The following is a 72,089-nucleotide window of genomic DNA, read 5'->3' as shown; positions in this document are numbered from 1 at the left end:
ATGAGATTTGTAATGTTAGAAGGTTAAAGTGTCACCATCAGTGCTTTGCATATTCTGGCTCATTCATTCATTTAGAGAGGGCATTATTAACTATACAACCAAGTTAAAGAAGTATGGATTGGATGAATGGACTATAAGGTGGATAGAAAGCTGGTTAGATTGTCGGGCTCAGTTGGTAGTGATCAACGGCTCAATGTCTAGTTGGCAGCTGGTATCAAGCGGAGTGCCCCAGGGGTCGGTCCTGGGCCAGTTTTGTTCAACATCTTTATTAATGATCTCGATGATGGGATTAATTGCACCCTGAGCAAGTTCGCAGATGACACTAAGCTGGGGGGAGAGGTAGATATGCTGGAGGGTAGGGAGAGGGTCCAGAGTGACCTAGAGAAATTGGAGGATTGGGCCAAAAGAAATCTGATGAAGTTCAACAACGACAACTGCAGAGTCCTGCACTTAGGACGGAAGAATCCCATGCACTGCTACAGGCTGGGGACCGACTGGCTAAGCAGCATGTAGCGGGGTGGTAACCCCACTCCGGTCCAGAGGGGGCTGTGGCTGGAGAAAGCAGCTTTTAGGCTGAGCTGATTGGGGAAGTGGCTGCAGCTGGGGCCATGCCCCAAACAGACTCAGCTGGCCCTATAAAGGCCAGGGCAGCCAGAAGCTCAGCAGTCTCTCTCTGAGTGCAGAGAGAGAAGGGCCTGGCTGCAGGGGCTAGAGACAGTGTACCTGAGTGGAGCAGGGCTGGGGAGCTCCAGCCTGGATAGCCCCAGGCTGCGGCCTAGCGAAGGCCAAGGGGTACTGGGGGTTGCAGAGTGCAGCCCAGGGCTAGGCCAAGGCAGCAGGTCCAAACCCTCCTTGCCAGTGATGAGTGGCCTATACTGCAGTCTGCCCCAGGGAGCGGGGGCTAGTTGGTGACTGGCAGTGGCCTAGTACTGAGGCAAGGTGGGGATAGTGGGTGGGGGCTCCCCTGGGAGGGGAGACCTAGCGTGTGGTTACTGCCATGGGGCAGCACCCAGAGCAAGGGGCACTGGGGTCCTGGGAGGGACATGGGAGCCGAGAAGGAGAGGACAGGTGGATCACTGGCCTGCAGAGGGTGCTCCAGAGGCTGGAGAGCTAATTCCCTGGACGACCAGCAGGAGGCGCTGCAGGGGTGAGTTGGACCTTCTTACACAGCAGTTCTGCAGAAAAGGACCTGGGGATTACAGTGGATGAGAAACTGGATATGAGTCAGCAGTGTGCCCTCGTTGCCAAGAAGGCCAACGGCATAGTGGGCTGTATTAGTAGGAGCCATGCCAGCAGATCGAGGGAAGTGATTATTCCCCTCTATTCGAAACTGGTGAGGCCACACCTGGAGTATTGCGTCCAGTTTTGTTCCCCCCACTACAGAGGGGATGTGGACAAATTGGAGAGAGTCCAGCGGAGGGCAATGAAAATGATTAGGGGGCTGGGGCACATGACTTACGAGGAGAGGCTGAGGGAACTGGGGTTATTTAGTCTGCAGAAGAGAAGAGTGATTCTATGATGCTATGATCCATGGATGTATAAAGAGGGAAGTAGTGAGGTGATTTTTATTGCTGTATACAGCATTGGTGAGACCAAGACTGGAAGACTGCGAAGAGTTCTAATGTCTACATTTTTAAAAAAGGTGTAGGAAACTTGGTCAGGGTGCAGAAAAGAACCACAAAAATGATTCGAGGGCTGGAGAAAGTGCTTTACAGTGAGAGACTTAAAGAGCTTGATCTCTTTAGCTTATCAAAATGATGGAGAAATAACTTTACTGGGAGAAGATACTGGGTACTAAAGGGCTGTCTAATCTAGTGGAGAGAGGCAAAACAAGAACCAATGGCTAGAAGCTGAAGTCATACAACTTCCAGTTAGAAATTATGCACAAGATTGTAATAGGGAGGGTGATTAACCATTGAAACTAACTACCAAGGGAAGTGGTGGATTGGCCATCTCTTGATGTCTTCAGATCAAGACTGGAGGCTTTTTGGACCAGATGCTGTAGCTAAACACACGTTATTAGGTTCAATACAGGGATAAGTAGGTGAAATTTAGTGTCCTGTGACATACAAGAGGTCAGACTGGATGATCTAATGTTCCATTCTGGCCTTAACAATAAGGAGTCTGGTGGCACCTTAAAGACTAACAGATTTATTTGGGCATAAGCTTTCGTGGGTAAAAACCTCACTTCTTCGGATGCATAGAGTGAAAGTTACGGATGCAGGCATTATATACTGACACATGGCGAGCAGGGAGTTACTTCGCAAGTGGAGAACCAGTGTTGACAGGGCCAATTCAATCAGGGTGGATGTAGTCCACTCCCAATAATAGATGAGGTGTCAATTCCAGGAGAGGAAAAGCTGCTTCTGTAGTGAGCCAGCCACTCCCAGTCCCTATTCAAGCCCAGATTAATGGTGTTAAATTCTGGCTTTAAACTCTGTGAATCACTATCTTCTTGGGAAATGGTTTGTGCCAAATTTAAAATTCCTACTAGCTTGCCTTCTCTTTCTCATATAGCATGTCTTCCATTTTACTTTCCCCATTGCCCAGATCTGTCGGTTATAATTTGTAATTCACACCTTTACTCCCAATATTCTGAGAAGAAATTTATTCCCCTCGCAGAGATGCTTAGGAAGAGGAATTTGCTAGGTTTTCTTTTTACTCCTTTCTATATTTTTAATACTTTCAAACAGAGAGCCTCCTTGCTCTACCTGCTATTAAAACAGCACCGAGCAGAAGGGAGCTAATGTTTGAATCTGTTGTATTTTTGGTCAGTGAGTTCAGAATTAATGAGATGCTTATAAAAAGCACTCATGAGTACAATGAAGTGCAGGAATAGGGAACTGAGTTATTAATTTTTCCTAAAGAATGTGGGTTGAGGAGGGGAAATATAATGACCAATTTATGCTCCAATCATAGGACTGGAAGGGACCTCAAGAGGTCATCTAGTCCAGTCCCCTGCACTCATGGTAGAACTAAGGATTATCTAGACCATCCCTGAGAGGAGTTTGTCTAACCTGCTCTTAAAAATCTCCAATCTTCCACAACCTCCCTAGGGAATTTATTCCAGTGCTTAACTACCCTAACAGTTAGGTTGGACATTAGGAAAAACTTCCTAAACCTCCCTTGCTGCAATTGAAGCCCATTGCTTCTTGTCCTATCCTCAGAGGTTAAGAAGAACAATTTTTCTCCCTGCTCCTTGTAACAACCCTTTTTGTACTTGAAAACTGTTATCCTCTCAGTCTTCTTTTCTCCAGCCTAAACAAACCCATTTTTTTGTCTTCCCTCATGGGTCATGTTTTCTAGACCTTTAATCATTTTTATTGCTCTTCTCTAGACTTTCTCCAATGTGTCCACATCTTTCCTGAAATGTGGTGCCCAGAACTGGACACAATATTCCGGTTGAGGCCTAATCAGCATGGAGTAAAGCGGAAGAATTACTTATCGTGTCTTGCTTACAACACTCCTACTAATACAATGCCATATCTGTAGATATTGTAGAATTCCAGAAGAAACTATACCTTGGGTATCAAACTCTTGGTAAAATGCTAGGGTTGCCAAACCTCCAGGATGGCCTGGAATCTCCAAGAATTAAAGATTAATTTTTAATTAAATATTATGTCATATGATTACATCTCCAGGAATATGTCCAACCAAAATTGGCAACCCTAATCTTGGCTCAATAGATGGCTAAATATTAGAGTGACTGTAGTAAGTGAAGGCCCTAATAAAGGCCCAGTATGAGGCCTGAACTAAAGTAATGGTCAAGACTTTGCTATAACATAAAGCAAAGTTAAGCTGTGTGCCAGAGGCAGGCCCTGCTCACAGAAGCTGGCAAGGAAAGGGCTGATGCTGCAAGAAGAGACATACCTAAAAGGTACTGGACACCAGATATCAGAACATACACTATACTGGAACATTCCACAGATAACATGGAACAGGCTGACCCATCCCAATGACGGGGGCAAAAGGGTAAAATGATGGATAGTTGTTTTGATCGAACCAAGCTGTACAAGGCGAGAGGCGGCACCTTGCTACGTAGAGGGGTTGCACCTCAGTACATCAGGAGTGATGTGTAACTTGTTTGTACCTGTGTATAAGAATGTATCCCTGGGGTGGTGTCTTTGTCCGGCCACGGGGGCAGTGGAAAGTCCCACCACTGAGCCGGGTCCTTGCCAAGAGGCATCTATTAGTAGTATGCCCAGTAGACTAAGTAATCTACGGGGAACTGCAATTGTGTCCAAGGTCGCAATAAACCTAGTCGACGTGACTTTGCATCTTACTAGACTCTGTGGTTATTGGGGGTTCTCTTCGGGTCTGCTGGGTCAGCTATTTGCGCAAAGCTGGGGCAGCACACAGAGGGAACAGATGCACGCAGCTGAGTGATATCAACATAGGAGAAAACAGAGCACCACACCGGTAGCATCTGACAACAGTGACTATAACTAAAAAGCCTCACTGTTTTGCATACTTTGAGCCTGCACAAAACGTATTCTGGTCTCTTGAGATTTTTTTCCATGTGATGGAGTACAAGTTTGAACTCTTGGATACTCTTTGAATTCTGGGATAGCTTCATGTGCAGGGGGAAAGATTGGTCAGCACACAGACACTGGAGAAAGATGGATCCTCAACCCCTGTTAGAATGGTTAAGTCAAGTATGAAAGATGGCTGACTAGTACACATTTTTTCAGGCAGGCTAGACGTTCTGGTGATCTCTTCTGGCCTTAAACTCTAACTCTATAGACAAAAAAGGATTATATTTGTTAGCAGATTATTTCAGGAGTTCTAAATCTCCTACCCACTACCTCGTTTCTCAAAACCACCATCCTGCACTTGTCACTCAGGCCTGTAACCTGGGTGTCATCTTTGACTTGGACCTCTCTCTCTAGGTCAGAGATTTTCAAACTGTTGGGTGTTTCCCCTTAGGGGGGCAAAGGAACATTCAGGGGGGTGAGCAGTGACACCAGGCAGCTCAGGCTTCAGCACTGTGCAGCGGGGCTTGGTCTTTGGCTTCCGCCCTGCATGGTGGAGCTTGGGAAGGGAGCGCCACCTCCACCCCCTGACTCACCTAAATGAGCCACCCAGCATGTGGGTCAGTGTCAATGCCTCCATGTCCAGCACTGGCTCCGCCCCCCCCCCTCCCCCAGACCATTACATATGCCTTCCCCCACCGTAAAAACCCAAAGGGGGAGGGCCAGCTATTGGGGAGGTGCAATCAAAAATTGTAACTCAAAGCAGGGGCTCAGCTCAAAAAGTTTGAAAACCACTGCTCTTGGTCCTTACTTTTAGGCTATATTTAAGAATTACAGATTCTTTCTGCATAGCATCTCGAAGCTATGGCCTTTCCTATCCATCCACACAGCTAAAACTCTCATCCACCTCATGTCTCGATTACTGCAATAACTGAAATTACTTCTCTCTGGACTTTTAAAATGCAATCTTGTCCACTCATATCCATTCAGAATGCTGTGTAAAGATAACTTTCCTAGCCCATCACTTTGATCATGCGACACCCCTCTTTGCATCCCTCCATTGGCTCCCTCTTTATCTATCCTATCAAATGTAAGCTACTTGTCCTTCTTTTCAAGGCCCTTCATGACCTGTCTCTACCTTACCTATCATCTCTAGTTCAGTATCAAAAGGTCAACCCTCCCATCTCCATGATACCAGCTTCCATTATCTGCTTTTTAAATTATCTACTTCTCAGGCCCCCTGGCCCCCGCTCAGGACAGGTGGAGGGTCCGGGCCTCTCCACAGCAGCCTGGGCTCCCTGAGCGAATCTTACTACAGCCTAGGGTGACCATACATCCCATTTTGGCCAGGACAGTCCCCCTTTTTAAGCCCTGCCCCAGATGTCCCAACTTTTTTGGAAAACTGGTCATTTGTCCCATTTGCTCTCGTCATCTGATGATCAGTTGGCAAGACCAAACGGGACAAATGACCAGATTTGCCAAAAAGGGGCTCGGGAAGGGTGTGAGCAGCGGGGCTTGGGCCAGCTCCATGCAGGGAGAGGGGGAAATCTGGTCACGCTACCACAGCCCAACTCCAGCTTCCGGCCTGGCCAGGGGGAGGGGCAATGGGTGGGGCAACAGTTCCGGCACCATTGGCTCCTCCACTTCTATACAGGTTCCAGTGCTTCTGCGGGGGTTCCCAAATTAGCTGTGGACCCTGGGAACGGGCCCCGTGAGCCTGTGCGTTAATCCATCACTGGGTCCAGCAAACTCTTTGCATAGCTGAGCCAAAGCTCCAAACATGACTGCATTGGTCTCTACAATACAAGGTGCCTGGTTTGGATATCTGATGGACATACAGCTCAAACAAGAGTGTCTATCTCTTTCTCAATTCCAACCACATCCTTTAGGAATTTTAATTTCACTAGCACACATCCCAGGTCTGGGTACTGGTTATCTCCTAACCCCCAAAGGGCCAATCTAGTTAGGAGTTGCAGGTCTGATGTTGCTGGTAAAAGGGTTTGCAGATGATAGTGACCTGAGAACCACTATGTAGAACAGTGGTACGTTCTATTCCCTCAGTATTCACTTCAACCTCAGACTTTGGTCTCCACAGGCCTACAGGCAAGCCTGGCATAGGTAGAGGCAAAGACTCAGCCTTCACATTTTTGAGTTGAGGGAAGCTGTTTATGGGACCCAAGGTTCTCCCTCTGAAGTTTCCCACTGTCTTACTGATGTAGAGGGCCTTAAATATTTCCTCAGTCCTGAACCAACCCACAAGATTTGGACATCCACATAGGTAGTGCCCATCTTCTCCACACCAATAACAGAAATGCATGGGCTCCAAGAGGTGGGGGTTCTGCCAGCCCCTCTCATTTTCTTGATCCCTGCCTTTCTGGTACAGCTATCCACCTCATGTTTGCTCTGGGGGCTGAGATACTCGACCTCTTGTCATTAGTTGGGGAGACACTAAAGAGTGCTGTTTCACTGTCAGGACAGCTACTTTCTCTTGCAACTCAGCTATCTGTCTCAGCATATGGTCACTTTCAGGAGGGGTGTTACAGTGAGTGGCTTCCAAAGTACACACTCTAATTTCAATCCCTCGGGAAGGGTTATTTTCAGAGTCCCAAGTTTCCCACTCCCTGACCTCTCTCATCAGTGTTGTGAAAGATGGGGAATTTCCTCTTACTGTCCTCTAATTGCAACTGGAGCAGCATCAATCCAGCTTGTCGGCACCCTTTAACACTTGCTCCAGCCTGAGGCAATCCAAATCATCCCCGCAACTCCCTTCTTATAGTGGGCCATCTTCAGGAGTCGTTTCATCCATGCAGGGTACTAAGACAGCTTCTCTCTGAATTCCTGACAGGTGATCTGGAATTTTAATATAATGTCCTCTCCATTTTCAGTGCATCCAACCACACCCTCCAGTTTGAGAGGTATTCAGCTGCAGCTGCCTCTGCGTTACAGGCCCTGAGTGACCTGATAGATTCAGCAGGAGGTCGTCACAGACTTTCCACTAGTTTCTTTCTTTTTTCTCCTTTGGAGCATGCCCATTCCTGTTCCATCTGAACAGCATGATCTAACCAGGCCTCAAATTCTTCCTCATTCCCAGAGGTAGGTTTTATCCCTGTAAAGGTTCTTAGTCTCTGATAACTGCCAGTTCCAGCTTCCAGGCCTACCACTTATCCCATGACTTGCGTAATGGCCTTCAGGAATGAATCTTCTGTCAGAGGGTGAGAAGATAGGGCAGGACTATATAATGCCCTCAAATCTTCTTCCCTTTTTCCCATTCTCTCGAGCAAACATTGAATTTCTCCTTTGAAAATCATCTCATCCCATGGAGTAGGGGCATAATAGGCATTGTGCCTACAGCTTGTAGAGTCCTCTTCATCCCCTCATCATCCACAATTATTTTGCAGGGTACTATCTGCATGTCAAACATCATGGACCCAGAATATATACTATCTCTGTTCTTTCTCCTGATAGGTTCTGCCATGAAAGGTAACCTGGCCCAAGGCCTTTACTGTAGCCACAGCCTGTACAATGTGTGCCTTAGAGGTACTCTTGCTAAAGCCTCCTACCACCACAGTCTGTTGTGGGTCTACTTCATCCCCTTGACACCACTCTAGGACCTGTCCTTTATCCAAGCTGACTAACAGAGGGGATAATAGGAAGGCGGGGAGGATTTCCTCTTCACAGGCCCAGAGGTGTCTCCAAGAATGTAAAGGAATTTTATGGGTCGCCATATCTTTAAGGGCAGCTAATAATCAACAGGGTTCCCTACCATGTGTCCCTCTGCTTTGGCTGCAGTGGGTTTCAACAGCCTGGGTTCTTAGCCTTTAACTGGTTATGCCTACACCTGCTTAAGGGAGTCAGGAACCCTACCTTACCTAGCTATATGGTTTTAATGAACCCACCTGGTACTTATCTGTATGACTAGCCTGATATTGCATACATATACTCTTCTGACACCTCCATAATGGATGAACCAACAATCAAGGTACACTTTACTTACAAGGGGAAATATAGAGGAAGCATGTAAAGCAAAGGGGAAGATGGATTTGGAGTGGGTACATCAGTAACACCATACAACCTGCAAGTAACAAAAAACCCCAGGTGGATTTCCCTGGATTCACGATTATTCCACACTAGTGGGCTCTGTAATGTGGAGGAACCTGTGTACCTTGATGAGGTGCTGCAGGCCTGAAGGTGCTTGAGAGCGGCAAGGTAATGAGGGTGCTGATTCGCCCAGTGGGCTAAACTCTCTGTGGCAGCAATAAATGTTACAGTAGAAAAAGTCCCAATGGCATAGGGGGCCTCCTCAGTGTTTCCAAGACCAGTTGCTCTCTCCCAGAGGAATTCCACAACACCCCAGGCAGGGGGGTGACAGGGGATCGCCCGCAAACCCCTCAGGCAGGGAGAGACAGTCAGGGGATCAACCGCGCTCCGCTCAGACAAGGAGAGACAGTCGGATGATTGCCCACGCTCCCCTCAGGCAGGGAGAGACAGGGGATCGCCCACACCCCTCAGGTGGGCAGAGATAGTTAGGGGATCGCTCACAGTCCCCTCAGGCAGGAAGAGACAGGGGATTGCCCATGTCCCCCTCAGGCGGGGGGCGACAGTCAGGGGATCACCCCCACTCCCCTCAGGCAGGGAGAGACAGTTAGGGGATCACCCCCACTCCCCTCAGGCAGGGAGACAGTCAGGGAATCGTCGGTGTCCTCCTCAAGCTGGGAGAGACAGTCAGGAGATCATCCATGCCCCCCTCAGGCAGGGGGAGACAGGAGATTGCTCACACTCCCTCAGGAAGAGCTCTCCTCCTCTCATCCCCCCCCCTCCAATTGGCTTAGTCAGCCTTCCATCCCTCAGCGTTTGTTCAATCACAGGCTCAACCCCCCTTGGTGAGGTGAGCAGACTGTAGCCTTCCCCCTCTCTCATCTACCTGGCAACAAGCTTGGCTTACTTTTTCATCCAACTCATTAATCTGGGTTACACTTAGATTGAGATAAATGGGATCCTGTGTGTTATCTCATATTCAGAGATAACAGAGGTTTTAAGCAGTTCATTAAGAGCTTGGCCTTTTGAGGACAGGTTAGAAATGAATTCGCTCCTAAATTTTGATCAAACCCAGGAACCACACACATTTCCATCTAGGTGGCTGTTCACTGGTGCCTGAATACAAGCACCCTTTCTGAAGTCCTGCTGCTACCGTTGCCCTAGAGCCTTAGAGAATGTGTGCACTAGCTACCTAGGTATGGATTTGTACTAATACTTAGCTCTACAGTCTGGAACACTGAAATGATCTGCAAAGATCCTTCATCTATGAAGTGGAAGCGTTACACTGTTAATTTAACAGCTGTAAAGAGTTCATAGAATTGGGAAGAGGGTGCATTTATTTCATTTTAATTGCACTGTCCTGATAGGGGCCAGTCTCCCAGGTGCTCTAATATTAGAATAACCACTGCATACAGCACACTTGTTTGCATTTTCTAGAAGAAAGCCTGGAGATGGCCATTCTGGCCCATATTTAAAATGGAAAATATACAGTGGAAGAGTGTGAAGAAATCAAGTAGTCAGATAAAGGATGGATGAGCGAAGATACACTATTCTTGTGGGCTCCCCCAAATTCTCACATCCCATGACATAAATATCAGTATTACTAGTAGCACCTCAAATGCATTCACCCTGCACTAGAAGGAATCAGTGTCACAGAGACAAGAATGTACTCCATGAGGGAAATGTATTGTAATGGTTTAATGCTAAACAAAAGTCAAATTGAATTTGCCATTCACACTCCTCCTAGACCCTCAGTGCAGAGAGAGAATCAGCAGTGGCACATTTATCTTTTCAGTGGCTGTCCCTTTCTCCTTCTGTTGGCTCCTTCTAGTATTGCTCTCTTCCTTTCCCTTCCTTCAGTGCATTGCCATTTCCCTCATGCTGTCCCTCTCCTACACTTCTGGGGCAAGAATGTCTACCATAGGGTCCTCTGCCTCGACCACTTCCTCCACCTGCAGGCCCAAGTTGCGGGCAATGCGACGGAGGTGTCCACTTTGTCACCATTGGGGATTTCACGCCAGTAATGTGTTGGATGGAAACTTCTATTTTCATTGTCTTTGGGGAACATGAAGTTTTTCACTTGCTGTGGCCCATGCAGTACAAGGAAGTCCCTCAAGCTACTGCTCAAGTGGGTCCACAGTCCTGGATCATCTAGACTTAAGGAACTAAACTCAGCAGCATCTGTTTCTTGCGCCTCCACCACACTCTTCTCTGATCTACACTTTTCTTCAGGAATGTGCATGGTTACATACATTTGAGATGGAGATATGGATGCTGCAGTAGCTGCCAAGTCACCTGCACTCTGACTAGCTGGAAGATCAGGCATCTTCTCACCACTCACATCCTCACTGGGGCCGGAAGGCTCACCGTGAACATTTGTGTCTATGTATCTCAGGAGAGCTCCTGCCTGCTTAGATAGAAAAGCTTCCTTTGCTTGCTTTCTTTTTCTGAATGCTGCCCCAGAGGGACGTTTTCTTCTTTCGCTCATGACTGCTGTTCTGTGCCAGCTATAGTGGCTCTCAACACTCAATTGAAGGGGACAAATAAGCAGGCTGGTACCTGGGCCTGAATGAGGGAAGATATCAGCGTCTTAAGGGCCTAACTGGCTCCTACTACTTCAGTTGACTTCCTGTTCTCCTCAAGTGGGTTCAGGGAAGCAGCAAGAAACAGGAAGCTCCCTGGGACGCTGGTGTTAATCAGTCCAGGCTCCTGGGGGTGCTAGAGAGGTACATAAGAGGCTCCATCTCCTCTCTCTCCCTGCAGCTCCTGCTGCTTTCTGTTATTCCCTCTCCCCTTTTCACCTGCCTGCCTGTTATGTCTCTTGTGCCCTCCTTCCTCCAGCACAGCACTCCACCATCTCTGTGCATCTAGAGCAGAATACATCTAGAATACATATGCACCAGCAGCAGACACAATTTTCTACACTCTGGGTCAGGGGTCGGCAACCTTTCAGAAGTGGTGTGCCGAGTCTTCATTTATTCACTCTGATTTAAGGTTTCGCGTGCCAGTAATACATTTTAACATTTTTAGACGGTCTCTTTCTATAAGTCTATAACATATAACTAAACTATTGTTGTATGTAAAGTAAATAAGGTTTTTAAAATATTTAAGAAGCTTCATTTAAAATTAAATTAAAATGCAGAGCCCCCGGACCGGTGGCCAGGACCCGGGCAGCGAGAGTGACACTGAAAATCAGCTCGCGTGCCGCCTTCGGCATGCGTGCCATAGGTTGCCTACCCCTGGGTCCTAGAGGCGTCCCGTCCCCCCCCAGTCTGGCAGCTGAGGCGGCCGCCTCAGTTCGCCTCAGGGTAAGGCCAGTCCTGTTGCTCTTGCCTACCTCATGCATTCAGATTCGTGTGAAGTCCATTGCCCTCAGTGTACCCAGAAAAGGGTTTTTGTGGGATTGGGGGGAGGAGGCGTATGCTGCAGAGACAGCACAATGATTCCATGTCCCCTAGACCCAGTGGAGCCTCTCATCCCTCTTCATTTGCAGAAGGGAGAATAGGCTCCCCTCCCCCCCCCCACAGTTTTATTCAGTATGAACTATTACTCAGGCCAGGAGCCACATAAAAGAGATGAGGGCAGATAGGGATGAAATAGCCAAATTATAGATGGGTTCATCATCATGAATGGGATTATTGTAGTGCCCAGGCGCCTTAGCCAAGGAACGGGGCCCTGTTTTGCTAAGTGCTGCATGAACACGTAACATAAAGCTGGTCTCTGCCATTAAATTCTGTCCACCTCAGTGCCCCCACTGCTTTGACGGGATCCGCTTCTCATGAAAGGCAACTGGGGTTAGAAATAAAAATGGGGAATTAGCAAGACTGAATCCTTCAGTCCTGGCTGAGCTGTTCACTCAGTGTAGGATTTTGAGAAAAACTACCTGACCTTCTTTTGTGACTCCATTCAAGCCAGCTGGCAAAACGGGTACCAAGCAGAACCAAAGCAAAAAAATGGGTGGTAAAGCAGAGGGTGTGTTTATAATGTAGAAAGTTCAGCCAGATCTAATTTTTCCCAAAGGAAACTGTAAAGTTGCCTTGAACCTCTGTGGAACTCTTTGCCAAAGGATGTTGTGAAGGCCAAGTAGAGACGTCCCTTGGGTATGGTGAATCGGGGTGACTGCCTCGGGCCCCGCGCTTTGGGGGGGTCCTGCAGGCGGGCGGAAGAGCAGGATGAGGAGACGAATGGGGAGGCGAATAGCAGACGGGGCGAGGAGCCCCCCTACCAGAACCGCCCCCTCCCCCCAGTGCCTCCTGCCCACCGGTGGGCCTCGCCCATCAGTGCCTCCCCCTCCCTCTCAGCACCTACCGCCTGCTGTGGATCAGATATTTCATGGGTCAAGAGGTGCTGGGGGGGAGGTGGGAGGAGCAAGGGTGCAGCGTGCTTAGGGGAGAGGGTGGAACTGGGCGGGGAAGAGGTGGGGCGGGAAGAGGTAGGGCAGTGGTGGGAAGAGGCGGGGTGAGGGTAGAAGGGGTGCACTGTGGGGGAGGCCTGGGCGGAGCTGGGTGGAGCACCCCCTGGCAGATAGGCACTGAGTTTCTAATGTCCCGGGCCCCGCAGCCTCCTGGGGATGGCCCTGAGGCCAAGACACTAACAGGGTTCAAAAAGAGCTAGATAAGTTCTTGGAAGATCGGGTCCATCAATAGCTATTAGGATGGGCAGGGATGGTGTCCCTAGCCTCTGTTTGCCAGAAGCTGGGAATGGGTGACGGGATGGATCACTTGTTTACCTGCTCTGTTCATTCCCTCTGGGGCACCTGACATTGGCCACTGTCAGAAGACAGGATACTGAGCTAGATGGACCTTTGGTCTGACCCAGTATGGCTGCTCTTATGTTCTTAGGGTTTGTTTACAACGTAGAAAGTTCAGCCAGATCTATTTTTTCTTTTCAAAGGAACTGTAAAGTTGCCTTGAACCTGTATGTCAGGGGTGGGGAACGTTTTTTCTATCAGGGGCCACTGACCCACAGAAAAAAATTCAGTCACAGGCCACACACAGCCCCGTGAGGGAGGGGGAGCGCAGAGGCTCGGGGCTTCCCCCACAGCGGGACGAGCCAGCACTCATACCTTCAGACCCACAGGGGGGTACGGAGGCTCAGGGCTTCCCCTGGGTTGGGGCCAGAAATCAGGGGTTCAGGGTGTGGGAGGGGGCTCCGGGCTGGGGCAGGGAGTTGGGGTGTAGGAGGGGGTGAGGGCTCCAGCTGGGGGTGTGGGCTCTGGGGTGGGGCTGGGGATGAGGGGTTTGGTGTGCAGGAGCGGGCTCCAGGCTGGGGTCGAGGGGTTTGGAATGTGGGAGCGGGCTCACGGCTGGGGCAGGAGGTTGAGGTGCTGGTGGCAGTGTGGGGTCTGGAAGGGAGTTAGGGTGCGGGATGGGGTTCCCACCTGGGGCAGAGAGCTTGGGGTGGCTCCCTGCCTGCCCCGGCTCCGCGCTGCTCCCAGAAGTGGCTGGCCTGTCCAGCCCCTAGGCGAAGGCATAACCAGGCAGCTCTGCGGAGCCGGCGCTGGAGGCGGGGGCATCACACGGAGCTTCCCAGGACCCAGAGACATGCTGACGGCTTCCGGGACTTGCTGGTTGCTTCTGGAACTTGTGCGGAGCCGACCGGACTTTTAACAGCCTGGCAACCCTAGCTTCCCCCCCGCAGAGTGAGACAGCGCTCATGGCTCCAGCCCTGCAGAGGGGTGCCAAGGCTCAGGGCTTCCAGCCCACGGCGCGGAGACTTACCGTGGACCATAGGTTCCCCACCCCTGCTGTACATAATGGACGCAATGCAGCTGCCATTCCAGTCTCTTGCCTGCTTTAAAATCTAGGTTAATACAATGTATAAAGAATGAGACGTTTTAAGCCAAGCAAAAGTGGTCTCAAGTTAGGATACATCAAGCTGGAAAAAATGTTCCCTTCAGCGCTCTGGGACATGAACATCAGGCTAAACAGTGAAACATGTAATAGCTACTCTAGTCCAGTACACAGTGTTTTCTTGCTTTACCTGTACTTAAACAGAAGGAAGAAGAAAGGACACAGTCTGATATCAGGCAACTTTTCATTTTATTTCTTATAAAATATATTTTATATTGCTGCTGTAAAAATTACATTTCACATTTTTATTTTATTACAATAAAAATAATACTTGGAAGACAGCTGAAAAAAGCTCCAATGAGAGAAATTCACTGATACGGCATATCCCCGTTAAGCTGAATAGCATGCCAAAGAGCAGCTATTGGTGACAAATGTCCCATCCTTTCCACACTTTCTCATATCCCATAACTCCACAAAGAACCAAGTTACACCCTACCCTAGCTTTGTGTATCTACCTGAAGACTTCCCATTACTTTAATCCAGTGGAGGTGTAGAGTGACAGAATGGGGCGGGGGAGTCACCAGGTGCTGAACTTCACACAACACAACTGCTTTGCTTCTTTTAGAGGTCCAATCTCCCATCCACAATGAAGGGTCACAATGTGTAGGCTGGACACACTCCAGTTAATGCCTAGCAGAAAGGTTCCTATGTACATACATATACATGCACAAAAAGACAATCAGACCAAACAGAGGCATATGGGAGGTGTTTCTTAGCTGAATTCACAGGTCAGGGCTACCTAATGTTTGGAGGTTGAGGGGGACTTGCTTAAGATTAGAAAAGCTCTAAAGCATGGAGTCTATGCATATATAAGAGTGACAGAAGGAAAAGTAGAGTCTGCCAAGTGTGGTTGGAAGCAAGTTAGAAAATTAGCCTGAGAAAAGTGAAGAAAAAACAAAAACTTTTAAAAATCTTGCTGTGTCATTTCTGCCAACAAATAAAAAAAGTGTAATCAAATAAAATTTAAAAAATACCTGCACCAGCTGTTCCAACAAAAAACCACCCACATATAAAACAACCACCATATGGTTAAGAACTATTTTGTCCAGTTAAATCTGTACCGCAAAAGCCCTCAAAATGAAGTGTAAGAATCCCCCATCCCCTTTCAAATCTTTTAAAAAACACTGATAAAAAGATCTTACATAGGAATATTTTGTATTATTATTATTAAGTGCTCTTCATTTTGGAATCAGGCATTGCAAGATGGTTATGTGTATAAACAAAGGTGCTGCAAGATAGGGAAAAAAAGCCAGTGGACAGTATTTAGTGTGTGTTAGTGGTGTAATACTTCTCTCCTGCCTACCTTCCTCACATCCCACACACGCCTGTGATACCATGGCAATAGCAGATAAATTCTGCATTCCTCTCTGTCCTAAGAGTTTGTGCCGCTTAGCGAGGTTATACTGTATACCACATGATTCTGTAGGTGACTGCTTATTCCAAAGTCATTTACACTTTTTTAAAAAATCACATTTAACAAAAGCAAAATGTTATTTTTTTTTTCAAAACCCAATCTTCTGTCAGCAAAACAATTATCCTTGAAATAAACATATATAACACATACAAATGTTTGGGTTGAGGACTCTGGATTGTTCAATGCTACAATGCCAGTTATTGAGGGGTGAACCTTAAAGAGGCTCATAGGATTGGTTTGATCAGCACCCGTGAGTCTGGATGCTTATTTTAATTTCCTGAGTGACCCAGATTGACCTTATGAACTGCAGGGTCCTAAGCAAGAGAAGGGCCCAACAGTCCCAGAGAAAGCGAGCGAAGGGTGGGCAGGGTGAGTTGTGTCCTGTTCCTCCAATCTCAGGGCTGGAGAGAGAGAGGAGACTACAATCAGTAAACTGCTAAGATGGCTTTATTTGAAGTCTGCAAATTGTTCTAAAAAGGTCATAAAATAGGCTCTCCAATAAGATTTCTGGACCTCTCCACTTCCTGAGAGACACGACAGTCCAGTGATTAAGGTGCTAGGCTGTAACTCAAAAGACTTGGGGGTTCAATTCCTTACTACGCCTCCCATGAGGTAGGGGCTTCTGAAAAATCCCAGTAGGTGCCTATGTCTGGATCTTTAGAAATCTGGTCCTTAGTCTCTCTGGATCAGATGTATGTAAGTGCCTAACTCCCAATGAAATCAATGGGAATTAGATGGTGTCATGGGGTGACTGGGCCCCTTTAAGGGGGAGCTGGTCTGCACTTGGGGTAACTGCCCTGGGCTGGGGCTGATCTGAGAAGTTCAGCAAAGAAGGTTTTAATGAACAGCTGGAGAGCTTGAGTGACCCTACTGGTTACACCTGGAGAGGGCGTGGCCAGATAGGGAGGAGAGGAACTTAGAGGAAATGCAGGGTGGAACTCCTCTTCAGGGGGGAAAGTCTGAAGAAGGACCTTGATATAGATCCCCCAAGTTGTCACACCCCATATCTGTACAATTTATAACTTCTGGTTGATCCTACAAAGTTACTATAAAGTGGTTACCATGAAAAATGCTATATCACAAATGTTCCTCCAGCTATGCGTATCCACTATGGGCTAAGCAGGGCTGAATCACATCCTCTTAGTAGGCCAGATACAACAGAAGGTCCTTAGAACTTAGTAAGTGATAACGCCTTGGAACAGTGGATGAGTTTAGGCCTAGGGGGAAAACAGTTTTACCCTACCTCTCTGAAGGAAGGAACGAGAAGTGGAGAACAGAAAGGTACCAAGCAGAACAAAGATACCTAGGTGTTAATGCTAGACTTTAAAAAACACTGAGGTTGGGTAGGTCAGGAGAAGAGTGAGAGACACACAGGAAGTTTGGGAAGAAGGAAGGAAAGACATGGATCAGTCAAGGTGAAAGTACTAATAGTTGAGCTGGGGAGAAGACTCCATGTTTCAGAACCCAACGGTCCACAGCAGAAGGACCTGGTTGGTCCCAGAGGCTCTGACGCCAGCCCAAAGAATGCCCTGGTGAAGAAACTGCGGCAGGGAAATGAGCATAGTTTTTTTTATTTTTGTATAGATCTGTGTATTTCTTGTATGATTCAGTAAAGAGCAGCAGCGTTCGAGAACTCTGCGCAAAGTGTCTATTATATGTCACAACTACTATGCATCCCCTGAGAGGGTTGAACGGTAACCCAGAAGGCTCACACTTTTGGTGCGGTTTTGGGAAGCGGGGTGTTTAAGCTACAAGGGGAGTCTGTGGTGTCTCAGCATTGGTTCCAGGCGCTGGGTAGTGGATGGCGAGGTCACAGCTTTCCGGAGGGAGCGTTAGAGGATCTGTGCTCCAAGAGTATGCATAGGGAATCTCAAGATTGGAACAGTGCCTGGGCTCTGTTCTGACTCTGGAGGCTTAAAACACATCTGGGGATCAAGAAGGTTGGATTTCTCCTCATAGCATCTGGTGAGGTGACCAGATTTGTGACAGGGGGAAAGCAGAATAAACTGCAGGTGCCACGATTAACTACAGGCGCGGGCCCCCTAGGGAGGGGGGGCAGGACTTGAGGCCCTGCAGGTCAGTGTCCTGACAATAGGTCAGAGGACTAAAGGGAACTGGAAGAGAGACTGAAATCTCAAACTCATAAAGCTGGAAGTGAGTTGCTGTTACTGTTTCACTTGCTGTCACTTGGTGAAGAGACTGGAACTGAAGACCCCAGATGGGGCAGAAGACTTTTTGGTTCACTGTGTGTGTTTTAATACTGATGAAGGACATTAAGGACACATGGCCCAAAAGGGGTGGGACTCTAGAGGGAGGTAGCCAGAGGGCCAAGTACCCCACTACACGAGAGAGATGACTCCATCACAAGAGGGTTCTCCAGGACAGATAGACGACAACGCCATAAGGGAGTGCTCTGGGATGGGGAGCCCCATAACAGGCATCTAGCACATTTAGAAATCTGGCTCTCTGTGTCTCAATTCTTTACCTATAAAATAGGAACACTAGCACCACCCTACCTCACAGAGGTGTTGTGAGAAAAAAATACATTAAAGTTTATGAGGTGCTCAGATACTACAGTAATGAGAGATGAAAACCTTAAACAGCAGAGCCAGGAATAAGAGATGAGGCATTTCTCTGGTACCAGAACTGGGAATGAAAAACAACTAATAAAATCAGAATCTGAACTTTTGGGGCCTCAAAAAAGACTTCTATTTGAATTGCAGGCGATGGTTCTAGTCAGTTTTACTTTAACCTTCCATAACTCGAGTGCAAAAAACACAGTAACACTTGCATGCAAGTAAGCAGCATCCAACATCAAGAGTTCAAACTGGGAGACAAGACGTTTCCTTTCATAATTTTATCAGTGGGCACAGGTGTCAGCCTTAAAGGAAAACTGCAGTATAACCCAAAAGATAGTTTAACCACTGCATTTAAGAGCTATGTATCCAATGCCGCAGCCCTTTCTCATGTGAGTAGTCCCACTGCAGTGCTGAGGTCACTGGGAGTACTCATACAAGCACTGCAAGAGTAGGCCCCTAGTGCCTGAAATACAATAAAGACGGATTATTATTAAACCGAAAGGTGCATTGGCAGGTTAGGATTCAGCAAATTCAAGTCAAGTAAAAACACCTGGGAATTAGACTGTTTTGAAGGTTTGTGGGGTTTTTACATTGTTTTTGATTAATACAAGAAGTTGGTTAAAACCAACCATTAAATCAACTGAAACATTTAAAAATAAATAGAAAATATTTTAGAACGGCCCCATTTTCAACGATGTCCTGTCAGGGTTCAAGTAGTACTCTGGCTGCTGGGAAGCACAATTCTTCACCATGAAAATGGCAGCCCCGACTGACTTTCAACCAACATCAACCCCTTTCTCTGAATGGTACTTCTGAGGCAGAGCAACCACTATGTCTGAAATCTCTTTTGAAATGTCATTCCTTTCCAGTATTTAGTCAAATATAATACCTCCCTGGGGCTTAATAACACCGGTTATGACAAATCACTGCAGTTTTCCTTTAAAGGTCACCTGTTCAGCAACTTGTCTGCTTTCATAATCCACATTTCTCACATTAGACTAAGCCAGTGGATCTCAAACTGCTAGCTCTTTATGGTGGTCATCTGAGTAAGTGTCACAGTGGAGGGACTGAAGTGTAAGAGAGGGCCTCTTATGGACTCCTTCCTTCATAAAGTGTCTGAACCGCAGTCACTGAAGGACTCCCATTGTCTTCAATGGACTTTGCATCAGACCCACATGGACCCAGGTAGAGAACCTGACCCTATTGAATCAGACCTAGCTGATTCCATTGGCTCAGACCCCACTGGAGAACCAGTGGACTAGGTTAAAAAAAAAAAAAAAAACACAAATAGGGAGGAGACACACTCACTTTGTTCCTGCTTCCCATAGGCCAATTTGGCACCCACCAATTTAACAGCATGCAGAAGACTGGGTTCTAAAACAATATACTGTATATATGTACAAAATTACAAAAAAAATACCAACAAGCACGCCCATATATAACCCCCTTTGACTGCACCACCTGCCCCTTTATCAACCAGGCTCACGTTGATCCGGGAGGAAATAACACCTTCCTGGTCACATGAATTGATTTTACAAAGAAAGTGTAGTCAATCATATGGTCCTTAAAAATACACCAGGCTTGTTTCTGCCTTGCCCATGGGTTGAGGTCTGCAGTTTATGGCCTATGATTATCAAAAACGCAGCAAAAAGTCCAATGACCCCCTTCCCACCCACTCCCATTAATACAAAACCCTCAACTCTGACTGCAGCCGAGTTATGCACAACATGGACCACATGGCTGGTGTGTAGCTGCCATTTTGTATTTACAAACAAAACAGACTTCACAGCGCCAGGATTCTCTGCACAACAGAGTGTAGCACTTGAATGGCTTTAGTGACAGGGGCATTCCTTGCCCCATTAAGAGAAACCATGGCTCCTTAGCGACTATGCCAGAGCACTTTTGTGACACCCACTGAGTTCAACATGATCAAAATGGCACACTCCGGGGGCAGTGTCCCAGTCAACCCTCACTGCTACCATCGCATACCGTACTGGGTTCAATGATGGAAACAACCACTGACTCCCCAAGACACAAAATGGGGACGTATAGAACAAAATTCTTTGCCTTTGTGCTCCAAGGCCACACAGTGAGATGGACGGAGACACTGACACTAGCATCCTGGTCGCCAGGGTCCTGTCCATGCAGGGCCAAACTTCCACAGGATAGCTCACTGTGCCGCGGGATGCACTCTGCTGCTCCTCACAGCAGCTGCAATGTGTGTGCTGGTATTGTGGCTGGACTGCACTTGCTGCCAAGTGGCTTTTCACAGCTCAGACAGTAGATTGGGCACTTCCTACATGTGGCTGATCAGTCATGAGAGCAAAGACCAAAAACAATAACAATTGGACCGGACTGCTGGTGGTGAATTAAATGGTGCTCTTCTCCAAAATCAGAGGGGCCTCTGGAACCTTTGATCTTTCCCTCCAGCTCTCCCAACCCCTCCCCCCGCAATTCCAGAAAGACTCCTCGGGCTTGATTCTTCTCTTATTTAAACCTGTGCAAGTCAGGAGTAACTCCCCTGAAGTTACACTGCTATAAGTGAGAATCAGGCAAACAGGGACAAATTCTACCCCATGAGGATGGTAAACTGTACACAAAGACAGATCATCAAAACAGAAACATTTGAATCATGTAAAGAGAATATGAATTTTTAAAAAATGAAAGCCAGAAAGCTGGGTTCAGACATCTTTCACAATTCAGAATTTCGTAACATACCTATCTATGATGCTCATTCAGCAAATGACATAAGCACGTGCTTATCTTTAAGCATGCAAGTAATCCCAACTCCTTCAGCATGTACTTTAGTCCCACTGATTTCAACAGAATGTAAAAATGTAGGTAAGCATTTTGCTGAACTGGGGCCTAAATTTTTGTGTGTCCATCCTTTTTAGTCCTCTTGGGTTAACAATATTGATCCTGCCAACTTTGCAGAAAGCTACATCAGGTTTCAAAATAAAAACCCATTCCCTGTAGTTTAAAGAGACACTGTTAGACCCAAAATTTCTGTTTTTCAAAGAAATAAGTTGTTTTCATGAATCTAAGATCAACAAAAAAATTAGTTTCGTTTAAAAAAATTTTTTTTCAATTAAAAGATAAAAATAGATGTAGATGTGTATTTTAAGATTTCAACATTGCTGATGCAGCTGTATCAGAACCCATAAAAACCAGGAAGTGAAACTGACCAGAGACATAGCAAGTCCAGCTTTACTGTCAGAGCTGAGAGCTGTAAAAAGTAAACACAGTATCATTGGTAAAAAGCAAAGGAAAGAACTTTAAATTCCTCCCATTCCAATAATTTAAGGTGTTACTAGTAAAGCATGAACATCATTTTCCTTTTTTAAACTATGATGGTTATTCTGACCGTGTCCCTTTAAACAACAGCAGACTTCGAGCTTTCTAGCCAGTCAAGTAACAGAGAGAGATGATCCTCACCTCCTTATCCCAGCTACTGACCTGAAAGTTCAGTAGACTTTACTGTTGAGATGGGAGATCAGTAAAAAGTTCTTTGGTCCCTGGACTACCAAATAACAAGTCTCCTGTGAACACCAAGCAACCAGCTCTCTTTCTTTCCCTCCCTATTTTTTACTATAAAATGGGAGTTTAGTTTTGTTTTTAAAAACATTTGTAAAAAACCCACAGAAAGTGTAAAAAATTAATAAATCCAGCTGACATACAATATACAGAACTTGGAATTTACATGCAGCTCTTGAGATCTCTGCTGAAGCCACAGGAGATAGATACCTCCAAGTTTGCTGTGCCCTGGTTGCAGCAATGACCAACTTTGGGTGCTCTCGGCTGAGAGAGAGAGAAATTCAATACTCCTGAAACGTTCATGTGCTCAGTCCAGGAATCGCTGGCAGGCCTTTTTCCACCGGCAGGCCGTGCACCACTGATCTCGGTGCTCAATTCCATACACTTTACGGCATTTCTTGGCTTCGCCACGGACTTTTCTGCAGCATAACAAAAATAACCCAGACGATGACATGGTTATTAAAGCGTTACAGAGCTCAGGGGAGAAAAGAGCATGTGCGACGCAATGCAAGGTTGAGCTAAACCTGAGGAGGAAGCCCCAGTGTGAACAAAGCATTAGACATTCACAGTAGACAGCAATCCTGCAATAGCAGAGGGATGGGCTGAACCCACTGTACCATCTCTTTCCTATGGGGCAGCTTCTAGAATTCTAAGGGCTTGTCTGCACTTGAAATGTTACAACACCTCAGCTGCACCTACACTGCTAGAGCACTTCAGTGTAGACACCACATATGCTGGCAGGAGGGAACCTCCCATAGGTGTAGGTAATCCACCTCCCTGAGAGGCAGTAGCTAATTCTTCGGTTGACCTAGCACTGCCTACACTGGGGATTAGATCAGCTTAACTGTGGCTACGTCTACACTTGCAGATGTAGAGCGCTGGGAGTTGAACCAGCCCTCTGAGACAGCAGCAGGGAAAGCGCTGCTGTGTGTTCACACGGTGCTCCTTGTGACTGTGGAGCATGTCCACATTAGCAGCTCTTGCAAGGCCACAGAGAGCAGTGCATTGTGGTAGCTATCCCAGTGTGCAAGTGGCTGCAGCGTGCTTTGGAAAGGGTTTGCAAAGCATGGGGGGCAGCATGTGTCAGCATGCTATCTTGTAAGTTCAGACAGTGGCAGGGGGAAGGGGGAAGCCTGACATCGGAAGCCCCTCTCACACAGACACACACAGATGCCTCTGCAGCAGGAGCATTCCACAGTAATGGTTTGCTTTTTGTCCCAGAGCAGACAAGCATGCCGGCTGTCAGAAACGGAGCTTTAAAAGAGAATATCCGCATTCCTGCAGCCGAGTTCAAAACAATGACCTGAGTGGCCACTTGACTTCAGGGGATTATGGGATGTTTCCGGAGGCCAATCACAGCGCAGTAATGCAACACGTCATCCACACTGACACCCTGGCGCTCCAGCCTGGGCGCAGCAAACTCTATGCTTCTCGTGGAGGTGGATTACCAGGAGTGCTCCAGCCGCGCGGTCCGGGCGCTCTACGTGCCTTGCCAGTGTGGACACCTCAGGAGTTAGGGCGCCCGGGGCTGATTTAATGCGCTCTAACTTGCAAGTGTAAACAAGGCCTGAGTCTCTCAAGGGTGTGGATTTTTCACACCCCTGAGTGACGTAGCTGGGTTGACCTAACTTTTTGCTGTAGACCAGGCCTACGTCGAAGTCCAAGGAAAGTGGAAATTCAAACCAAAGGGTTTCCTTCTTTTCAGCAATACTAGTCATCTCCATAGCACCATTATTAGAATTCTAATACAGAGGAAGGCTGGTCTTATTGTTAAGGTACCGGACTGAGATTCACGAGATTGAGGGTCAATTCCCAGCTCTGCCACAGACTCCATGTGTGATCCATGGCAAACCACTTGATCTGTGTTATGAATTCCCCATTTATAAAATGGGGATAACACCACTTCCTTTCTCCCACACTTTATTTCTCTTGTCTATTTAAATCATAAGCTCTTTGGGGCAGGGATTGTCTCTTACTATGTGTATTATAGACAATGCCTATGTATAATAGGGGTCTTCACTAATCTTAGTTGGGGCAATAATTCAAATACATAGTAATACCCGCTTTCATTCTGAAGAGTCACAAAGCAGCAGACAAACTTCATATACCTCTACCCCGATATAACACGAATTCGGATATAACGCGGTAAAGCAGCGCTCCGGGGGGGCGGGGCTGCGCACTCCAGCGGATCAAAGCAAGTTCGATATAACACGGTTTCACCTATAACGCGGTAAGATTTTTTGGCTCCCGAGGACAGCGTTATATCGGGGTAGAGGTGTACAGAGTTCAGTCATCCACCATTGAAATGCAGTCACCTCTGGGGTGGAGTGTGGCAGCTACTCTGTACCAGCAGTGCTACACAAGAGTTTTTAGGAGGAGAAATGAAGAACAGTGTCGCCAGTTATTAAGTATTTAGGCAAAGCTATTACATGCAGACAGCAAAGAGGAAGAAGTTGCCAAGTGTACAACAGCTTGCTGGATTGAAGGGACACACTGGAACAGATATGGGCCTGACATAAATTAGCAGGGTGGGAAGGTCTGATGGCTTCACCTGAAGGCTAGTCTCCAGAAATCGGAGAACCAAGGTATGATACAGTGGAGGTCCGTTATTATTTATATACTGCCACACATAGCTCCATGCCAGAGCTGGGGCTGGCAGAAAGTACGTCATCATTTCCCTTTTTTAAACAGGAACAAGATGGAAGGGGGCAGAGGACAGCAACTGACCCCTCAGGTTTGGGGCCCCAGAGCAACAGGAGCCTTCTGGGATGGGGATAGGAGATACTGAGGCTACTGCAGGAGATTCTCACACAGCTTTTGAAATATGGACGGGTCAGCTCTGGGCTTTGCTGAGGAAGGCCCCAGGGTAATCCTGGACTAGGCAGGAATGCACCTGGTCTCCTGAACGTGTGAAGGCTTCTTGAGGTTTTCTCAGGAACATGGGGCAATTCCCCTGCAGGGCACTAACCTACTCAGGGGACCACGAGTGTAGATCCCTGCCCAACGTAGAGTTATGCTGGTGTGACGGCACCAGGCCTATCACCTGGATGCACATTAGACATGTGTGGACTACTCCGTTAATGTCTCATACAAGGCTAAAAAGGTTGGGTTGAAGAGACCTATTCAGGCAGAAGCCCCAGCAAGGAGGCTATGCAGGCTGGAAGGGTGATGAGGCTTTAGCCAATACAAAATAGCCACAGGAGAAGATTATAAGCCTCTAAAACATCCCCATCAACATCTCACCATCCTAGATCACCCAGTCCCCAAGCATCGATGATTTCTACAGTGCCCAAAAGCATGCTGGGCACCTCAGAGGAACAGGTTGTGAGTTCAATCCTTGAGGGAGCCATTTAGGGATCTGGGGCAAAAATCTGTCTGGGGATTGGTCTGTTGGACTAGATGACCTCCTGAGGTCCCTTCCAACCCTGATATTCTATGATATATCAAAAGACATGGTGCTGATGCCAGTTTCCAAGGTAGCCGGGGACATGACACAGGAAGGACAAGGTCTGTAGTGAGGTCACGGGATGACCCAGTTTGGGTACGTGCACATCTGGAGGTTTCATTACCTATCATTCTTATCATTTTAATTCACGCTTCTTGTAAGCCAGGTGGTCAAGAGAGTTCAAAGGGAGGCTCCCGAGCCAGGAGAGGCTGGTGGCTTGGTTAACAGGGATTGGCAGGGGTTGCATGGAAGAGGCTTAGGAAATACAAGGCTGTCCTCCTGTGCAGAGTGGAGGAGACAGGAGAAAACTTGGTAGGAGACAAGGCCAGAGATCTGGGCCAGGACAGAAGTGAGTCAATAATAGTTGGCCCCTGGACAGCACTTTCTCTCTGGGGATATCAAAGAACTCTGAGGACATTATTTGTGTTACCGCAGCTACTCATGGAGCAGCACCCCACAGTGCAAGGCGCCGTACAAACACAGAACAAAGATGGCCGCTGCCACAAACAGCTTAGCCTCACTAAGTTGCTGGGGAAAATATTATTATTATCCTCATTCGGGAGATGGGGAAACTGAGGCACAGAGCGGTTAAGTGATTTGCCCAGGATCACAGAGAGTCTGTCGCACAGTTGGGAAGAGAACCCAGGTCGTCAGTCCCATGTTTCCCCCAAAAGGACAGTTACAACCATCTTTCATACCACCGAAAGACTTTCAAACAAGAAGTTTTTCCATCTAAAAACTCTCTTCACCTAAAGGCAACAAGGGATGTGGTTAAAAGGAGAGCCTCACTTGATATTTTTACATTTCAAATGCTTTAACTGCTTTTCCTTTTTTGTGTGTATCTTTAATAAAAGGTTAAAAGGATGTTTAAATGGTGTGTCTGCCGTGGTACTAAGTCTCTCTACCAAACTCCGAACCTTGTTTAACACTGTTTAATGTTGGTCAGTGACAGGGTCACGTTAACACCTTTGACTCTTTGGGCCCATACAGTCCACCTAAATTAATACAACACAATCACAACAGCATCCTTCCTCCCTCACTGTCCCATCTGCAATGGTGTAACCACACCTGACTGTCCTTGTGCAGGATGTGGTATCTGCTCATTACTTCCTATGCTAACACTCTCTCTTCTCCAACAGTACCAGGGCAGCATGGTCCCCACCCTGCTTCCCCTCCCTGCAAACTCTTACCTGGTGCCACTGGGAGCCCTGGGAGGAGATGCGACGATCAGGTGTGACTTCAGCATTGGTGTTGGCTGTTGGTGTTCACTGAAGCTCAGTGATCTGCTTCGAACCTGCACATGAGAATCAATTCCAGATGTATGAGTCATCACACACATCAGACAGAGTTCGCTCTCTGCTGAGGAGGTCTGTCCAGTCAGACGGATCCAGCCCAGCCTCTGTACTCAATAGCCTATGGAGACTGATTTTACTGCGTGCGTAAAGCAGCACAGAGAACAGATATGTTCTTGCATAGCTCAACCATGGGATGCCATGTCCTCTGAGCCGGTGGCAATGCACAGATCTCCCCTCAGACAGCACATAAGCTTCAGGGAGTGACAAAGGCTAAACCAGGTTCTCTTTAAAACTCCCACTCCCTATGCCCTCCCACCCCCACTCGATCACCCTTTCAAAGGTGCTGTGCAATTAACCGTGTAAAGAAAAAAGAGCCAAGCAAGCAGGACTCACTGGGGAGAGAGAAGGGATGGTGGAGGTGGCAGCAGCCCAGCTGATGCTGGTGAATATGTGTGGTGACACCGGAATCTGAATTGATGGCAAGGCCTGTAGAAGGAAAGGGGAGCAAAGGTTAGTGGTTTAATGTTAACCCTTCAGAGGCAGTGTTGGTAACTGTAAGGACAGGGGAGCCAGGACTCCTGGGTTCCATCTGACTATCACTGGCTCACTGGGTGAATTGGCCAAACACCTTAACCCCCGAGCCTCAATACCCCTCCTCCCTGACTTTTGCGCTCTTAACCACGCAGCCTGCATGTTCCCTTAATGGAGTTTTTAAAGGATGTTTCTTAGGTCAATTCCTTAACCTGGAACGATTTCACTAGGTCCCACCAGAACACCTTCTCCAGGACCCTTATAAGGTCTGCGGAAGAGGGCACCTGACCTGCCAGCCACAGGAGCTGTGGGATACCAGCCTTCAGAGCCCCTGCTCCAGCACAGACTCTGTGCTCCACTGGGCAGACACCTAGCACAGCTGCTGGGCTGCTACAGAGCCCAGAGGCAGAGTCCCCCACCCTTAGGAGGGCTGCACTTCAGTTCACTTTTCAGCATGCAGCCTCAGCACCCATATGCGCACAGCAACCCTCCTTACGATTATTTATTTGTATTATGGTAGTGCCTAGAGACCCCAGCCAAGATCAGGGCCTCATTGTGGTAGGTACATACATACGCATATACAGCAAAAAGCAACCCCAGCCCTGAAGACAGGCACTAAAGAGACAAGACAAAAGGGGAAGAGAGGCAATATTATCCTCATTGTACAGATGGGAACCAAGGCACGCAATTAGGGGTAAAATTTCCAAAAGTGATTTAGAAGCCTAAGTCCCATTTTTAGGACAGACTTCGGCTCTGAACGCTAATGGAATTTAAACTCCCAAGTCATTTAGGGCACTTTTGAAATTTTTACCCTTAAATGACTTGCCCAAGGTCACACGGACTCGGTGGCAGAGTCTAGAATGGAGCCCTGATCTCCCCAGTCCCAGTCTAGTGCCTTGCCTACAGAGCAACTGCTCTCTTTCTGTGCAAGGGGTACTGCTCACGCACAGTGGGCTGCTTTCTTTCCTTCCAAACAAGCTGCCCCAGGGCACTGAGAAACGTTTCCCCCTGAAGCGGATTTCTCCAAGGTAGTTACACAAATTTCAATTTCAACCCCCAGCTGATTGGGCTGTGGGGCTAGTCAGAAAAATGTTACAAGATTCCCTGCCCCCCCCCCCCCTTTACTTCAAACAACAGGATACATTTTTTTTGTTCAGACTTTCCACACAACCCAGTTTCCCTTCAGGCAGAGACCACGCCTGAAAGGTGAAAGTGACTGAAGACAGGGAGCTACAGTGGAAATGCTTATGCCGCTTTAGCTCCAGAACTTGTCCCCTCTGTAACACAGGGATATCCTGGGCTGTAAGGCCTGGTCTACACAGTTTTTCACCAGTATTACTTGGTTGGGTAGGGGGGGGATTTTTTTTTACCTATGTAGTTATACCAGTACAAGCCCTAGCGTGCAAATAGATATAAGGTGCCGTATATCAGTAGAGCATATTCCCCTCCCCATACAGGAATAAGCTACACCAGCCTAAACACGCCTATACTCGTATAACACCATAAGCAATAGGACAGTTGTATCGCTTTAACTAAACTGATATAAAGAGGTACCCTTGTGTGTGTGTAGAGAAGGCCGAACAGTTTTAGCAGGGAACTGCAAGTGATGCAGTTACATCGGCTCCCCATGCTGCCCACGTATTTAAAGGCATTTGAACTGGGACTCCTAATACCCAAGACGTGCAAGGATCTGGTATAGTTACATTCTTGTGTTTTATTTGCATACATAGGGATGTGCTGCATACCACCAAGCTGGCTAATTACAGGGTGGCTGGAAACTAGAGTGTTCATAGCAAGAGAATGACTGCGTTATATAGGCCGGCGAAAGAAATCCACTAATCATTTAAACAAAGAGTTATGGATCCACAGCTCCATGGTTATGAGGACTAGCCAGCAGGTAGGACGACACCAAGGCTGCAAATGTTTACAAGACATAATGAAGTTCCTCCCATATGCTGTCTTGCAGTATGAAAATCAGGGAAACACTGGATCAAAACTAAGTAAATTTGAAACCAACAAATCAAAATACTTTATGTCACCTATAGCCAATCTGTGGAACTCACTGCAGCAGGAGGTACAGTCAAATATTGTGGCTGGATTTTAAAACCGAACTGGATCATTTTAGGATCACTAACTTTTGTAGCTATCCAAGCCAAAACAACAAGGAGAATCACACCATTAGCTGATCAACTGCTGGGTCCAGGAAGGAGATTTTCTCCTTCCTTCCAACCACTACAGAATACACTATGTGTTATTTTCTCTGATGCATCAGGCACTGGTCACTGCCAGAGGCAGGACTCTGACCTTGATGGACCAATGGTCTGATGTGATAAGGAAGATTCTATAAGTAACCAGCTGGTTTCTGAGCCTTGTCACTAGATATGAAAACAAATGCCCCCTAAGAATGAGGATGCCAGATGCCACTCCATCATTGTTTCCATAAGTGGCCAACATACCTGATAGGCATGATCAGCCTGGATATGCCAGAAGGAACTGGGGGCAGACTGACTGAGGGCACTGTTTGGGAGGTGAGACTCCAAGGTTGCTTGGTCCAAAGCCAAGGCTTCTGGCTTGGCTAGGGCCTGCTGGATGACAATGGGCGAGGACCCAAAGGTGGGGCTGGTGGCAGACTCCGGAGCAGCTTCTTCTTTCACCTGAACTTCGGTGTAGTAGAAATCTTCCTCCCTCCTCCGCTGGTCAGAGTCTGCGCCATCTCTGTGGTGGTTTAAAAGGGGAAAGGGTATGAGTCAATAACCACGATAAGTAACTCCCCCTTCCAATCAGACCTGTATGAGGTGCCAGCATGAGGCGGGTGGCAGCACTCAACCAATGAGCTATAAAAATCACAGGTTCAAGACCTGCCCCGGTTTCAAGCTCATTCTCAGAGCTGACAGTGAGAGGCAGTAGGTGGGGTCACCCTTGCGGAGGGTTCTCTTCTTCAGTTATGCTGTTAAACCAAGGTCTCTTTGGCCCGGCTCGGATTAAAGATTCCACGCACTTTTCCAAGAGACCAGGTGTCCTGGCCAACACTTCCTCTGCCAACAAAGCAAGTTCTGACGCTCAAGACAACAGCGAGCTATTGCTCAGTGCAGGAATGCTGACGGGCTTGCCCACACCAGTCGTACTGAAACCCGGAGAGCTGGCTGGTCCCCACATGGAGATGCAAAGGGCTATGAAATAATCACATAGCAGCACCAGCACATGCTGACCCAGTAAAACATTGTAACGCAACATCAGCATGCAGTACTGGCAATATTCTGTGACCCCTGTTCATACCATCTACGTTTCCTGCCACCATATCCAGTGTTGTTAGCTGCTTTTGGGAAATGAATATTTTTCCTTTCCCCCTTTCCTGGCTGCATAAAGATTCAGTTACTTCGGTTCCTTTGCTCAGCATCGCCTGTGTTGTGTCACGTGCATCAGAAAGTACGGAAGACGTGTCAAGCAAACCTTTGGACTCTAAGGGTACATCTACACAGCATTTTACAGCCTGCTGGAGTGAGCATCCCAGACCTGGCTGACAGACTCGGGTTAACGGGACTTGCGTGAGAGCTGTATAAATAGCTGTGTGGACAACGCTTTGAAGCTGTGGCTGGGGCTGAAACAGCAACTTCAAAGCGGTGTTGACACAGCTATTTTGTTAACTTGGGCTGGGAGGCTAGCTCCTGAGGGCTCCAAAATGCTGTCCAGACATACCCTGAAGCTTTAGGGTATCAATGGTCTACAGTCACTGCACCAGTAATATTTAGCACGTATATGGGAAGGTGCTTTATATCTTCAAAGGGATTTAGAAGTATTAACTAGTTAAATAGACATCATCAGCTTCAAAATCTCACTGCTTACTAATTTTGTTTTATCTGTCATTGTTGCAAATAAAACCCGAGAGGAGTGTAGGAAAGAAATTAGAAAAGAGGTTTTTTCTCTATATTGCCAGCACGTTTATTTTGTGCACCTGACAGTATTTCGTGTTTTGTCACTTTCCCCACATCCTCTATATAGTTAGTTTCCCCCATTGTTTGTTTGGAGCTTTCACATGGAAACAAGGCGAGAGAAAAAACATTTCACAAAACAGGAGAATGTGAGGCTGTAAAACCACATTGGCATGGGGGACTGAGTGGCAGCCATAGGTTTTTAGAATGGACAACACCACGATATCCCTACAAGAAGGGGAAGAATTATCCCCATTTTGCACATGGGGAAACTGAGGCACAAGGGGACGGACAGACTGTGACTTGCCCATGGCCATGGCTTTGAACCCAGGAGTTCCTGGCTCCCAGCCCTATGCTCAGACACAGCTTCTCTTCTGTGATAACTTGTTCAGTACAGCAGGGAGACCATGGAACACAAAAATTAAACTAAAACCAACTTCCATTTGAGGCTGGATTTTTTTTTTTTTTTTTGAAACATTAGCAAAGCAGGAGGTTTGACGGGACGTTAGCTTCCCCTGCGCATCCTGCTCTTGTGTGATATAAGCCTCTTTCCTCACTGTACCACAGTTGCTGTACAAATGCAGAAGTGTCACACTTTGCGGCTTGTGCTTGTATCAGTCGGACGGGGCAGCAAGGGGCCCCCCTGGCTGGAGGTGCAGCCACTTATTCTTTACTCTGGGCCCTTGATGGACTGGGAGAGAGGCGCTTACAGCTCACTCATGTCCCACCTTTACATTCCTTCACTTTAGGGAATTTGCAATGCCTGGAGAACCAACCCTGAATTGCCACTAGGGGGCCCCGCCACATCAGAAACAGGCCTTAGGTGAACTGAGCGACTATGCGTCTGACAAAGTGGGTATTCACCCACGGAAGCTTATGCTCCAATACATCTGTTAGTCTATAAGGTGCCACAGGACTCTTTGTCGCTTTGTACAGATCCAGACTAACACAGCTACCCCTCTGATACTTGATTATAGCAGGGGTTATCAAACTGGGGGTCACGAGGTTATTACATGGGGGGTCGCGAGCTGTCAGTCTCCACCCCAAACCACACTTTGCCTCCAGCATTTATAATGGTGTTAAATATATTAAAATGTGTTTTTAATTTATAAAGGGGGGGGTCGCACTCAGAGGCTTGCTATGTGAAAGGGGTCATCAGTACAAAAGTTTGAGCATCACTGGACTATAGTCATTACTTGAGTTCTGTTCAGTTAATTAGCAGCTTAAAGAGGAGCATAAAGCAAAGGGCTTGTTTCCAAGAAATACCAGTTTTAACTGTCTCAGTTCCTACTACCCGGGGGGGGGGGGATGGGGGGGGAAGGACCTTAAAGATACATCCCATCTCTCCTTCTTGATACCCCCCAGTCTCCGTCATTGTTATTTATTTGTATTTTAGCTGTGTCCAAAGACCCTAAACAGAATTAGGGCCTCCATTGTACCAAATGTAACGCACTGGTCAGTAACGCATCCCCCTCTGTATGAGCCTGATACAACCTCACTTCCCACGCAACTCTTAGCTCGGGCTGCAGAGACTCATAATTTTAGCTCTGGAGGCCCCCGGTTCGCTCCCGGGTGTTGGCCAAAGTGGCAGCCATCACACAAACACATGAGACAGTTCCAGTCCCAAAGCGCTTCTGCTTTAAAATAGACAAGACAGAGAGAGGCTGGAGAAAAGGGATGCAATGCATGAGCAGAATGATGGTTGGCAAATCTACCTTTTCTTATTGTATTCTTGGGCGAAGGTGGGGGTGGAAGGCAGGAGGAGAAGAGTTAACAGAGCAAGGGAGCAGGAAACGTGAGGGAAGAGGGACAGAGAGAGATGGGGGAGGGAGAAAAGGATGGAAAGATGGAGAAGAGCACAGAAGGGAAGGGCATGGGGTGGGCAACGCAGCCCTGAGCAACCATATCCGGCCCATCCCGGTGGTGTCCGAGAGGGACAGGGCTCAGGGAGGACTGGAAAGCAGGTTATGGCAGCCACCAGCCATCTGGGCCAGCAGCAATTCTCTAGCCAGGGTAGCTTCCTGCCCTCCCTACTAGTCCAAGCAGCAGGTTTAGTGGAGATCAAGTGCAGCAGCAAATCCTTTGGCATCTGCCCTAAGCGCTGGTGACAGGAACTCTGCACCCACAGCTCTGGAGACTGACGTGCTTTACCCACCAAGCAGCCGCAGTGCGTTAGCCCTGCCCCAACGGGATTCCTCTTCAAGGGTGAGAGGGAAGTTCATTCCCCAGGGCCCCTTCAATCCCTGGCCTCATTGCAGAGACTGCTGACACATAGGGACAACAATGATGATGCCTTTGGTGACATGGATAACTGGTGGGCACTGGACTGAGAACCTCCAAACTCATTTCATACAGGCCAGGGCAGTACCAGTTTGACACTAAATACATCCTCAATTGGGAGACTATGTCCTGCCAAATCGATTCCATCTTTTAATTCTGTGAGCCTGTGAAATTCCTTCTTCCTTCTGCCCCCAGCCCCCCCGGCCCTGCTTGGGTTCTGCAGGTTAATCGCCATTCAAGATCTTACCCAAGGTGCTGGGTCTTGATGTGACGTTTGATCCCGACAATGGATCGCAGGACTTTACCACAGTTTGGCCACAGGCACTTGTACATCACCTTCACCGAGTTCTAGGAGAAAGACAGCCCCATGGCATGGAAAGGTTACTCCCTAGCCCAGCTCAGAAGGGACAGAAACAGCCCCAGAGAATTAAGATTCACTCAGGATCACTGAAAACAGGCTCCATGATGCTGCCCTTTTGTCCCATCCACCCCACACACAATCCTGGGCCTCCCTGGCCCTCTCAAGGTGCCAGTCCACAGAGGTGCCAAGTTTCAGCCAGACACAAGGAAGACGCCGGTTGTCTGGATTTACATCCCCCCTCCCATCCTGCCCGTTTCTCCCTTTCCGCTCCTCTTTCTCTTGCCCTAAAGTTTACATCAAAGCTGCTTGTTGCCCATACATTCCTTCCCCCCTCCCTCCTGCCCCTTTGATGATCAGTGCGCCTGCTCCACCTGGCCCATGTGGACAGAGCGGGGAACTGAGCCGAGAAAGAGCTCGGTGCATGGAACAGAGCACTCCCCTGACCCACCCCTGGCTCCCTACTCTGGCCATAGATATCAGGCAGAGTAGGAAATGCTGGTGAAGGACAGGAGTGAATGGGAGCAGGGAGCACTCTGGAGTCACTAGCAGGATCTGGGGAGATGGCAGGCAACTGACCCTTGGACTACTGTCTCTTCTTCCCCGCCAATCCCCTTTGTATCCCTGGGGTCTCTTCCCTTCTCCCATCCCTAGCACCCCTTCTGCTCTGGGATTTCAAGGTGAAGCTTGCCAAGGGTTAGTAAGAGGCACTTTGCTTCTGCTCTCTTCTGCTAGCTTCAGAGACAGGTGAAACTTACAAACACCTTGTCAGTTTCACTGGGCAGTGCAGATCCCATGACTGAGAGTTCACAGCAAAGTTCCCCCTGCCCCTCCTGCCCTCGGTACCTTTCTCTTTCTTGGGGCAGGCTCATCGAGAAGAAAGGGATCCGAGTCTGTCTCAAAGCCGTCGTCAGCCTGAGGGGAGCTCAAGGCCTCGCTCGAGTACTTGGGGCTGGCTTCAGGATGCGGAGGTGATGGGGTGGAGATGTCGCTGCCGCCACTCCAGTGCCCGCTGGTGGTGCTGCTGCCGCTGTCTGACACGTCGCCACTCTCCTTCCATGAGTCGCAGGCTGCCTGGGACGCTAAGCCAGGGGAAAAGAGGAGAAGGGAACAGACATTAAAACCAATAGGCACAAACATAGCTCCTGCCTGCGGGATGCGGTAGCTCTGCTCCCAGCCCCCTGCCCCTCTCCAGTCGGTCTGTTCAATTACCTCCATCTTGACCAACACCCAGGATTGAATCACGGACCTCTGAAGCTACAAGCATCCGTCCCTACAGCTCAACCAAGCACCAGGGCCTGTAACACTCACATCCTCTGTGGATCAGACATGGTGGGGAGACACATAACGCACTTTCCCCGGGGTTACGTCGCCATTAAGGATGCCGTGGACGCAATCAGAACACAGACCTTTGGCCCAAAACTTAAACCACAGGCCTCAGGATCAAAACAACATGTGTAACATTTACCTTCTCCCTACTGCACAGAACTGCGAACCAGGAGCCCTGGATTCTATGCCCAGCTCTCTCAACGCTTCACTGCGTGGCCCTGTGCCTCCCTCTGCCTTTGCGTCTCCTTCCGTAAAATGCAGCTAATGCTGCCTACCTCACAGGATTCGTTTAATCACTGTCGTAAAGCGTTTTGAGAGCCCTGGATGGAAGATTTCAGAGAAGAGCAGAGAATCTTCCTCCTCCTCCAACAGTTCTGCAGCTACAGGTTCTAGCCAGGATGGCAACAGGAGGGCTGAAATACCACAATAAAGCCTCTCTCACATCATCACTGGCCCAGCCGGAACTGGGAATCTGGTTTGGCATGGAGATTTACTCCCCCAGGAACCAAAAGGCTCCATCGACCTGAAGACAAACTTTTCCCCAGATGGCACAGAAGGCTGATTATATCATAGAATATCAGGAATGGAAGGGACCTCGGGAGGTCATCTAATCCAACAGACCAATCCCCAGACAGATTTTTGCCCCAGATCTCTAAATGGCCCCCTCAAGGATTGAACTCACAACCCTGGGTTTAGCAGGCCAATGCTCAAACCACTGAGCTATCCCTCCCGCCAATGTCTCAATAGACCCTTGCAGTGTCTTTTTCAATTAAGGGCACGGAAGCTGCTGGGCTGTTCAGCGAGACACAGCTGCTCTCTAGGGGAATGCACGTTATAATGTAGGACACTGGCACAGCTGCCCTGCATGCACTCTCTCCACGGAAGAGCTTAGCTGTGCCTTTAGTGACGGATGGTCTGAATGCAAGTTCATTTATTCCCGCTTTAACCCGGTTTCCGTTTCCAAGCGTTCTGGGCAGGGCTGTGGCAGAGACTCTCAGGCCTAGCCCCTCGAGGGCTTGCCTGTTGCTAATTAGAGCCAAGTCCCCGCGCAGAGAGTGAGCCAGTGGCAGGACATGGCCATTTCCCACAGCTGCAGACGCCTATTTTTAACCACCTACATCCACTTGACTACTTGCAAATGGAGCCGCTGCTAAAAAAAGGAGCCGGACACTCAGTGCTCCCATGCCTGTGGCTCCCAGAATAGGTCTTGCCGATCTATCGTACATGGCAGGGTTATGCTCTCCTCTCTCTCGAGGAATGTATATGGCCTCCCAGCTTGGCCAGCTGTTCAGGAAGACCTGCATTAAAGCAGCTGTCCCAAAGCACCCTGCTCACTGAGCCCCATGGCCTCTGAACAGCCAGCACTCCCATGCGCAGACTCTTTTGGAAAGCCCCCTCCCCCCAATTCTCAGTTGGTTCATCCCAATCTGTTAGGCCTGATAATTAGAACAAACAATTCCGAATAAATAAGAGGAGGAGGGGGCCAGCCGAAAGAGCTGTCTCCCAATTAAAACAGGTTCCCGGCACTCCCAACTCAGGCTTTCCGGGAGGAACTCAATACATTAAGCTACACTCTCCTCCCTGCCCGCGTGCTGCACGTGACACCCAGACCCACTTATGCAGGGATTTGTAGAAAAAGCCCAGTAAAGGTCCCTCTGCAGGAGATACCCAGGACATGTGCCGCTGCTGGCCCATACACGCCATGGGACACTTCTGCAGAATGGCCGTGTCCCTGGCCTTTTTCCCCTGTGTAATATTATAAGAAGGATTCGGACCTCACATTCCCCTGACAGACACCAGCATGAGCGAGGTCAGAACCGGACCCTGAACATTTCTCTGAAGTAGGGAGGGGCTTAAAAAAATGTTACTTTACAAAATTTTTGGATAGAAAATATGAAAAAACAAAATTAACAAACCAAGTAGGGATATTTCAAATAAAAGCCGGTGCTTGTACAGTAAAATGCCTTTCAGTCATAGACCGTATTTCACAGACCTGGAACCTGGGGCACAGAGGGTTATGTGACCTGTCTAAGGAGCTGGGAATTAGACCCAAGTCTAATCAAGAAGCTACCAGCTGTCAGCTGCCAGTATCCTGGATCCCTCTCAGTCAGGATGGGCCAGGGCCTGGGTCAGACAGAGCACCTGGTAGATGTCCTCCTCCCACTCACTGACAGGGGACACCTCTCTGCTGCATTTGACTGACTTGTCATTTAGCACCAAAGACTCTTCTCCAGCCTCCAAGAAGTTGCGAGGGTGCCTGGAAACACTTGAAAATGGCTCAAGTCCTTCTTCTCAGGCTGAGCTCACAGGGTCGTCACAGACCCCTCCAGCCCCCCATCCCCGCAGTCTCAATCCTCTCCCTCATTTTATTCCAGGTCTACAGGATGCTGTTGGGAAAATGCAGCTGAATGCCAGGTGTGCACGGACACGACCCAGCTCTACAGCCAATGCAATCGGCCCCATCTCCCAGCGGTTAGCTACAATCAGCAGCTGGGTGGAAAGCAGCAGGCTCGAACTGAGCCCTGGCAAGACTAAGGTGATGCTGGGAGGAAGAGGGAAGCACTTAAAGAACTTGCTTCCTCTACTTCAAGAGCACCTGCTCTCAGACTGTTACAGCTGTCGCCAGCCTTGTGTCCTTTGAGAGTCTTTGGCTTAGCTGGAGCCCGAAATAGCCACGGCAGCGAACACTTCCCACATCCATCTCTGATGGGCCAGATCATCACATCCCATCCCATCGGACACAGCCTGGCAGCGTCCATGGTAACCCAGACATGCGGGACCTTCAGGCTCCATCACTGCTATTCCTTAGGTCTAGGAATGACAACTGGAAGAGCTCCAGCTAATACAGCCCATGTGCTTAGTAACAAAGGTCGCCATGTAGAACCTGGCACACCAACTCCCCACAAATATGGAGCTCCGTTTCGAGGTCTCTGTCCTGATATTCCAACCCCCCCATGAGACTGGCCCTATCACCCTGGGAGATTGCTCGCCCTCTGCAGACAGGTTGTCCCATGACAGCTACATGCCACTGGAGCAATGTAACTGTTGACTTGCACCATGTCTACACTAGGAACACTTTACCTACAGAGGTACATGCCTACTCCCGATTAAGCCAGATAGCAGAGGGGACATGGATTTTATTTGGATAATCGGGAGGGCAGAAGCCATTCGGCCATTCACCAGCAGATTCACCACCCCACCCCATGGTGTGGGGCTCATCCTCCTCTTCCTCACAGTCCTGTCCAGGAGTCTCTGCTCTGCCCCGCCATGACTGCAGGCTTCCCTGCACCTGGTGCCTGCAGAGATCGGGTGCCACCAGCCCTTTGGCAGCCCAGGGAGCCCTCTGCAGCTCCGCTGTCACAGCCCTGCTCACTCACTCTCATGACAGCGGGGGGGAGAGGGCTCCACGCACTGCCACAGGAACCATTCAGCAGCAGCGTGGCCTCCCCCATGGCTGGGGTCTCCTCTTGCTCCCCCCCCTCCTCACAGTCCTGGCTGGGGGTCTGTGAGCTCTTATCCAAACCTCCACATTATCTGAATCCCTTCCTTGTCCCCCAGCATAAGGTAGGTGGGGGGCAAGGAAGGGCTTCGGATAATGCAGAGGTTCAGACAACAGGGTTTCAGGTACATGGCAGCGTACTGTACTGCCACAGCACTCCCAGTATGGACACAGCCTCTACCAGCAAAGCTGTGCTTTTACTAGCCTGGTTTATTCCAGCTGCCCCAAACCAGGAAAACTACAGGTCTGCTAGAACAAGTGCGTCTACACGAGGGGCTTCTGCTGGCACCGCTACATCAGTCAGAGCACACCCCTCACCAACACAGCCAGGCAGGCAGAGTTCTGTATGTACCCACAGCCGTCGAGCCCCCATCGATAATTCCTTCACCAGCACATAGACAGAGAACATCTCCAACCACATTCTCGATCCGGAGATACATTAGAATGGATCAGACGACTGACTTCCAGCCCAATGGCTTATCCACTGCAGCACGTGGCCTCTCTAGGTACCTGACCCCAAACGCTGGCTCCAGTCTGCAGCAGAGTTTCATGGCGAAGGTGACATCACCAGCAGAGAGCATGCTGGGACATCAGAGAGTGCAATGAGATGGAAGTGGCAGTCAGACAGCTATCTGCTCACATTGCACTTGGGGCTCCGGTTACCTGGGAAAACTTATTGTTTGAGGTCAACAGTTTTCCCCTCCTTCTTCAGGGGTACCACAAAAACAATTCAATTCAGCCTCTGGTTGCTGAAATACAGAGGCAGGCAGGTTTGGGACCCCAGCGTCCAGCTGCACAGTCGGACTCACCCGGCATGCTGCTTTCGCGGCTGGGCGGGCTCTGCACCACAGGGCTGCAGGACAAGCTAGTCAGCACCATAGCTGCCATCATCTCGTCCATTTCCACAGCAGCATCCAACTTCCTGCACCAGGAGACGGAGAAACATTAAAGACTTCAGTGGGGGAGGGGAAGGCAGATATTCAGGAGACAAGGCGAGGATTCGATGTCAAAGACCCCCTACAATCAAATGGGCCACTGGAGCAAACACAGAGGCCAAAGGTGTTACACTCAGGGCTGATTGGACCCACAGGGGTCTAATGATAATTGTTTACTTTTTTGTACCTCCTTCCTTTCCACAGGATCCCAGCGTGCCTTCCTGTGTATAGAAAGCACATCACTCATGCGAGAGGTTAAGCTGATGGCTGGGGGGAAGACTGGGGAGAAAAATGCTACCTAATACATCCGCCCCGGCAGGAAGGTAGCTTCTGGCAATGAGACAGGAGACCCTCAAGAGAAGATGTTCCCTTGGCGCTGCTTTTTAACAGCAGCTGAAGCTTCTCAGTGGCCTGGCCCTGAGCTCCCCATCTCTGCCAGGACTCGTTCTCTGCCAGGACTCGTTCCCCCACCCTGCTGCAGCAGCAAGCCAGCCTGGGGATCTCGACTCAGTCTGTTCCCCATCTGGAGTCAGGCCCAGATTCTGAGAGGAATTTAGATGCCTAAAGGTGCCAAGCGGCATCAAGTGGGATTTTCAAAAGTGCCTCCCACTGCATCTTTAACAGCCTAAATACCTTTAAAAATCCAGCCCTGAGTCCTAGGTGTCTGTCCCTCCCCCAAAACCCCAGCAAAGCGAGTGCATGGGTGGGGACACTACTGCCTATTCACAGCACGAGCAATACTGCTGCTCTAAGACTCATGCTTATGAAAGGATCAGTGCAGCACAGACCAGGGAAGGGAGAGACTTTTGTATTTCACAGTTTAAGTGGAAGTTGAAATTGAGGATTATTGTAGGTGCATGTGAACAGTGGCTCTGGGGGTAAGAACTGCTCCACAAAAGGACTAGGTCCTCTGTTTAAATTCTCATGCATTTACACAACCTCTGTAGCAACATGTTGCCCCTAGCACCACACAGAGGCCAGGGTTCAGAAAACAATCCAGCGGTCTACAGTTAGCTGCAGCTAACTTCCTCTGCCTCCAAGTGGTTCCCTTGGAAGTCACCCATGCAAGCACTGATCAGACCCGAACCTGCTTAGCTTCCCAATCCTGAAGTGTTCACATACTGAGGCTGCATGTCTCACCACATGTCTCTTTTCCCCTGTGACCTCTCCCCACTCTGCTGTCCCAGGCCAAACAGAACTGGAGCGATTTCTAACTTGCCACGAGGGAAGTTTGCTTTAGCAGAGAACATTTTTTTTCTCCTAAACCACCATAAAAAAATCCTCTTAATCCTAAATTCAACAGCACTCTGGATAATCCACCCTTTGGAGAGGCTGACACAGCACGTCACAATAATGTGGTCTCATCCCGCGTACGAACAAGGCAGAGGTGGGAGATGGCTCATTTCTCATCATACACTGAAACAAACAGCATTTTACTGCTCTGGGGAAACAAACACTAAGGCCCATTCTAGAATTAGCGCCTGTGCTTTATTTTGAGCTTCCAGTGCAATCTTACAGCTCCTCTGCAGACTCCGGATAGATTTTGACGACGCCCATGAGCCCTCCCAAACCAGGGGACTCGGATTCTATTTTAGCCATCGTGACCATGAGCAGAACCAGAATTCAGCATCTCACATTTTATGTTGCCATGTGCAACTGTTTCCATAAATATGCTTTATACTATAGGATTCTAGGGCATTTTATAAACGATACACAGGGTTCATTTCACCCCCACATGGAAATGCAGCCACCTCTGGAGTAGAATCCAGCCGCTGTTTAACAGCTTTCAGCAACACTACATACTAGTTTAGAACAGAAAGAGAGGAGGGATTCTGTAAGCAACCAGTGCACGTGCCCAGCTATTGAACCAGGCAAGATGGAACCGAATCAGTCTCCAAAGCTAAAAGTGCCAACCAGCCGAGGACACATACCTTTTAGGTACATCAATATTCCTAGAAACCGATCTCTGAACTGATCCAGTGGCAGGGCTCTGATCCATCGCAGTGGCAGGGCTATGGTCCATCGGAAGGGTAGGGGGCGGTGATCTTTGCATCTCAGCCAGTCTCACGTCCTCTGTCTTCCAGCAGGTGTGCACTCCCTGCACCTCGAGCAGCACCTGCACCTCGTCGTTCAGCTGACTGTGCTGCTCTACCAGGCCAGCGCACTCCTGCCCGTTATAGGTGACGTAAACCTACGTGAGGACAAGTCACAGCTGGTCAGGGTTACTTTCCATCCTCTAACAAAATCCAGCCAAAGCTCACCTGCTCTGTCTCAGGCACCCTCCTGTACAAGGCCCCGATTGCAAGGATTCTATCACTGGGAATGGCATAAAGCCAGGGTTTTTCTATCCACCAGTTCAGCACCCCTATTCTGCACCACTGCTCTAAGTGAAACAGTATTAGCAATCTCGGGACTTTCTCCATTTGCCTGCTGGGACCCAAGGGGGGTGCCCCCCCATATATGGTCATGGTTGATGCAACAGCGCTGCAGCAAGACATCACTCCATGTGATCAGCAGCGTAATACAGGGACTCCCCAAGGGGGTAAATACAAAGGTGGTGGCATTCCTCAGAGCCCCCATGGAATAAAGAAGAACTGGAATGCTCCCTCTGAACCCAATGGACGTTTTGTTGATTTGAATGGGAGGAAAATTGGGCCCTGGCAGGTCAGATTTCAGCCAAATTTAGGTTTTTGCAACAAAATTTTACAAAAATTTTGTAGAAACATTCCCATGAAAAAATAAAATAAACTCAACAACATTGCAGTACTGTGCTGGAGCATGAGACCAGGAAAGGAAAACAGACTAGAGACAAACATGAAACTGACGAGGCTGCTTTCAGTTGCCAGACTGAGTGAAACCTAAAATGCAAGACCAGCAGAAATGCTGAAAGTACCGTCAGATTTCTTTACTTCTCAATTTCAGCGTTTGAAGATGTTATTAGAAACAAGGGAGAGGATTTAATTAAAAAGGATTTTCAACTTGAACAAGGTCCCTTTAAACTCAGCTGGACAAAGGGCGGCGGAATACAGGGTAAAACACAACTTCCAAGAGATTTACAAAGAAATTGTCTGGATCCCTTCATTTCAAGCATAGAAACATGGTAAGGACCAAGCTTGTATGTGTACATTATATGGCTCCATACACACACATCACTGCCCTCTACTTGCTGCACTCAGAACTGCTCAGCTGTGTGTCAGGCATATAAAAATGCCCCTACTGGGTCAGACCAAAGGTCCATCTAGCCCAGTATCCTGTCTTCCAACAGAGGGAATGAACAGAACAGGTAATCATCAAGTGATCCACCTGTCACCCATTCCCAGCTTCTGGCAAACAGAGGCTAGGGACACCATTCCTGCCCATCCTGGCTAATAGCCATTGATGGACCTATCCTCCATGAATGTATCTAGTTCTTTTTTGAACCCTGTTATGGTCTTGGCCTTCACAACATCCTCTGGCAAGGAGTTCCACAGGTTGACTGTGTTTATATATTGCTAAAAGGAGATTCTCAATTAGCCCAAGTAACAGGGGGGGCCTAAGCCTTTAGGGTGTCTAACCCCTATTATTACCAAGAAGTAGTTCCAACTGGCCATGTTATTCAACGCATCAGTGACAACCATGCTGTCCTACAAGGGCATGGATTTTTCGTAATGCAAAGCCAAACTTCAGTACAAAACAGATAGAGTGAACAGCTGGTGCATTCAGTACAGAAACACACAGAAAAGTAAGTGGAGGATATAATGCTTGAAGAGACTCCTTAGCAGGGATGGTGGCAACTGCCCCTTTAACAGTCAGAGCAGGACTGCAGGAGTGTGGAGACCCCCCCTCCCCCGCCCCATTTACAGGGTGGCATTCTTGTAGAACCTCCACTATACAACCCCAGAGCAAAATTCATGGCAGGCATAAATGAGCACAACTGCATGGAAGTCAATGGAGTTGTACCTGCTTAGGCCAGCAATAAATTTGACCCTTGTTGCCTAATTTCTGGGGGGGGGGGGGGGGGGGGGGGGAGGACTATTTTTCCCAGCACGCCCCCTCCCCCACACCTAGAATAAACAGAAATTAAATCTTGCCTCTGCAAGTTGGAGGGGACGCCAGCACAGAGGAAGGAAAATGTATTCTAGCCGCCCCTATCAACTATCCTCTTAAATGACTGTGCTCTGACCGCCTAACCAACAGACACAGTAAAACATTCCTCCCCAAAAGGAAACACACCAGCCCCATCACCTCCCCATGTCACATCCTTGGGTTCCCCTTATCATTATTTGCATTACGGTAGCGATCAGGGTCCCTTGCACTAGGTGAGCAGAGCCATGAAGTACCAAGACAGTCCCTACCCCAATCAGCTTACAATGGGGGGTTATGACAAGACACAGCAGGTGGATGAAACAAAAAGACAGGCGAGGGAGAAAGGAGGTTTCCTTGGTTAAAAGCGTCAAATCCTCAGAGGAACGGGACTGATCAACCATCTAAGGAAAGGGAGAAAAGAAAACCCAAGAGCTGAGACTTTTCTTCATTTGCGTGGGTGGACAAAACCAATGGAATATGCACCCTCCTTTGCAAGACAGGCAGAGTCTGGCAAAGAAGAGCTTTCATTCATGTCATGACTGGCCCCCATTCTCAGCTTCTCCACAGAGGAAAGTAGAGGAAATATTCAACCTCTTCCTCTTTCTCTCAAGGTCACCCAATGACCTACTAGGCTGCTTCTCTCCCTAACTTCTAAGAGTCTATTTTTATTAAGGTAAACATATCTGTGCTGAAATATACTACACTTGTGTAGGTTAGTGTTCATAGCTATTTATAGGGACATGCACTCCTATACCTAAATACCAGAGGTGATGTGTGGACAGGCCTGTATACGATGGATACATAAATGCACAGTGCTCTGAGGCAGAGAGAAAATGTCTCAGCTGACACTGGATGCAGAAACCAAAGCAGAGAGGGCATGTGATTTGCCCAAACTCAAAGAGAGCAGCTGCAGCAGTGTGGGGATTAGGACGCAAGAGCTCCTGACCACTACACCCTGCTTCTCTCCAAGGGTACGTCTATACTTACCTCCGGGTCCGGCGGTAAGCAATCGATCTTCTGGGATCGATTTATCGCGTCTTGTCTAGACGCGATAAATCGATCCCGGAAGTGCTCGCTGTCGATGCCGGTACTCCTGCTCCGCGAGAGGAGTACGCAGAGTCGACGGGGGAGCCTGCCTGCCGCGTCTGGACCCGCGGTAAGTTCGAACTAAGATACTTCGACTTCAGCTACGTTATTCATGTAGCTGAAGTTGCGTATCTTAGTTCGAAGTGGGGGGTTAGTGTGGACCAGCCCCAAGAGTTTCTTTGCAGATAATAAGGAATGAGGCTCCACAATTAACTACGTCAGCGGGCTCCCCAGACCTAGACAAGCACTGAGCAGCAGAACACGTATGCTCTAGCATCTGCTGAGGCTGCAAAGCAACCAAACACAAAAAAGTCATCTGTCACTGGTATGTAAATACAGCACCCCACTCCCAATGACTATTTTTATGCTGCTTCTAGTGTGAAGAACAAAAAAGCCCAACACTGATGTGTACTGGAGAAAACAGCCCTCACTGTCATGTGTTTAAAAGTGTAGAGCAAAAGGAATCTGGCTTCTCTGTAAGCTTGTAGGACGGTTCTGTGTGCAAGCCAAAAAAAAAAAAAAATAATAATAATAATATTACTACTAAAATGAGGGCCTTATTGACACTTTGTTTTAAGAGATCTGCCTTAAATATGTTTTACAATTCTCTAGGAAGAACTATGGGGCCCTGGTGGCAGATCAGCAGCTGCCCTGCTCCATTTCTGACAGCCACACTCTGAGACCTTTTCCTATTACTTCCTGTCAGGATAGTTAAGCACTGGAACAAGTTGCCTAAGGAAGTTGGGGAATCTCCATCACTGGAGATTTTTAAGAACAGGTCAGACAAACACCTGTCAGGGATGGTCTGGAATAATACTTAGTCCTGCCATGAGTGCAGGGGATTGGACTACGTGACCTATCAAGGTCCCTTCCAGTCCTACATTTCTATGCTTCTGTGAACAGTAATCATTCCTATGCCACTGAAGACAGATCCAGTGCTCTGCAAAGCACCCTGCCCCTAAGAGCGTGCAATCTACTGTACTGACCCTCCAAAGGCCTCCATCCCGCTGAGCACAACCAGAACATAAGAACATAAGAATGGCCCTACTGGGTCAGACCAAAGGTCCATCTAGCCCAGTATCCTGTCTTCTGACAGTAGCCACTAACAGGTGCCCCACAGGGAGTGAACAGAACAGGGAATCATCGAGTGATCCATCCCCTGTCGCTCATTCCCAGCTTCTGGCAAACAGAGGCTAGGGACACCATTCCTGCCCATCCTGGCTAATAGCCATTGATGGACCTATCCTCCATGAATTTATCTAGTTCTTTTTTGAACCCTGTTATGGTCTTGGCCTTCACAACATCCTCTGGCAAGGAGTTCCACAGGTTGACTGTGCGTTGTGTGAAGAAATACTTCCTTTTATTTGTTTTAAACATGCTGCCAATTAATTTCATTTGGTGACCCCTAGTTCTTATGTTATGAAAAGTAGTAAACAACACTTCCTTATCTACTTTCTCTACACCAGTCATGATTTTATAGACCTCAATCATATCTCCCCTTAGCCGTCTCTTTTCCAAGCTGAAAAGTCTGAGTCTTATTAATCTCTCCTCAGACGGAAGCCGTTCCATACCCCTAATCATTTTTGTTGCCCTATTCTAAACCTTTTCCAATTCCAATACATCTTTTTTGAGATGGGGTGACCACATCTGCACACAGTATTCAAGATGTGGGCATACCATGGATTTATATAGAGGCAACATGATATTTTCTGTCCTATTATCTATCCCTTTCTTAATGATTCCCAGCATTCTGTTCGCTTTTTTGACTGCCGCTGCAAATTGAGTAGATGTTTTCAGAGAACTATCCACAATGACTCCAAGATCTCTTTCGTGAGTGGTAACAGCTAATTTAGACCCCATCATTTTATATGTATAGTTGGGATTATGTTTTCCAATGTGCATTACTTTGCATTTATCAACATGAAATTTCATCTGCCATTTTGTTGCCCAGTCACACAGTTTTGAAAGATCCTTTTGTAGCTCTTCACAGTCTGCCTGGGACTTAACTATCTTTAGTAATTTTGTATCATCTGCAAATTTTGCCACCTCACTGTTTACCCCTTTTTCCAGATCATTTATGAATATGTTGAATAGGACTGGTCCCAAAACAAACCCCTGGGGGATACCAACTATTTACTTCTCTCCATTATGAAAACTGACCATTTATACCTACCCTTTGTTTCCTATCTTTTAACCAGTTACCAATCCATGAGAGGACCTTCCCTCTTATCCCGTGGCAGCTTACTTTGCGTAAGAGCCTTTGGTGAGGGACCTTGTCAAAGGCTTTCTGAACATCTAACTACACTATATCCACTGGATACCCTTGGTCCGCATGCTTGTTGACCCCACTCAAAGAATTCTAGTAGATTGGTGAGGCATGATTTCCCTTTACTAAAACCATGTTGACACTTCCTCAACAAATTATGTTCATCTATATGTCTGACAATATTGTTTTTTATTATAGTTTCAACCAGTTTGCCCGGTACTGAAATCAGGCTTACAGGCCTGTAATTGCCGGGATCACCTCTGAAGCCCTTTTTAAAAATTGGCGTCACATTATCTATCCTCCAGTCATCTGGTACAGAAGCGGATTTAAATGCTAGGTTAAAGACTACAGTTAGTAGTTCTGCAATTTCACATTTGAGTTCCTTCAGAACTCTTGGGTGAATACCATCCGGTCCTGGTGACTTATTGCTATTTATCAATTTGTTCCAAAACCTCCTCTAATGACACCTCAAACTGGGACAGTTCCTCAGATCTGCCACCTAAAAAGAATGGCTCAGGTTTGGGAATCTCCCTCACATCCTCAGCCGTAAAGACCAATGAAAATAATTAATTTAGTTTCTCCACAATGGCTTTAACGTCCTTGAGTGCTCCTTTAGCATCTCGATCGCCCAGTGGCCCCACTGGTTGTTTAGCAGCTTCCTGCTTCTGATGTACTTAAAAAAAAATTCCTATTACTTTGAGTCCTTGGCTAACTGTACCTCAAATTCATTTTTGGCCTTCCTAATTGTATTTTTACACTTCATTTGCCAGTGTTTATGCTCCTTTCTATTTTCCTCACTAGGATTTAACTTCCACTTTTTAAAGGATGCCTTTTTGCCTCTCACTGCTTCTTTTAGTTTGTTGTTTAGCCACGGTGGCTCTTTTTTGGTTCTCTTACTATGTTTTTTAAGTTGGGATATACATTTAAGTTGAGCCTCTATTATGGTGTCTTTAAAAAGTTCCCACACAGCTTGCAGGGATTTCACTTTTGGCGCTGTAACCTTTAATTTCTGTTTAACTAACCTCCTCATTTTTGTGTAGTTCCCCTTTCTGAAATTAAATGCTACAGTGTTGGGCCACTGTGGTGTTTTCCCCACCACAGGGATATTAAATTTAATTATATTATGGTCACTATTACCAAGCAGTCCAGCTATATTCACCTCTTGGACCCGATCCTGAGGACTAAATCAAGAATTGCCTCTCCTCTGGCGGGTTCCAGGACCAGCTGTGCCAAGAAGCAATCATTTAAGGTGTCAAGAAACTTTACCTCTGCGTCCCGTCCTGAGGTGACATGTACCCAGTCAATATGGGGATAGTTGAAATCCCCCATTATTATTATTATTATTATTGAGTTTTTTATTTTTATGGCCTCTCTAATCTCCCTGAGCATTTCACAGTCACTATCACAATCCTGGTCAGGTGGTTGGTAATATATCCCTACCGCTATATTCTTATTATTAGAGCATGGAATTACTATCCATAGAGATTCTATGGTACAGTTTGATTCATTTACGATTTTTACTTCATTTGATTCTACGCTTCAGGGTGGAGGGTTAATCCCAACTCAGCCTGGGCAGGGCAAGATGCCCCAGAGCTGTGCCTCCTCCTTATCCAAGAGAGACAAGGAAGACAGGTCTGCGACCCTGGCTCTTACAGGACGGGATTCAGAGATAAAGTTTCTTGACACCTTCTTGGGGCAGCTGGTCCTGGAACCCGCCAGAGGAGAGGCAATTCTTGATTTAGTCCTAAGTGGAGCACAGGATCTGGTCCAAGAGGTGAATATAGCTGGACCGCTTGGCTGCAAAAAGAAGCCAGTTAGTACCCACTGAGCTGCTGATGGAGACGCTTGTCCACTGGGAACCCGCTAAACTCATTCCACACTGGCTACCCAACAGCTAGCAGATGCTAATGACTCAGTAATTACAGAGCTAGGCCAGATTTGAGCCAGCAACTCAATTGTAATCCCTGAACTAATGCAGTCGGACACTTTGATCCCATTTCCCATCCCCTGAACCACAGAGGGCATGTCTTCACTGCAGAGATAGCCCCGTCCTGGTGGAGCGTTCCCCCTGCAAAGCCCTACCTGTGTCAGACCCATGCAGTTGCATCCACAATGGTGCTATACTAGCCCGTGTGCTGGGCTGGATTTTCTAACAGGATATCCCATGGTTCTCACTGGTGCATTAAACTGGCCCAACCCTATGAATTCATTCGCATATTGTGGGAGAACTTGTCTGTCCTTCCTGGGCTCCCGTGCGAGAGTGCTCCGATGGGCCTTACTGGGATCACACCACAGCATTACCAGAAGGCTGGTCACAGCTTCTGGCCAACTGGCAGCATGGGAAATGGATTTCTTGGCCGGCACCTCTGTCCAAATGCTATGGCGGTACAGCAGAATTGGAGCAGGCAAACCGGGAGGGTGAGGGGGCTAAGACCCAGTGCTGAAGAAGGGAGGAGTTCAACAAGAAAGTAGAGCCCAGGTGGCATCGTGGGATAGGACTGGAGGACTAATAGCACCCTGGCAAGCCCATGTTTTCACTGTATAGAGGGTGGGTTGCCAGGTTGGAAAGTGAAATGCTAGCTCAAGCCTAAACCACCCTCAGCGACGCCTGCTTGCTTGTGCTTAGAGCACCCACAAGCCTGGGCCAGGGGTTCTTCTGTGTGGATGGAAGGGGGAGGGTAACATCTGGCCTACAGCCCAGGCTAGCTCTGCAGTGAAGCCAGACCCACAGAGGACTGCACCCAGGTTCAAGGGATTAACACTGCTGGTCAGCCCGTACAAACAGCCTCCTTACGTACTCTTTGTCCTGGGTGGAGCTGTAAGCGGTTCAGGTTTGGGAAGCTGGGCATCGTGCTGCTCTCCTCTCCCTGCTCCTTGCACCGACCACCCTCATACGAAGCCAGGTGGGAAGACACTCTGCTGAGCTCCGCCTGCAATGTGGGGATTTGGGCCGTCCCCAGCATCCTGTCTGCCAAGGAGCTGGGCGTGGAAACGCGGGTGCCCAGCAGGGAGCGCTTCCCCAGGCGCCTGGACAGCACGCTCGCCATCTTGACACTCTGTAAAGGACAAACAGACAGGTGCTATTACCTCCAGTGCAAAACACAAACTGCTCTGCATCTGGAGTGCTGGTGAAAGGTACTGGGCTGAGAGTGCCCCTGAGCTCCTCTAGCAGCACTGTCTAGTGCTCAAAACCGGGGGCTGGGAGTCAGGAGGCCTCATTTCCATGACTGGTTCTGATGGGACACTCACTGAGCCCCCCTGGCCACGTCCCAGCCTCTCTGTGCTTCAGTCTCCCCATCTGTAAAATGGAGATCACATCACTGACCACCCGCCAAATGGAAAGTGCTTTGAGATCCTTGGCTGGAAGGAACGACGCCTCCACACAAAGCACTCATCACAGCTCATCATTTTTCACAGCCTTTTGAAAAAAATCACATCCCACCCCCCTCGCTGTTATTTCTCAACCTCTTCATTGAGCCTGGACTGGAATGGATAAAAATCAAGTATTGGGGGGGGGGGGGGAAATCAGATTTATTTATGTAAATCAAGTTTTTTTAAAAACCTTATTTAAAATTAAATTTGAAATTGTGACAAACCCTAAACTTACCATAAATCTATTTAAATCATTTACATTAATTAAAAAAATACTGTTAAGCAGGACATTTGCTGCCAAGTTTTAAAGAAAGAGAAACCACTGGACTGGGGCAACCACGGATTAAGCACCTGGAACCGGAGTTTCAAGTGCTAAATCAGCTTTTGACAGCAGTAGCCTCTTCTGCAGGTGCAGCGAGAGAATATAGCCCTCTCAGTTTATTCCACTAGTTCATTCAAAGTTAAGAAACCACTTGAGAGTTGAAAAAGCAGGAAAGCTTGTTTTTCACTTCCAATCTATGAACATAAGCAGGGTGTAAGAGGATGAGACCTACTAGTTCTAAAATTCTGAAAGATTTTGTGACCTACAATCAATTAAATAACTACAGAAAATACCTCCTTAGTTTTATATTCAAAACACGTTTTGATAAACGTTTTGTCTTATCTATCAGCATATCAAAGGTAGCTGTATTTAACTAACAAATACTTTTTAAAATGTTTCTGTACATTTAATTGAATTTTAATTTCCATCCAAACAGAGCCCAACATAAATCACAAGTAAAAAATTAATCAAAGTTTTGTAAAGTAGAAATGCATCATTCACAATTTTCTAACTACTTTAAGACTCTGAATAAACATAAGTTAAGTTATATAACTACTTAAATGTGTATAGATACAGTGTATCGTCCGGTTAGCAAAAAGCACCACCAAATTTAGTGTAAAAGCTATAGTCAATTGCAAATCAACATGTTTTAATGGTTATCAACAAATGAGAATCAACCTTTCTTTAGGAAATTAACTAAAAAGAATCAACGCAAAACAAGATTAAAATTGTTGATTTAAATCAAGGTTTTCTGATTTAAATCATTAAAGTCAGTGATTTAAATCAATCCACTGTTAGAGCACTAGCCTAGGACTTGCGAGACCTGAGTTCAGTTCTCTGCTCCACCACAGACTTCCCGTGTGACCGTGAGCAAGTCAACTAGCCACTCTGTGCCTCAGTTTCCCCATCCACAAAAATGCTGCCCTGCCTCACAGGGTGTTGTGAGGATCCACATATTAAAGACCGTGAAGTGCTCTGAGATCTACTGACGAAAAGCACTATAAATATTAATTATTATTATTATCGGAAGGGTGCACATCAGGGCTGAGCAGCACAAACATGTATATCATCACAGGGGCACACACGAGGGCTGAGACAACACCAATGGATATGGTACTGTGTGGTGGCCTATGAGCACTGAGCTGCAAGCACCAATTTATCTTGTTAAACCAGGAGCAGGAGCCCATGCTCTGGCCACATTGATCATTACACGTCAGTCTCTTTGGGTGGCTGCCAACCCAGGAAGATCAGTAGAGACACTTTTAAACCAATTACACTGTCAGGGACTAATGGGAATGCACCACGGGCAAGTTTACAGCTCCAGCAGACAGCTCTGGTTTGCTCTGAGGACATTCATCAGTTGCGGCAGTATCTGATCCAGTGGGCTAAGAGGTTTTACCCTGGCTGTCAGCTCAACTGCCACTAAATCAGGTTCTAGAGTCCATCCAAGGCAACTCCCGACACCCTGGCTTTATCACCTGCCAGATATAAACATTTACAGACAAAGCCCCTTGGGGGTTCAACAATGATCCACAAAGCCACATAATGCACCCAGACTGTGCTTTACAATCCGTAACAGGGAAGCCCAGCAAGGCAAGAACAATGAAAGCTTAGAAAATAGACAGGAGAATCCAAAGTTACTCTTACTACACTTTACACACATTTGCTGCAAACCACGGTTTTCTAACAGCCACCTCTGATCAGATTCCCCTCATCTGAACCTGTGATTAACCTGTAACATTCCTGTGGGTGTCCCCCCCCCAAAATGGTGTCCATAGATGGATCTTCCAAATCGACATCATCCGCTGTTCACAGATATGGCCCAGCAATATCAGTAGCCCTGGAGAGCCAAACATCATGTAGGGAACAGCTAGGAAGGCTTCCCACACACAACCTGCAGCCCCCTTGCTATTCCAGGCCCGGCCCTCCAAAAGAGACTCTGCCAATGCACCTCAATCGGCGGCTCCCCTCAATTCCGCAACATCCACTTGCCAGTCCTGGGCACAGGGAGACAGTGGTGCCACACGAGACTGACAAACTCATGATGTAGACCAAAGTCGTCTCTCAGGATATTGAAGATCCACTTTATCGCTCAAGGAATCCAGATTCAAACCCAGGACTCCAGATGCAGAAGAACTGTGCCCGAATATGCCCCTCCCCCCTTAGTTCTATTACCTCATCTCACTCTCGCTTGTGTGTTCCTGGTCTAGGATTCAATTTCCCCCAGGCAACACTAGTTATTTTTTTAGCCTTTGGTACCTCCGCTCACCCACACTGTTAAGGTGTCAGCCAGACTGCCCAGAGGACACATGCAGCAGTCTCAAACGACCGCATCAAGAGAACCATGGAAATGAGTGATGGCAAAGTTCGCCTGCACACTCACTGCCTAGGCAGGGCTGTCCCCTCCAGTATCTTTGTCCAGTCTAGTTTTAAATGACTTGTGCAATGGGGCTTCCACTCCTTCCTTATGGAGACTATTCCACAGGCCTATGGAGCTTTGCTCTGCAGACCTGCGTTATAGAGGTCAGACTAGCTGATCACAATGGTCCCTTCCGGCCTTAGAGGCCATAAAACTTTGGATTCTATGGAAGTTTTGGGATATTCAGCCTAAATTTTCCTGTTCTAATTTCCAGCCCACTCCTCCTAGTTATATCCCCTTGGTCCGACCTGAGTAAACCCTTGGGGTTTGCAGTTACATACCTCTATATTGCCAGAAGGCACATACTTCACCCTTTCAGCCTCCCCAGCCCCGGTGACCGCTTTTGCTGCTCTTCCCTGAATTCCCACCCATTTGCCAATGTTTTTTCTGGCCTGGTGGGGCCCAGAACTGCAGACAGTCTGCAAGGTGAGCGTCCACCAGACCCGTCAAGAGAGAAATGATCACCTCCAAAAACATCACATTAGGGCTGGCACTTCTGAACCCTTCAGGAATTCCTTTCCTCTCCCTTCCCTACCTGGGAGGAACAGGCTTTTCAGCCAGATGTGTCTTCCAGGGTGGGGTTCCTCTCTCACCCGCTCATTGTGTGTGGCCAGTCCAATAGATTCTCCCCCTGATGATGAACGCAGCATTCAGGCACTGAACTATAATCAGTAACTAAATGTTTAGTTCCCTCCTAAAGGACGTTCCTTCCCTTGATCTCTGTGCAAAACCAGCCAATAACACCAGTGGGCATGCACAGATTCCTAGACGCTAAGGCCAGAAGGGATCATCTAGTCTGACCTCCTGTATAACATAGGCCAGAGAAGATGCCCTCTGCATTGTGGTAAATATGTATTTTTGGATGTGCACCATGGCCCACAGACCATAATTAAACACAACACTTGGCCCTCAAGTCCCAGTGAATTTGGCACCTTGGCCAAGACTCTAGTCAGATTAGGACACAGAATTCCAACTATCTTCCTACACCACTGAAACAGGTGGATTGATCTTAGCGTGCAGAGGGAGAATCAGTGTTTTAATGCAACTGCAGTTTTAAATCCACAGTCAAATGCTTATTCTTTCACAAAGATTCGCACTGTTCCCCTTGAAGTCAATAGGAATTTTGGCCACAGCCTTCAGTGGGAACACGATCAAACCCTCAAAGAGTTTAATTAAATCTAAACTGTGTCATTACCACCTCCTCCCTGTAAGGCAATGTTGGCTCAACAATTTAAACTTGTTTAATAATCATAAAAAGGGGGGCGGGGATCTAGAACTCAAGAAAAATAAAAGTGCAATTAAAAAAAATACATCTCTCAGGGTTGTGCCTTTAGGACTTAAGAGAACAGATGAGAGAAGGAAAGAAAATAAAAAAGGAGAAAGAGTTACAAAAAGCTCTGAGATGGAGGAAGAGAGGGGAGCATGCTGTAGTGGTCAAAGCACAGGACGGGGATCCAGGAACTCTAAGAATCTAATTCCAGCCCTGACACTGGTTTACTATGTAACCTTGGGAATGTCACTTAGCTTCTCTGTGATGGAGTTCCCTCACCCATAAGCCTTGCCCGTTTCACAAGAGTTTCACATGTGGAATGCTGGGTTATTAATGAAGTAGCAATGTCTTACCACTCCACTTTATTTAGTTAAAGCACCATTAGGAGCATTTTTCTTCTCTCTTGGTAACATTAACACGTCCACAGTAATTATTCTCAGGATTTTTTCTAAAATTATTCCCCCCTCCCTTGAAAATGGGCAGTGATGGATTTTCCCTTTTCACTGCCGCTGCACGTAGCAAGTACATAAAGAGAACTTCTCCGTCTGGCTTTTCCTATTCCTTTAGATCTGCACATTTTTCTGTCTAAAACTATGGGTTTTCCTAAGAGCAAGGAGAATTCATGCCAAGGGAGGACAGACTTTCCAAGTTTACACATAAAGAACCAATGAGAGCAAAGACTGTAACATCATGCACTGTTCATGGGTAAACAGTGTTACAGTAATACTGAGCACTTTTCAACTTCAAAACACATTACAAAGTCACAGTGCCCTATTTTACAGATGGGGAAACTGAGGCACAGAGCAGCAAAGTGATTAGACCAAGGTCACACAGTGAGTGAGTGCCACAACTGGATTTAGAACACAGGAATCCTGACACCCCCCACACACACACACACACTTCTATGTTTTATCCACTAGACTTTGAGTGTTTGGATGGAGTAGAGGAGGGCGGCTGCAGGCAGCCAGATGGTGCTACCGGCACAGGGGCAGCCCTAACTTATGCCAGTGGAGGACAGGACGTAGTTCTGCTCCACTTACCACACTCCCTCCCACCCGTGCCCCACCTCTTTTTCTCCTTGCATCAAGGATAGGCAGCAGGGCTGCCTCCATCAGCGGGGAGTTCCCCTGCACAGGGAGAATTCTCCACCAGCTGCTTTCAGGCCACTTTGTGCTGCCTGTGCAAAGCGTCCTCAGCAGACCAGAGAACCCGACCTGAACAGCAGTGTGGACACCGTTGGCTTGGACCCAAGCGGTTTGGCAGGCTTGCACTTGAGCGACTAGCCTGAGGTGCTGCCTGTTCTGAAACACCCACCCTGCTATTTTTAGCACATTAGCTGAAGCAGAGCTAGCGCACGTCTGTCTGCCCAGGCTGGGAGGCACGCCCCCAGCTCCAGTGCAGACGTACCCAAAGAGACTTGCCCAAACTCACACTACGCAGATTTGAATTCCAAATAAAAATGTTAACCCACCTCAAGCTTCAGAGAAGCCATTCAAAGCTATTGATTTGACAAATGTCAAATAAATGTACCACACTAAGGTCAGGTCTACACTACAGACTTTGACATAGTGAAAAATCGACACCCCTTAGAGATGTAGTTACACCGAACTAATCCCCCGCGCAGCGCTGCTGTACGTGAAGACAAGCCCTAAATAAATATATTACACTAAAGATAAGAAACTGACGTAGAAAGCAGCTGCCACCTCGTAGGTGCTTCAGGAAAAGGTATTGGAAGTGGTGCTTCTTTTCCGTATGACTTTGTACTGAAGCAATGCACCTGCACGCCTCTAGGGGTTGCTATATTGTTGGACATGCCAGCTTTCTGATTGAAGTAAAACTAAGGTCCTAGCAGCTTTTGTTTTTTAAAGACTGATGGTGCTTTTCCAAAGAGTTTGGGTGTTAAATCCTGGTGTCCTGACTAATACCACCTCCAGCAACAACATTCTGCCTCCTGTCACTGAAATTCCCCATATAGTTTCATTTGACTTCAGCATTCTTTTTCATTTCCAGTCCTAAATTGTTGCATGGTATTGCTGTGTGCTGTTAAATAGCTGTGGAGTTCTCCCCCAGAGATGGCCGCATTTCAATGATGGCTATATGTAGTTTATACAGCACTCTTGTATCCTACATACCATTTCAGTCACAGAATTTCAGGGGGAAAAGGAGCACTCTGCACCCCATTAGCCACAGTGATCACAATTTCAAACTGACCCTGATCCCAAAGAATCTCTCATCTCAAAGACAGCCATGTGATTTACAAGGTGCTTTATGAGCTCCATATAAGGATCACTTTAACCACCACTGAAATGCATCCACCTCTGAAGTGGAAAGTAACAGCTATTTAGCAGCCACAGTAACACTACAAAAGTGTTTCCAATAGGAAGTGAAGAAGAATATTGTATCCAATTGAAACCACATAGGGAATTTCAGGGAGAGCAGACAGAATACAGTTACCAGGACACCGTGGCTAGCACCCTACTCTTAAGAAACATGCTATTTATCTGTAAAAATTAAGGTCCTGATTCAACAAAACACGTAGGGCTGGTCTACACTAGAAAATTAGATTGACCCAGCTACAGAGCTCAGGGGTGTGATGAATCCACACCCCTGAGTGATGTAGTTAAGCCGACTTCAGCCCCTGTGTAGACAGCCCCAGGTCAATGGAAGAATTCTTCAGTCAACCTAGCTACCACCTCTCGGGGAGGTGGATTACCTACATGGATGGGAGAACTCCTCCAATAGGTGTAGGCAGTGTCTGCACTGAAGCGCTACAGTGGTGCATGTTTCAAGTGCAGACAAGCCCTTAACCACCTACTTCCCTTTGTAGGTGCTCCAAGTGCTTTGCTGGGATTATTCACGTGCTTAAACTTAAGCATGTGCACCTCAGGGCTTTGCAAAGCCAGGTGCTGAATGCTGGCAGGCTCTTTTTCATCAGAAAGGCGCTTCCAGGAGCACAGCACCCCCTACACCAGGCCAGGCCATTGGGAAGAGCATCACCTTCCATTTGACTGGCACCTAGTGGGTGGCAATGCCTTTACATTTGTATTCCCCCCCCCCCCCCCCCGACACATACCTCTCCCCTCTCTTAACTTAGTCACATGGAAAACCCATCCCCAACTATACCAAGTTTTTTTTCCATTTTAGGGAACTTGTGGAGACAAATGTGCTGACTTCTCCCCACCCTTCCTTAAAACCTCAGGGAAATCCCTCAGCGTCCGAACTAACTTGCAAGTACGTTTAACACACCTGATTGCTACTAGAACAGCAGGGCTCTTGGGAATCACTCTCTCTCCTTACAACTAAGCCACCGTATTCCCAGACTGGGCACTCACCCACACCAATTTACCATGACATTTAAAAATAGGACATCAGGGGACTTTTGCAAGGTACAAATGCATGTTCCCTGAGGCAGAGGGAAGCTGTTTACAACAATCCAAATGTGCATTTATCTATCTCGATCTATCGCCTTCGGTTCACAGATCTGACCCCCTGCAAACATTACTGTGCCACTGGTGAGTGTCGTTATTCCCCATTCTACAAACAGGGCAGCAGAGGCAGAACAAGGTAAAGAAACTTGCAACAGATCACACAGCAAGCCTGTGGTAAGGCCTGTCTATCCTAACTCCGTGTTTACCACTAGACCACGCGTCAGCCCATAGACCGCGCCTCCTGCTTTCAATAACTTGCGCTAAAACACTGTCAGTGCCAAGAACTCTGTTCAAACAGTGGATTCTGGATTATAAGTGGCATTTTATTCCATGCTGTTTGAGGGGCTTGACAGTTTAAAGACTTCCCCTTGTACCAGCCCAGCCCCACTCCTCCGTACAAAGAAATGTTGGGATATAATGAACACTTCAGTATCTCTCCAGAAAGTTTATTTCTTTCCAGATACCTTGTAAATTCTATTCACAACCCTTCCCTGCAGGTTTTACTGCCGGCCAAGCTCAGTCCTCTCCCACTTTAAAAGGTCCCGCTCATTTCCCCTATGCAAACAAACAACTACTGAAACCAACAGGACTGCAAGGTTCCCTTAACTTGTGCTATTCTTTCAGTGCAGCACCTGGCTCTGATGCAGAAGAGGGGCTTGGGGTATTTTTGACTTGCAAAAGAGTTTAAGAGTAGGGATCTCAGGAACGCCAGCGCCACATCTGCTTTCAGTAGACCCTGTACGTTGAAACGTGGCTCTTGTTTCAACCCCATGTCCTATACTGCGTAGCCTGTGATTATGAAGTTTACATGCTAACACAGCTACTCAGCTGAAAAGATGACTGTTGAGGGCTTCAGTTGAATGCTACAGGGTGAGTTGAGAAGGTATTAGGATCGACCGCTGGGAAGTCTGCCGAGAGCCACACCCCGCTTAGAAGAACAAGGGGGAAACCCATGTGAAAGCTTCTGATGGCAGCTCAGCTGAGATGCTAGGAACCCTTCTGAGAGGGGAAATGTTCAGGTTTGTGCTGGAGAGTCACGAACACGGCTCCAAAAAAGGGAGGCTAAACAACGGCATTTGAAAGACCCTACCTCTTACATACAGCAACTGCGATTTACCAAGGTGGGGGTCATTATCCCCATATTCCAGATGAAAAAACAGAGACATATAATTTCTCTCTGACCTGCCCCCAGTTACAAAGCAAGCTAATGGCAGAACTAGGAACGCAGTGTCTTCTGCTTGGATGCCCACCACTTAGACTCTGACCTGCAGGAACACTGCCTATGAATGCACACAGTGCCTATCAGCTGCTAGCAATCACACTTCACACAGGTGAGAATCAGCAGAGATCCAGAATTATTTCTTGAACATTGAGCATACACTTTGGAGGCAATTGTCAACGTTCGGCTTTAAACAAGCAGTGGGGAAGATGTCCGTCTTCAGCCTTTCCACACTGGATTCATATACTAATAAATAACAGCAATGTTTAGATGCTTAACTAGGGTCTGAAAACTCTTTACAGAGAAGGTGAAGTATCAGTCACTCAATTTTACAAATGGGGAAACCGAGGCACAGAGGTGAAGCACTTTGCCCAAATTCACACAGCAAATCCACAGCAGAGATGGGACTAGACCCCCAGTTCCACATTCTAACCACTAATGCTCCCTAGTCAGAACACCCAAATGTAGCGGAAAAGTAATTTTGCTATTAGCATTTGTATCGCAGAAGTGACTAGAAGCCCCTCGCGTACTGAGCGAGGTACTGTACAAGCACATTACAGAGCCGCGGTCCCTGCCCCGGAGAGCTTACAAACTAGACTACTGCCCAGTTTCTTAAAAACAGAAGTTTGTAGGTTTCATCATCTTGGAAATATCAATTAGCACACACTAAAGCCTAGCTCACATGACACAGAATCTTACTGCACTGAAGTCAATGGAACTACTCATGGTGTAAAACGTTACTCAACATGAATAAGGGTGTCAAAAGTGAAATGGTACTATGACCGACTGAAAGATTTATATAACTTCTGTCTCCTCAACTCCACTAACTCACATTCATACAGTGACTTTCCTCCAGAAGGCTCAGAAAGCACTTTATAGACTATGGCCCCAATCCTGCAATCTGTTGCATGGGTCGTGGATGTCCACCCAGAGCCAGTTGCAAGATTTGGGGCCTATATTCAAAACCTGCTATGTTGCCTGCTGCCCTCCATCTCAGAGGTGGCTGCATTTTAGCCACGCGGCCTGTATTCATTCATGGTCTTTGAAATACTGTTGGGATCCTTCTGATTAGAAACACTTTTTACTGTCCCAGCTTGGAGGATGCCAGACAGCCCTGTTAAAACTGGGGCTAAGCTGACAACTATGACAAGTCTCATCTCCACCCATCTCATGCACAGAGGTTTCAGAAAACTTCAGACTTGGCATTTCATACTGCTGCATTTTTCCTATGGCCTTAATTTAGGGTGGGTAGGGGTCTCTGGCCCTCCCGTTGGGGCTTGGTGGGGGGTGGTGATCTTGCCCATTTCACTCTGGTGTGGGTGTCTGCGTTGCTGCTGAGTTCAAGGAGGAGATAAGGATTTTGAGGAGAGAGAATTTTTAATTGGGCAGTAAAGATATTATACAAACACACAGACACCTACACATACACCAGGCTGTCCCTAAAACAGCAGCAGCCCACCACCCTAAGAAAGCCCCTCAACCAACACCAGCCATCTGCTAGCATTTGAGAAAGAGAGCCGGCTCTAAGGGGTTAAGGTAGAGTCTGGGAAGGAAAAGGTGGAGATTTGCTACTTTCTCAAAACCAAGCCTACAGCGGGCAAACTCCCATCTGATACCCTCAGCATATGACTGCAAAGGGGCAGGGATGAGTCTTCAGCAGGGGCTGTGGCACGCTTGCAAAAGCGCAAGGATGGGAATGCGAGGGGCATGCAAAGCGGCACGGGGGACGGGCTGTAAGGCAGATTGTAGAATGCATGCAATGGGGCAGCGCAAGAGTGTGGCAATCGTTCAGGAGAGAGGAGAGCAACAGAAGGGGGCGTGGCATGTCGGAACGGGGGTGTGGCATGCCTGCAAACTGGCAGACAGAATAATATGAGAAAAGGCGTGGCCTGCATGCCAGAGGACTGGGGAAGGCGCTGAAGTGCATGCAGAATTGGGCAGTGGGGTACAAGGGATTGACATGCACACAGATGAGCTGGAATGGGTCTGGAAGGCATACAAAGAGTCATGGATGGAAGCGCAAAATGCACGCAAAGGGCAGAGACCAGGGTGTGGTGTGTAGTCTAAAGCTCCAGGAACAGAGGTGGTGCAGGAGGGGGGCGTGGCATGTGTGCACGAGGGCAGGAGTGCAGCAGAAGGGAGAGGCGTGGCGTGTGTGCACAGGGCCCGGGAGTGTAGCAGAGTGAGGGGGGTGTGGCATGTGTGCGCCAGGCCAGGAGTGCAGCCAGGAGGGGGTGTGGCACACATGCAATGGGCAAGAGTACAGCCAGGAGGGGGCATGGCACACATAAAACGGGGCAAGAGTGCAGCCAGGAGGCGGTGCCCGGTTCAGGGGTGCAGCAGGGAGGGGGTAGGACCCTGGGACATGTGCAATAGACATGTGCTGTACGGGAGGGAAGAGGTGCAAGCGGAGGCATGGCATGTGTGCAAAGGAACAGGGAGCGGGTGCATGCACAGAGGGCTGAGGAGCTAACAAGCAGAGGGACACTGGGTGTGACATGCAGCGGGCACTAGGGAAGCAAGGGGGTTACTGCAGAGGGAAATGGGGGGATACTCCAAAGAAACACGTGAGTTTCCAAGGATTAGCACAGAGGGAAATGGAGCTGGGCACAGAAGAGGAATAGGAATCCCTGGACAGTGCTACATGCAGGAGGAAGTGGGGTGATGCACAGGGGGAGAGGTGCCAGGGAGGGAGCTGGGGGGCAAATGTAGAGGGGAACAAGGGTGCAGGAGGGAAGGGAAATGCACGGTGTGTTACACACAGAGGAAACAGGGTGCACAAGGGAATGGGGACAAACGGGACAGCTCCACGTGGGGGGAATGGGGGTGCGGTGGGCAGATGTATACTAAGGGGAATAGAGGGTGTAGAGCGGGTTGAGGGCAAAGGGACTAAGGGTGCATGGAGAAGCTGAACATAGATGGGAACAGAAGGTGCAGGGGAGGCTGACGGGACGTGACAATGGGGGGTGCACGGCGCGGTGGCACCCAGCGAGGGAAATAGGGACTAGAAGGGGCGATTGCATGCAACGAGGAATAAGGGTGTACGCGGCGCGGAGAACTGGGGGTGCATGCAGGGGAAATTGTGTGCAGCGGGGGACGGGGGTGGTTGCATGCAGCGGAGAACTGGGAATAGGGGTAGAGGGGCCATTACATGCAGCGCGGAATGGGGGGCGCACGGGTCGGTTGTGCGGCGGGACAATACAGGAACAGGGGGTGCACGACTTGGCTGGGGAAACAAGAGGTGGTCGGCGGGGGGCATAAGCGGTGCACGGCACGGCTGTATGGGGGAGGGACAGCGGGATACACGACACTGCTGCACGCGGCGGCGGGAACGGGGAGCGGGGCTGCACGAACAGGGGTGCACGCGGCGGGGGGGACAAGGGGTGCACGGGGCGGCAGCACGCGGCGGGGTGGAACAGGGGGTGCACGGGGCGTCAGCACGCGGCGGGGGGGAACAGGGGGTGCGGGGTGGGGGGAACAGGGGGTGCACGGGGCGGCAGCACGCGGCGGGGGGAACAGGGGCAGCACGGGGCGGGGGGGAACAGGGGGTGCACGGGGCGGCAGCACGCGGCGGGGGGAACAGGGGGTGCACGGGGCGGCAGCACGCGGCGGGGGGGGAACAGGGGGTGCGGGGAACAGGGGGTGCACGGGGCGGCAGCACGCGGCAGCCCGTTGCAGTCCCAGCGCGCACACACCCCCTCCGGCCGCCCGGGTCCGTGCCCTGCAGCCCGCGCTGCCGGGTCCGCGCCTCCTTCTCTCCGCCTTGATCCCTTCCCCCGCCGCCTTGTGCTTGCAGCGGGTCCCCCGGGGCGCGCCCCGCGGGGGCAGCTCCCCGCAGTGCCCCGATCCCGGGGGCCACCGCCCCCCTGCCCGGCCGCGCGGCGCGGCGCTTACCTCCTGCTCCGCTCGCTCGTTCCCTCCCGAGCTCGGCTTGTTTTGAAATTAACCTTCCCCTTCCCCCCTCCCCTTGTCCCCGGCACAGGCTGCCTCACGTACGCGGCTGCAAGGAGCCCCCGGCCTGGAGTCCCGGCTAGGAAGGGACTGCGAGGGACTTCACTGGCAACACACCACAGCTACAGCGACCAAATGCACCAGGAGAGAGCTACAGCGCCAGAGGAACAGACACACACACACACATACAACGCGAACAGCCACCCACCACCCCGAGACAGCGATAGGCAGAGAACAGCTACAACTATGGGGCCAGGAACACATAGGTAGGTACCTCTACCTACACACACACACCCTTCCTAACAGGGAGATGCTCAGTTGTAGGCAAACAGGGACACATGCAGACACACACAAGGCCTTGTCAGTGCAGACAGAGGCATACAGCTAAGCAGAGACACATGGCCGGATCTTCAGAGGTGCTGACTATAGTTTGCATTTGATTCATTTGGAATTATAGGTGCTCAGCACCTCTGAAGATCAAGATCGCAGCACGGCAGGCACATATACATCCACCCACCCATACATGACTACATGGATCACACTCAAGGCCTGGTAATTTGCCACACACACACATGCAGCCACATAATGTAATCCAATATGTTCATATTTTATTGGCATGGCAAGCTATACAAGTGTAGACAGCCCCTAGGTAGCCAGAGTAGGCACAGAAAGTCACAGGGGTGCACACAAAGACAAGCGGGGTCTTTTGCACACAGGAGCAGCCAAAACCCAACAGTTCTCCTTGCAAAGAAAAACAATGCCGCTGTTGCACCCTTATTCCCATAGGCGCTGGAACAACGGGTGCTGACGATGCAGCAACACCTCTGGCTTGGTTTCCATCATATACAGGGTTTACAGTTTGATTCAATGGCTGTGGGCACCCCCACCATACAAATTGTTCCAGCCCCCCTGCATATTCCCCATAATGGTTACTCTCAAATACCCTGGACACTGCTCAAGCCACTCTACTGGTCACTTCTTTCTACAGGAGAGGGGGACCAGGAAAACTCATCCTCACACCTCCCTTTCAAGCTGCCTATTCCCTGATCCAGGCCAGGGGCTGGCCAAAGTGCAGCCCTGGGGCCAAACACAGTCTGCAGAGACAGAGTTATACCTCATGGCCCTCCCTCTTTCAACAGAAAAACCCTCCACTGAGACCACAGGTATCAGGGGTTGGAGATGGATGCACAGATGCTGAGACCCATTAGCCTGTATGGTGGGACCAGCAGCTGGGACCAGTTATCTCCATGGGCCACCCCTGTATTAAAGAGGCGGGCACGCATGCAGCCACTGGTACCCTTCCATCAGAGCAGGTGCAGCTCTGGGTTTAGCAGCCCATGTGACTTTGGACAAGGCCAACTTGGGAGCCCTTGGACATCTTCACTTCCCGGGTGGGGGATCCCTTTCCCCCCAGTTCCATGGTTACCTGCCTGTGCCTCACCTGCGGAGGAGACTGCGCTCCTTGGCCCATCCCTCGGGCTGCCCGTCCAGGAGACGCCCCCCACCCGTGCCACACACGTGCTCCCAGCGCCGGGATTTGCCTCTTGCCCGCTGCCGGCCGGGTTAAAGCGCTTCGGGAAGGTCTGGTGTAAACAAGCTGCCCACATGCTCAGCCCCTTCCCGCGCATTGGCTGCCTGGCTCCCTTTAAATACACGCCCCCACCGAAGCCAGCAAAAAATAAACAGTGCGGGGCTGGGGCGAGCTTGCCGCGGCTTCCCCCTGGCTCCTCCCTGCCAGTCCTGCACCATTCCGCCTGTGGCCTTGCACCCAAGCCGTGACAGCCACTGCTTTTGGGGGGTGCGCACCCAGCAGAATGGCAGCTGGGGGGGGATCCCCACCAACCCCCCCCCCTTCCTACATCCAGGAGCTTGAAATCACCCAGCCGCTCCATTTCTGCTGCTCCCACGGGAGGGGAGGGAGAGAGAGCCGCTCCATGCCCGATTTACCCCCACCCACTCCTCTCCCAGCAGCAGGGAGACTAGAGGGGGTGGCCACCCCCTTGGTGATCCCCCCCCCCATGCAGTGGCTGGCAGGGAAACAAGGAACACTCACTGTCCAATTCCCCCCCCCCCCGGAATTCGGTGACAGGACTAGAGGGGGAGGAACGTCCCGGCTAGATTTCTCCAAACCCTCCCCGGGGAGCTGAACCAGCTCAAGGCCAACTTTCCACCCCAATGGCTCTGTCAGCTCGCAGCCCAGCAGCTCCTAAGCCACCCTTGTTAGCTTCCCGATAGACCCCTCTCCAGGTCTCCGGCTCTCTTGCACACGCATGGGTTGGGCACCATGCAAAGCACCATGCGGCTCTAAAACGTGCAGGAATACCACTGTTTACCCAAACGCTTCTGGCTCCGAAGGGTGGGTGGGGGAGGCAGGGAAGGCGTGGCGTTTGGCAACACGCTTGATATTTTTTGTTGCTTCCTACGCTGTATTGGCTGGAATGTCTCTCTTTCTTTTTAAGGGAGAATGTCCACATTTTGCTTAACGAAGGGGGACAGGTTGGCAGCCTGCCAGATGCTGAAGGCAGCACCTAATTAACATAAAATGAGAGTAGTTGCGGCGGTAACTCTCATCTTTAGTACATGGGCAGCCTGCCGACAAATTCACAGATCCCAGCGTGCTATGCTCCGTGTTGGACCAAGATAGAGTACAAACATTATATGCTGGAGCTCAGACCCTCTACTGGCTCCAGACCGCTTGGATCAAGATGAGGTTTGGCATGCTGAAATCCACACCCATTTAGCTCTGTGCTACTCCAAATCAATATAGAGGAGGGCATGCTGGGGACTGTAGTCTGCCACAGGTTGGCCTGCTGCATTAATGAGAAAAGAGACATGGAATGCATTTAAGATCTCTGTGGCCTCTCTGTAATTTAACTGCCTTCTGTTAGAAAAAGTCCTATATCCCCATTTCTGACCCTTCTCAAATCCATTGATAAGGGTTTCTGTTTGTAATTTCAGATCTTTCCCTGCCACAGACTCCTGGAGACTATAGGCTTTTTTTGTTACATCTTTAAGGCAATTTGAATTTAATGGGACAAACTCATCCACTTAGGCCTGGTCTACACTGCGGGGTTAGGTTGAATTTAGCCGCATTAGGTCGATTTAAAAATGAATGCGTCCACACAACCACCCCCATTCCGTTGACCTAAAGGGCTCTTAAAATCCACTTCTGTAATCCTCCCTGCCGAGGGGAGTAGTGCTAAAATCGACTTTGCTGGGTCGAATTTGGGGTAGTGTGGACGCAAATCGATGGTATTGGCCTCCTGGAGCTATCCCAGAGTGCTCCATTGTGACCGCTCTGGACAGCACTTTGAACTCCGATGCACTAGCCTGGTACATAGGAAAAGCCCCAGGAACTTTTGAATTTCATTTCCTGTTTGGTCAGCGTGGCGAACTCAGCAGCATAGGTGACCATGCAGTCCCCCCAGAATCGTAGAGCATAGAAAGTTTCTATGCTCCCCCTATCATCTCCGTCCCTGAGGTTATCACAGATTAAAAGGCAAAAAAACCACACTCGTGATGACATGTTTTCCGAGCTCATGCAGTCCTCCCGCACTGATAGGGCACAGCTTAATGTATGGAGGCATTCAGTGGCAGAGGCCAGGAAAGAATTAAGTGAGAGCGAAGAGCGGAGGCAGGACACGATGCTGAGGCTAATGGGGGAGCAAATGGACATGATGAAGCATCTGTTGGAGCTGCAGGAAAGCCAACAAGAGCACAGACCCCCGCTGCATCCACTGTATAACTGCCTACCCTTCTCTCCATGTTCCATAGCCTCCTCACCCAGACGCCCAAGAAAACGGGGGTGGGGGAGGCTCCAGGCACCTAGCCACTCCACTCCAGAGGATGGCCCAAGCAACAGAAGGCTGTCATTCAAACAGTTTGATTTTTAGTGTGACTACAATAAGCAATGTGGCCTTGTCCTTCCCTCCTCCCCCACCCCACCCGGGCTACCTTGTCAGTTATCTAATTTTTTTAAAATTAATAAAGAAAGAAAGCATGGTTTCAAAGCAATAGTTACTTTATTTCAAAGGGGGGAGGGTGGTTGGCTTACAGGGAACTAAAATCAACAAAGGGGATGAGTTTGCATCAAGGAGAAACACACACAACTCTCACACCGAAGCCTGGCCAGTCAAACTGGTTTTCAAAGCCTCTCTGATGCGCAGCGCGCCTTGCTGTGCTCTTCTAATCGCCCTGGTGTCTGGTGCGAAACAATTGTCTGCCATTGCTTTCATGGAGGGAGGGGCGACTGACGACATGTACCCAAAACTATCCGCGACAATGTTTTTGCCCCATCAGGCATTGGGAGCTTAACCCAGAATTCCAATGGGTGGCGGAGACTGCGGGAACTGTGGGATAGCTACCCACAGTGCACCGCTCCGTAAGTCGATGCTGGCCACGGTAGTGAGGACGAACTCTGCCGACTTAATGCGGACATACGCAATTCACTGTATAAAATCGATTTCTAAAAAATCGACTTCTATAAAATCGACCTAATTTCGTAGTGTAGACATACCCTCAGATAACTCCCTTAATTTCAATCAGAGAGCAAAGATGACTTTGTGGTTAAGGCACTGGATTGGGGCTCAAGAGAGCTGGCTCAATGTGACCTTTTGCAAGTCCTCTAGACCTTGCCTATGCCAGAAAACTTGTATTAGTCTGACTAAATCAATTTAGCTTCTGTTTTGGTAGAATTAAGCAAGGGTTAAAAGTAGACTTCTTAGACATATGCTTAAACTTCTGTAAGGCATTTGACTTGGTACTGCACAACATTTTATTAAAAACTAGAATGATTTAAAATTAATATGGCACACATTAAATGGATTAAAAACTGGCTGATAGGTCTCAAAATGTAACTGTAAACAGGGAATCAAAATAAGCAGGATTGTTTCTAGTGGGGTCAGTTCTTGGCCTTATGCTAGTTAACCTTTTTATCAATGGAAGAAAACAAAATCAGCACTGATAAAAGTTTGCACACAACACAAAAATTGGGGGAGAGGTAACCAGCGAGAGGACAGGTCACTGATACAGCATGATCTGGATCACTTGGTAAACTGGGCGCAAACAATATGTTTTAATATGGGTAAATGTATACATCTAGGAACAAAGAATGTAGGTCACAATGGAGGACTCTCTCCTGGGAAGCAGTGACTCTGAAAAAGATTTGTGGGTTGTGGTGGATAATCAGCTGAATATGGGCTCCCAGTGCAACGCGGTGGCCAAAAGGGCTAGTGCCATAATCAAGAGATTATGGGATGCATAATCAAGGGATCTTGAGTTGGAGTAAAGAAGTTGTTTTACTTCTATCTTCGGCCTGGTGCAACTGTTACTGGAATATTGTGTCCACTTCTGATGTCCACAATCCAAGGATGTTGATAATTAGGAAGTGTTCAGAGAAGAGCCATGAGAATGATTAAAGGATTAGAAAACACATCTTAGAGTGATAGACTAAAGGAGCTCAATCTATTTAGTTTAACAAAGCGAAGATTACGGAGTGACAATCACAATTTAAAAGTACTTACATGGGGAACAAATATTTGATAATGGGCTCTTCAATCTAGCAGAGACAGGTATAACACGATCCAATGTCTGGAAGCTGAAGCTAGACAAATTCAGACTGTAAATAAAGCATCAATTTTTAACAGTGAGGGTAATTAACCACTGGAACAATTTACACCAAGAGTTGTGGTGGATCCTTCATCCTAGCAATTTTTATATCAAGATTGGATGTTCTTCTAAAAGATCTGCTCTAAGAATTATTTAGGGAAGGTTCTCTAGACTGTGTCAAACTAGATGATCATGGTGGCCCCTTTTGGCCTTGGAATCAACGAAAAACCAGTTTAAGTGCTTCTATATTAGGGATTTTCACCAGTTTAATTTAGTCAAACCAATGCAATTTTTTCTAGTACAGACAAAGCCTTAATCTCTGCCTTAGTTTCCCATCTGTCCAAAGGTGAGAACACTTTCTTTTCCTACCCTTTGTCTAGTTTATTTAGATTGTAAGATCTTCATGGCAGAGGCTGTGTTTTACTATGTGTACGTACAGCAGCTAGCACCAGGGAGTGCTGGGCCCCAAGCCACCACTGTAATAAAAATAGTAAGTAATAATAAATACTCCTGGGATTAAACTGGCCCATTGTGTGCATGAGATTATTCAATACCAGAGATAAATTGGGGCTGAAGCAATCTGGATGCAGGAAAAAGAGGATGGGTTTCTCTGAGAATAAATTAAGATCCTTGTTCCCCTGTTAATAACAAAAATAAATAATAAATCACAGACATGCATATGTTGTTTGAAGAGGGGCAGGTCACGTGAACAACGATTCCTAATCCAAGACTTTTTATTACTGGGATGTTACATCTAATGATATCCTAACATCAGACCCGCCAAGCCTCACGCATCTGAAGGGAGGAACTTCTCATTCAGGGTCATTTCTCCTTTTTATGATTACTTTTATTACAATAGCCTCTAGAGGCCAGTCAGGATCAGGGCCACATCGTGTTAGACACTGTGCAAACACATATAATGAAAAGAACGTCCCTGCCCTAAAGAACGTACAACCTAGGGGTCAATGTGATACCTTCATTCACATTGAAAAGTACCTTATACCATAAGTAGTCCCATTGCAGTCAGGGTAATACTCTGGGCCTGTTTTAACTAATACATTTTTAAACTCGAGTGTAGTCAGGGAAGTTGTATTTTCCTATGTGACTGAGGTGCCCACGTCCCATTTTCAAAAGTGACAGGCTCTTAAGAGCCTAAATCCCATTGACTTTCAATTAAACAAGCTCTTAAGCACCTCCGTCGCTTCTGAAAATGGGACCAAAGTGCTTTTAAAAAATGTGGCTAAGGTCCAAGCAAAGACAAGGTGCTTAGGAGGAGAGCCAAAGTTTCAGCTTGACCAGCTAACACATTTCAATACTGCCTGCCCTGTCAACTCTAGGTGTCAGCTAACACTTTTCAAAATACCCACGTTATAAGCCAGTGGACAGGATGAGCGAGGAAGGGCGCCAGAGCGTTTCTATCTAACATCTCTCCCTCCAACAAGGAAGGGGTTTGTACCCAGTATGCGCATGTCAACCAGACGGTCACCCTCTCCTCCTCCAGGGCAGTTCAGCATCTATTCCGTGGCCTGTGGGTACAGGGCCATTTGGAGGTGTATGTAGCTCCCATACCTCCCAATTCCTATGGGAAAGGCGGTTCCAGTCCCTTCCCCCACCTCAGTTCCTACAGGGAAGGCAGCTCCAGTCCCCCCACCTCAGTTCCTATGGGGAAGGTGGCTCTATTTCTCTCCCCCCACCCCCGTCCTATGGGGAAGATGGCTTTATTTCTCTCTCCCCCCACCCCCGTTCCTATGGGGAAGATGGCTTTATTTCTCTCTCCCCCCACCCCCGTTCCTATGGGGAAGGCAGCTCCAGGCAGCTCCCCTACCCCGACTGGCGCCATCCCCCCAACCCAGCCACAGTCAGGCGCTGCTGAGCCCCCCCGCTGCGGCTGCTCCCCCAAAACACCCCTCCCCCCGCAGGGCTGACTACGTGCTAAGCCCCACGTGGCGGGAAAGCCGCTCGCCTCGCCCCCCCCCAGGCCCGAAAACAGCCGCGCTGCACATTTGCGCCGGGCAAGGGGGGAGGGTGGGCGGGCACTGGGGAGCGGCCGGCCAATCAGAGCCCGGAGCGGAAACTGGGGCGTGAAGGGGGAACAGAAGTGCCAATCGGAGCCTGGGAGGAGGAAAAAGAAAGCAAGGAACAGCCAATCAGAGCCCCGGAGCGGTGAGGCCCCGCCCACTTCTCCATTTCGTAGCCGCGCGCAGCCAGCTTCCGACTCCAAGCTGCTGAGGGCTGGAGAGAGCGGAACGGTGCCCCGCCCCCACCCCGAGCGCTGCCTGCGCCGGGCTCCGCCCCAGGGGGCAGGGCGGGGCGTCGCTGCCGGGGATGCCGCGCGGTGCTGCCGCTTATTGCCCCCCCGTAACGCAGGGCGTGAGCCCCTCCCCCACATCAACCCCCCCGAGGGGCTTCGACCCCGCCACTGCGGGGCGTGGGCCCCTCCCCCTCACTGCACCCCCCCCGAGGGGCATGACCCTCTCCGTCACTGCAGAGCATTGGCCCCTCCCCCCACAGCACCCCCCCAAAGGGCTTGGAGCCCTGACACTGCGGGGAGGGAGCCCCTCCCCCTCACTGCACCCCCCCCCCCGAGTGGCATGACCCCCTCTGTCACTGCAGAGCGTTGGCCCCTCCCCCCACAGCACCCCCCCCATGGGCTTGGACCCCTAACACTGCAGGGTGTGAGCCCCTCCCCCCACAGCAACCCCCAAGGGGCATGACCCCCTGACACTGCAGGGTGTAAACCCCTCCCCCACACAGCACCCCCCTGATGGGCTTGGACCCCTGATGCTGCAGGGTGTGGACCCCTCCCTCCCACAGCACCCCCCCAAGGGGCATGGCACCCCTGACACTGCAGAGTATGGGCTCCCTGCCCGCACAACAGGCCCCCCAGAGGCATGGACACCCCCCCAAATACTGCATAGCATAGGTCCCTCCTCCCATATCACCCCCAAGGGGCATGGACCCACCTTTTGAGACTGCAGAGCATGGGTGCCCTTCCCCCACAACATTCCCCTGAGGCGCATGAACCCCCTCGCGACACTGCAGAGCTTGGTCCACCTTTCCCCCCCACCCAGCACTGTCTCCGTAAGGTATATGAGCCCCCTCCCTCCCACACACAGTGCTCCCCCGTGACATTGCAGGATATGAGCCCCCTCTCCTCCACACATAGCATTCCCACCATGAAGGATGTGATACCCCACACACTGCAGCAAGGCACAAGGCCCCCGCTTCCTCTCACAGCAGCCCCAGTGTGAGGGGCAGGACACCCACTCCCTAAGTAGCACTGCAGGGTGAAACTTCCCCTCCTCAATGCCCCTCAGTGAGGGGCATGAACTCTGGCAGGGCAGAGTGTCAGGTTGCAACACTGCTTGAAAATGTGAAAAACCCTGGCACAATGTGTGGCCAACTGTTGAAATCTGGACAATCCTGCAGAATTCAGGAAGGGCAGCAACTCTTTTAGTCCGGCCTCAAACTAGCCCTGGGGGACACTGTTTGTTTTTATGCTATTAAAAGGGGAAAAGTTCAGTTAAATTTTAGGAGTGTGGTTTTTTTTTTTTTCCTCTTTTAAAGAAACAAGACATTTAATTGCAAACAATTAGC

At 48.7% G+C, this 72,089-nt stretch overlaps 1 protein-coding gene across 1 annotated transcript; it reads right to left on the bottom strand.

The window, feature by feature from the left end:
* Nucleotides 1-20,379: 20,379 nt before the first annotated feature.
* ZNF395 (zinc finger protein 395) lies at nucleotides 20,380-62,850 on the bottom strand. The gene is made up of 10 exons (XM_065400707.1): nucleotides 62,829-62,850; nucleotides 49,703-49,960; nucleotides 41,419-41,678; nucleotides 39,362-39,474; nucleotides 34,571-34,806; nucleotides 33,614-33,714; nucleotides 29,614-29,872; nucleotides 27,020-27,112; nucleotides 26,522-26,625; nucleotides 20,380-22,305 (listed from the first exon to the last, which is right to left on the bottom strand). Exons 2-10 carry the CDS (start codon nucleotides 49,949-49,951, stop codon nucleotides 22,194-22,196), a joined length of 1,527 nt encoding a protein of 508 aa, XP_065256779.1. The 5' UTR covers nucleotides 49,952-49,960; nucleotides 62,829-62,850; the 3' UTR covers nucleotides 20,380-22,193.
* Between the last annotated feature and the right edge of the window lie 9,239 nt (nucleotides 62,851-72,089).

Source organism: Emys orbicularis, chromosome 3 (genome assembly GCF_028017835.1).
Source record: "Emys orbicularis isolate rEmyOrb1 chromosome 3, rEmyOrb1.hap1, whole genome shotgun sequence".
Classification (NCBI taxonomy): domain Eukaryota; kingdom Metazoa; phylum Chordata; order Testudines; family Emydidae; genus Emys; species Emys orbicularis.
The sequence above is the reverse complement of the archived record's forward strand: the minus strand, read 5'-3'. Positions and strand labels throughout refer to the sequence as shown.

Bases quoted from the DNA above. Each gene is read 5' to 3' on its own strand.
- ZNF395 (XM_065400707.1), bottom strand. From the start codon at position 49,951: ATGGCGAGCGTGCTGTCCAGGCGCCTGGGGAAGCGCTCCCTGCTGGGC. The intron at 34,807-39,361 runs GTGAGTCCGACT...CCCCTGGCTTAG, and splicing joins CCGCGAAAGCAGCATGCCGG to CGTCCCAGGCAGCCTGCGAC. The intron at 27,113-29,613 runs GTATGTTGGCCA...TTCCTTCTACAG, and splicing joins AGGCTGATCATGCCTATCAG to GCCTTGCCATCAATTCAGAT.